A 60,948-nucleotide genomic window follows, 5' to 3' on the forward strand; every position below is an offset into this window, starting at 1 on the left:
ATGATGAATATCTTGGGCGAGCCTACATCTCCATCAATAACTGGTACAAGACCCCACCAGAAAGGACTTAACAAGCCCTGAATATAAAGGTGGAGGCTTGGTTTTTAAATGCATCTCTGATCACATGCTGTTCACATTCAACAGCACACCATGACTCATTAGCCAATTAAAGACACAATTATAGGAAAGCCATTTAGAAGCTGCTGGCACCAGTTATAGAGAAGCATGAGAATCTCTTTCTCACTCCCTCTCTTTCCCTCTCTCTTCTCCTTTTTGAGATGGTAATCCACAATATGGGCATAGTATCAAGGCACTATTGCTTGCGAACCCCCTTTGCTGTCAAGAATTTCATGTTTTCTGCAAGACAAGCTCTACTCTTTGAGGTTGGCAGAAGATCAGAGAACGGGCTCAATTTGTAGAATAATGCAAAAATAATGAATATGAGACGATAACAGGACCTCGCAAATGCTGCATTTAATTCTTGGTTTACAGAATATCACATACCGTCGGTGGTCTATGTCATTTCCATGATGGGGAGGGAGTTAGGGTCTGTGGCCTAGCACAGTGAGAGTGTGAGAAGGCGGCTGCAGGAAGGATACTTATTTGTACAGTTTAGAAAAAGCAGTAGAACATTAGTCACTTCTTAATTCCTTCAGTTGGAAGTAGCAGTCACAATATATACAGGAAATAAATATATATAGACTTCCCTTGTTTTCTGCACTTACAGTTGATCAGGGAAGCTTCTCTCCAGTTAGGCAGAAGAAGACAGTAAATCATTTTCATTTTAATGGGTCGTATTGACAGTAACAGATCCAAACTATCAAAGTCAGTCTTCATTGGGCCGAGTCATTAATTAAGTTTCTGCAGTTTCACTTAAAACTCTCACCATGCTGGAAACATTGTCTGCTACTAATTTCACTTTTCCCACATGTTGCTCTGAATATTCCCACACCATTCTCAAAACGGCAAATGAAACAAATATGTAAAAATATGCTAATCGTAACTCTCTCAAGCGTCAGAGATTTGAATACTTGCAGATGCATTTTCTAGGAGAGTCAGAGGTGTAAGGGGTGAGCTAAATGTGGCTTGTCTGCTATACCACTGCTGAGGAAAAAATGAATTATTTTAACCAGTCCTGTTATTTCTGCAAGAAAAGAAAATGAATCTTTACAGGATGTTAAATTAAGTATGCAGAGGGTATCTGAGATGGAGCTGGGAGCAGGGGGAAATCACTGTGAGGAGCCAGGTATCTGCAATAGAATTAATTAAACCTGTTTGTTGATTTAGCATACCCACATTTCTATGGTGATTACTTGACAGCAAGGTCAAAGGTAATTTTGCCTTATGACCACTAACCATTATCAAAAAGGGAAAAAAGAGAAGCAAAGGGGAAACAATTATCTCATCATAATCACACAGTCCCAGTGACTCCATCAGATTTTAGATGATGTTCATTTTCATTAAGCATTTCCATTTGACTGCAAACTACATTGAAAGGCTTGTTATAAGATGGTTCCAGGCCACTGAGGTTGTCGAGTTGTTGTTTGGATTTGAACTGAAGGGTCAACAGACCATCTGGCTTCAACAGATTCTATGTCTGTGGTACAGCAGCACCTTCCAATAAAAGGAGATCTCAGGACATACCGCCAATCAACTATGATTGATCTGCAGTTTACTGCATTCCCAACGAGTCAAGCCCACTGGTTCCTGTTAGGTCTAAATAAAATTGTCAAAAAACACACTATTATGTAAGTTCAGCTCCTGAAAGGTAAAGTTACATGCCTTCAACAGGAGATATCACTCCCTCCAGAGAAAGCCTTTGCTGCAACCAGATGTTTTTCTTTCAGACGTACTGGATTGGGGAAAGATACACAAACTCTGCTATGTATCTGCTGCTTATTCGACTACATCCCAGGTCTCTAGATCCCACAGTAACTTTAATGTTATGGGATCTGAGCTGGCCAGTGCTTCTTATATTCTGCCTCTGTGACTAGAATATCTAATTTCGGCATGATGGAATCATACAGGGCCACCAATTTTTAATATGAATTAAGTGTGAACAAAAATAATTGTGACTGATGTAATCTCCAGAACGAGTAGAAATGTACATAACATGAATCTCTTTCTCAGTCCCTCTTTCTCACTCTCTCTTTCTTACTCACTCACTGTCACACACACACAGATCATTTTAACTTCAGGTGTTTATGTCACAGATTATAGCTAAACCATGTGGAACCATCTGAACCATACAAAACCATAAGGAAAGTTTTCTGACAAACTTGACAAACGCCTAAAGTCAAAACTAAGACTTTATAAACTCAACATCGAAGCTTAAAGTGCACCAAGAACCACTTACGATAGCAATATTTTACTCCCAGGAGCCTGAAGTCAATTACATCACTGACAGGAATAATCCTATTGCACTCATGGATGGGGCATGAAAAGATGGAGATGTTGGCAGAAGTCTAAGGTCATAAAGAATAAAGGAATAAAGATTTTATGGGTGTCCCAAGATATTATAGGCCATAGGCAAGATGCTTAGCAAGCACTTTACGCCTCCCATTTTAAATTCAACACTAAAATTGGGGCAAATTTGATAGGAAGATAATGCACTTACTTGACTGTGGAACTATTGATAGAATGGAATGCTTATTTCACTAATAATCAATATCACCTCAATATGAGATTGCGACCTGCATGTCCTAAACTATATTGCCTCCACTTTACTCTGGTACGTGTGATTGCAATAATAAGGGGAAAAAAGGCCATTTTATTAAGGCCATTACTGTGGCACTTACTGCAGCATATCATTAGCATACCTTTTCTAAATCTAGTGAAGTGGATGATTTGCCTATCAGGCAATATTCTTCCAGAATTCTACACTTTGGAAAAACCTCCGTAGTAAAGCCTTCTGTCTGCACTGTTGAGACTTTCCATTCTGATACCTGCATGTGGTGCAGGTGTGATACATTGTTGAAGTTTGCAGTGTTATTTCTCCCCAGTTCTCTGTGAGATGGGTTTCCTTTTCATTTATCTTCCAGTATTAAGGATGGGATGCCTCAAACTCTCACCTGGCCGGCCCTTCCCACTGGACTCTCTCTTAGTCTTCTCCTTGTCTGGTCCATCACAAAAGAGCTCAACAGGATCACAGTATGACCTGAAATAAAAATGTGTGAAACCTTTCGCTGAAAATATATGTTCCACTTACTTTGCCAATAACCGTTGATCAATCGATTATCCACAGTTTTTTGAATTATTTTATTTGTGTCAAAGCTTTTTTTCATCTCAACTGTTTCAATTTAAGAACTATTTCCAAAAACTGACCTCATGGACCACTTCAAATACTTGGGAGACAAATGCTTGCACACAAACACAATATGTTTTTTAAAAACACATCTATATAAATACATGAAATCCCCTAGCATTGATTTGTAATTTGCATTATGTACATGGCAGAAAGGGAATAGTGACAAGTCAGTAGAGTAAAGCGGCGCTACTCAACTCATGTCCTGCGGGCCGCAAGGTCTGCTGATATTCGCTCCTACCGTGTATTTTCCGAACCAAGCAGATGAAATAATGAGTGAAATCAGGTGGTGTAGCGTGCAGTTGAAGGAAATTCCTGCAGACAATACGGCCCGCAGGACGTGGAGTTGAGTGCTGTAGTAAAGAGTAAAAGATCTAACATTATAGGAAGCATCCTAGTTTATTATTTCACTTCATTCAGGCAGTTCATAGCAGAGAAAATACCACGGTAGGGAATCAAATCCCTGATCAAATGGTGGGGTTCATATATTGGTCAAAAACTGGATACCTTACAGAAATGCTTCTAGAGAAATCTAGATGCTAAAGATTGATTTTTATAAGTTCCAGTGCAACCTCGGTGCTTCACTCATAACAAACCACTCAGAACACTGGAGCTAACTTCACCCCAGCTATTCACATTATGAAGCAAGTCCCACGGCACTGCAGAACCAGGTCCACTGGCAGCTCCAGGGAGCCTGTCCACTCCATCTGAAAATTGCTGCTGTCACACAGGAGACTCATTGGCATTCTGCTCCACACATCGTTCCCTTACATCATCCACTTCCCCTAGAGGACACTGCTCTGTCCCCGACACAATCTCTATTAATCTACCTTCCCAACCGTCCATCTGAATCCCATCACCAACCTAACCAAAGTGTCGGGACATGGATATGGCCCTAATTCGTAAATGCTCATTAAATCAAATGAACTGAGGTAAGTGCTGTTTATATGGGAGGGCATCTGCTCGCACCTGTGAATGCACAGATTATTTGGCACAGCGGTAAAACAAGGATGCACAATAATGGAGCCAAGAGTGAGCTGGAGCAAAATTCCACTAGCTTTTTTGAGAAGTAAATGTTGTCCGATACAGCTTATATATCTGGGTGAATGTCCTTTCCCAAAAATGTTCTATATTAAAACAAAAAAGGACTGGAGCTAAGTAGCTATGCCTACCAACTCTCCCTCACTAACAGACAGCACACTGAAATATGTAAAATAACAATAATACATTTAAAAAATGAGATGTGAAAAGTTAAGAAAAGACATAAAGACATAAAACAAGGACAAAGTAGACATAAAAACAGCAGACAGGCGTGTATGATCGAACGGCATTCTGCAGTCTAAATCCTGTTGTGGTGTGAGTCACAAAAGTTAATGGTGCGAAAGCATTCTGTGATTATAGATCCAATGTCATATGAGAGCATGCTAAGCTTCTGATGGAGATGGGTTATTACACTTGTCAGGGCCACTCACCTTGGGGCACCAAGGACAGCCAATGAGATTATTACAACTCCGGAAAGCACCTCTTCTCATTGGCCTCCAAATTATTCTCAATGAACAATCAACAATGTAACTGCAACAAAAGCGTATTTCTACAGGCATACTGGGTCCCCAAAAATGCTCCTCAAAAAAAATTAAAAATAAAATGTAAATCACTAGGTACCTGCATGATATGATATTCATCATCATTTATTATCCCCCTAGGGTTCCCTTTACATGGTAAAAGTGCTGATTCACCACAGAGATCGGACTCTGCACAGAGACGCAATAAACGAGGAGCAGCACTTTATGCTTACTAACATCTGGAAACACACTGAGGCACAGCAAAGCTGCAATACAGTCAGAGCCACAGGGACCTATTTTCTGAATGGAAATTATGTAAATCATCTCAGGCTTCTTTTTTACCGAACATCTAGGATGACAATGTAATATGATTTTTTTTTTTTTTTAATGCACAACAGCTCCAGCCTTGAATAATAATTTAAGTGACAGATTGCAGCTGCCGGAGTTTGAAGACATTGTACACGGCACTTCAGGGACTGTGACTATGACTCGTGGCTTATTGAAATGAAGAGCGATGCTGCTCTCTGTCATTGGGTTGATAAACGCTAGTTTTACCTGGTGTGGCAGCATCTCACCTGAGGTGAACTAAAGACACAGGAGATAGCTCGACGAGGAGGTCTGACAACGGTGACTAAGACCTAATGACAGTATACAGTATGTACTTTGATTTTTCAATTTGAGACATTGTTGAAGTTATATCATGGATGAGACCTATGGGACACAAATGCAGGCCTGGTCCTTGCAGTAGGAACCACACGGTACTGATGATTACTGCCCAGCTGTATTTTAACAAGTGAATTTCTATTAGAGAATTACCCACAGTGGGGCTGGATCTTGAGGGTGGAGGGGGGGGGGGGGGGGGGGGGTATACTCATTGGTTAGATTCAAGTCCAGTGTGCTAGCGTACAGAGCCAAAACCTGGCTCTGAATAAAAAGTCTCCCCCTCTAAAATCTGTGAGTGCCTACCCCAATCAGAGCAGACTAGAACTGGGGCTGACCTACAATACTTCTGGTTATGCTTTTATCATTATAGATAATTCAAATGATGACATCTCATTAACTGAAAAGATTTAGGCACAATTGATGAGAATGTTATCTGCCTAACTCATGCCACACATTTTTATACATGAGAATAAATATTCAGAGAGTGAGAGATAATGAGACCTTAATTAGCCAGCTAATTATGCCCTATTAGTGGCCATATCTTTATACGTAATATTGGGAGAAAATATAACGCATTGCATGTCTTGTGGCAAAAGTTCCTCTCATATATCTTTCATGTCCATTTTGAACACTAAGCAAGCCCAGCGGCTGCTCATCTTAGAAAAAACACAATGCACACAGAGAACAGGCACATATAGATCAATCCAGAAAGCTCCGGTCCTTTGAAAGCTACAATTTAATACTGTTTATGCACATATCAGGCAGCCGAAGGCCCCTTAAGAAGAATTCCTACAGATAATTTCCACATTTATAAGGCATAATGCAGAATGGCATAAATATCCAACATATGTAATAGTGAGAAAGCTTCCTTATAATAGAGTTGACACAGGAGAGCATGGTGTCAAATTAAATCACCGATTTTCCTTTTCAGGAGAGAAAACATCGCCATCTTTTGGTTGATCATTTATCATAATTTTCAGAACCTTTGAGAAATCTCTCAAAACAAAGCCTGCTCAAAACAACTGTGCAGAGAAGTAGGAGACAGCTGTAGTTCTTAAGTATAAGACCGATAACACTGCAAAACAGACATAAGGCTAAACCACCAGGTTCACAAGGTGTACTTGCAAAGTAACTTGTTGATGGCAGGCAGTGATATATGGAAGAAGAACTTTTCACTTGAGTCAGCAGTGTGCAGACTCTGTGTAGAAGTCAAATGATAGGAAGTGCTGAGTGCATAATAGCCATAGCTCTCCTGTGTGTTTAATGCAGAATTATATCATAGTTAGCACTGTGAGGAACTGCTTGCTGTGCTATACCACCAAGACACAAGGGAGAATTTTTGTAATAATGGACCTTATAAAAATGCCTTGATAGGGTGAAATATATTAAACGGGCCTTGCGTGCATTTGTACAGAGCAGATGCTGTTATATATAGCTGATGGGCTAGATAGTACAGATTATGAATAAAATAATTTATTGAATGTTAAACATGAAATAAATAAACAATAAGTAATATATGTTTTAGGAATGCCTAGTTGATAGCAGGCAAAAAGTGAAGAATAGTTTTCTGTCAATGAAGTTCCATGGTAAAATGTTATTGCAAAGTGAAATAATTGATACTAGTACACTGAAGTGGTGGATATCTACAGTATGCTTACCATGGTGACAAGGATACTGAAAGTTTATTGAGTGCACACGTCACTGAAATATTGTTTCATTTTATTAAATATAAGGGCTGAATCGACAGTACTGATGATCATGATAGAGCATTGAGGTTCTGTAAAATCATGGATTACTTATAGTGCAATTCCTGCCTGGAGCCAACCAGATTGTGTCCTTTGAATTGTAGTCATTATTGCCCTTATTGTTTTCCATCTAAAACACAGTTTATTATATTCAGCAAAACTCATTTAAAATCAACATGAGTTTAATAAAACATGAACAATAGCACTCATTTTTATGTGTTCATCAAGTTAAGGGGAAATGTTTCTGCCCTACTTTTTTACTTCAAACAGAATTATATACAGAAGAGCATAAAAGATTCAGGTCCAAACTACACCATCACATCAGGCTATTTATGAAAAACAGTTAAATATAGTGGGGGGGGGGGGTTCTAAAAAATAATTATATATATTTATAGTACGGTGTATAAATGCTAAGCCCTAGCAAGTGGCCATACTACTGTGTAGCACACTCTTGCTGATTGACTGTAGTTTGATAATTACTTGAATGAGAGGCCTCCCTGGGAAAAAAAAATGCCTGTATTACTGCAAAGTAAACTGAAGTGGATGTGACCGTTTCAGCCTTTCCATTTAACAGAGTGGTACATACCCATCTGTTGTGTCCTCCAGCCTTCCAAAACAGGGCGAGTTCGTTATTTAGGTTACAGGCATTATCTGGGATGAGACCGGGCCTCCATGCACTAAAAATCAATGGCGTTTAAAGCTGAAAAAGTGCACTGATGGCGTAGGGATGTCATTATAATGGAGAACATCAGAACAAAGCTTCAGTCGTGTCAGAAGTACTTCATTTGCATGGAAGTGATTTTGCTGGCTGCCCACGGGTTGCATCTGTTATGAAGTCTTTCTGGCATTATGGATATTTGTCAGTCGCTCATCATAACCATTTGCTTCTAGTGGATACACAAAAATCCATGTTAAGAAACATATATACATACAGTGAATGTGCTACATTCATTTGTAATAATAAACAGTATGTAAACAGAAGATGTAGCTGATGTTGTTAGTTTTGTTTTATGCCTAATACAACACTGGCAGAGAGGAAGAGGGAGAAATCTCTAAACGCTAAACATTTACAAAAAGAGCAAAACTGTTTTTGGTGTTAAAGGAGGAACAATGTTTTAAATCTCTCATAAACATTTTATGAGTGCTTTAACCTGAGAGCAGACTGAGAACAGACTCCCCACAGGACAGGCAAACAGCAGGGGCAAACAGCATCTAATTCTGCTCTATTAAAGGTCCTGGGGCCTGTGATGAATGAACATATATATCCACCATGTCAGTAAAGTACTTCTATGAGCAGCACTGGAATTACTGGCCTAACCACAACCAGTCAGCAACAATCTGACACAACACTAAAACCCAAGGGACCATCTCCATGACCTATACATTCAACATGTGACCAATAAAGTAACATTATAGGCTAAATAACTTTCATACCACCACTGAATATAAACATACAGAATCAAGTCGGATAGCTGGACTTCTTCATTGTCATGCAGTGAGTCAACTCCAGGAGAAGGAAAGCACTGACACAGGTTGAAGCTTCCCTTCCCTGACACAAAGATCATTTTCCAAGTGTATAATTGTTCATTCAGCAAGGAAATCTTCTTTTCCAAAGATATCAACCATATAATACACCCAACTCGACGCAGTATTGATGATTCTATTCGTGCCAAATATCTGCAATGCAATGATTTTAAACAATCTTGAAGTGTGTTCTGTTATTGCTGGTTATACTGAAAGCTAGATAAGACGGGTGTACCTTTTTTGTTACTTATATGTACTTATAGATTAAAACACATTTTACTGTAAAACTGACTACGAAATGAATATATAATTTAATCTTGTTGCACGGTGTGAGGAACCTGTGAGTTACTTGCCTATTAATTACAGTACTGCGATCGTCAGCACGCTTGTTAATCAAGATGAAAACAGGTTCAGATCAATGATCAGTTTAAAGGAAAGGTTTGGCCTTCCCCAATTTACAGCTCACCCATCCCCACTGTTCATCAATTGAATCATATATTTAAGTCTGGGGAAGAGTGTGTTTCTTTTCCAAGTTTGAAAGGCCCTGATTATAAGCTGGCCTCCCATTATGTTTTGCTGTGAGTGTTGCTGTCTTAATGCAGAGGGAAAAATCTAGTCTCTTAAATGACTGTTCACACCCACATATCACTGGCCACGATGCTTTAAAATGTTAATGACTTGCAGTTGTTGTTTTTTTTACTGAGAATTGATTGACAGTTTTCAAATGTAAAATTACAAACAGATTTTCCCCTCATTTTACCCAGGAGACAGCAATAGGTGCAGTTGGAGAATAGATTGAACTCAGGTTTAGAGAAATAAAATGGACTGGGCCGTGGTTAAGTGGACTACTGCACTTCTGAATGTTCTGAATGTGTACCTTTGATAATAATTTATCTGTAAAGCAGATACATTTGGGATACCCTCTTGTATTCCAGTGCCATTATAATCACAGGCCAAAAGATATCAGATGGGTTAGGCCTATTCTTAGCATACAAGAACCAGAAAATGCAGCGTGACTTCAACATGCTCCATACAGTCCCAGCACTATGGAGAATATTGCAATCATTACCCTTTGGTAATATGATCACTACAGTCATGTCATTGTCGTTGTCAACCCACTGTGTTTCATAGAGGAATTCTGCATTGGTCATGTGTGTATCTTCTAAGTCTAATATAAATATAAAGCACAGAACAAAAAAATATAATCCATGCTGATATAAAATGGAGGACATACAATAGGGCTTTGTGGAGTAGAAATCATGCCTTGCACCTTTACAGATCTGAGTACTTTTAAAAGCAGCGCGTTTAAAATTCATTACCAGAACACCTGCATGGCCTTCAGCATCTCTGAGAGCTGCATTTATGCTGAGTGATCCTGCTTTAGAGAGTCCCCGAGGCTGATCCCAGAATCCCCTGCGGACTTATAATAGATATTAAAAATGTTTAACTTACAGCAAAACTATGTAATGATATAACAGCATCATCAGTAACAGACATTACCCTAAATTACTGTGAAACAAGTACTATGAAAGAAAACCCACAGCTTGTTTAAATGTTTTAACAAGGCCAAGAAATTTTATCAGTATCTTACACACCAAAATAAAGTGGCATGGACGCACAGACTAACATGAATCCCCATATATTGTGTAACTGATGATCTTCACAATATCTCTGAGAAGAAGCTCATCGTGGAAGGACTACTGAAGCTTCCTCACTGATAAAGCCATATAATTTTACCAAAGGGCATTACATGTGTGCTATCATTTACAAATAGCCACTAGTAAAGAGAAGAGAGGGTGGAATAAGCAAAAAGAAAAGCAGGGTAGTTTGTCCATTTGGCACATTTTGATAAATAATAATGCAAGTTTGTTCAGTCTCAAGGCAACCTTTATGACATTTAAAACAGTTATTACATGTGCATCACAGTAGTTGCCCACTTCATACAGTATATGCTAATAATTATAAAGAACAAGCTGCTAGTCATCTCTCTAATATCATATCGTACTTCTATGTGTATCTGACATATTGTGTGTCACTTCAGAGCCTTCCTTTGCACATACAACTGGTGTTGTTTTTATATTGCACATATCAGAAACTAAAGACCCTCTAAAAGGAAAACCTCCTCAACACTGGTTCCTTGTTCTATTAATATTCCATTGTAGAATGCAAATGCACATATCCAATTTGTGTGGTCATTCTTCCAAAATAACATTGTGAAATTGAGCATTTTGTAATTGTGGTTACATTCTTACCATTTTTAACATGCACTTTTTGCTAAATAACAAGTGCATTCATTAAAGCCACTATGTGAACACAAATGTATCCTTTGTTTGTATCATCATGAGAAAAATATTGTAATTAACTGGTACAAGGGACCTGCCACAGACATCCAAGATAGCTTTGTTTCTATGGAAACCCATTTATGGCTGCCTGGCTTCATAAGTATTAGGAAACTGGATTTGTTGATTATGCTACTGAAACCTATTTCTGACCCTGTATTTTCTTGGTCCTGTATTTTAGCAAAAGGTCTCAAAGAAGATCTAGAACTATCTGAGCAGGGAATGCTAGTGTCACTTAAGAAACACAGTCATTATTGACGTTAGGAAACGTTGAAAATATTTAGTAGACCAACAAAAATGATACATTAGCAATATGAAATGATTCAAATAAACATGCAACGACAATGGAAATGTTTTTGAAAAAGAAATGTCAATGATGTATGACTACACTGCCATCCTCTGGTCAAATATCGTAACCGTAATTTTATCATTTATAAAATTTATAAAAAGTAACACTTGGAAAACGGAGAACATTGCTTAAACCATATCAATACATTTATTCTACATTCTATTTCGAATGATACAAAAACAAATAATATGTGTTGACGCTTTACACAATTCATAATTAAAAGCCCATCACAAGAGCTTGGAACCTTCATTAGGAGCACAGAGAAGGGGGAGGTTTTTAGACGTTGTACAAATATTTTTGACGTAATCCACACGTAATCCAGGAAGCTTACTGGTCAGGCGGCATCAAAAAAAAAAAAAAAAACCTCGGTGTGCTCTATTTCGGACCATGTTCCTGAATGGCAACAAAGCATTGCGTTCAGTAAGTCGCAATCTTAATAAATCCAGTAATTATGGATATTTTATACATGCAGCACGACCACTGCAGATAGCTTTCGCCAGAACGTTCACTGACGGCGTGAAGGACAACGTAGAGAACAAACCCCAGTTTGATATTTCCTTATTGGAATTTCTTGTCTGCCCCCTATCCAAAAAAACATTAAGGTAAGACTTGCATTTGCTAGCTAACTGTAGATTGTCTTCAACCTTTCTTCACATTGAGTTCATTTGGGTCTTGCATTTGTAATTATGTTCAAGCTATGTATCGATTTAGCCAACATTACGCTAATTGTCCAACCAACATATTGACCTAGCTTTAAAGCTTTTTTGCATCATTGTCGCAGGCTCATGGCTGGCTAGTAAACTAAAGTCTGCACACGTTTTGGAAACCCAGAAATGAACGTTAAACATAAGCCACCTTCCGTAATTGCACAGCCTCGCTGATAACTATCTTTCATGCCAACTGCGTAGCTACAGCTTAAATGTATTACGATGTGTTGGCTAATGCGGATGTATTTACCTGCCTAGGTACGACGAGACCACAAATGAACTGATAAACGATGAGCTTGGCATAGCTTATCCTGTAATTGGTGGAATTCCCAACATGATACCACAGGACGCCAGAATGATTCGGAAAGATCAGGAAGAAAAGGAGGATCCGACGACGGAATAATTCGAAGAGCGAACAACGCAGTGCTCTAAAATATTGTTACAATTGGACGGAAAGTATACGTTTCAAGTATAGAACGCTGTAATGGTATTTTCACTGTCCACCGTGACCGTACTGGTCCCAATAATCTCATTGTTGGGACTTTTCTATTCTGCGAGCGTGGATGAGAATTTTCCACAGGGGTGCACCAGCACAAGCAGTGTGTGCTTCTACAGTCTGCTATTACCCGTCACCATTCCAGTCTACGTGTTCTTTCACTTGTGGAAGTGGATGGGAATTAAATTATTCAGACACAATTAGTGCTGTTAAGAATGAAAAATGAAAAGCTGTACCATGCGGATGTGAAATAAAAGTTTTTTGTTTATTACAATACATTAGAAGGGTATATGATGTTTACGTTTTACATTTCTTGTTCTCAAAAGTACATAAATCAGAACATGTGATAATTACAAGAACCAAATATTGAAATCAAATAAATATAAAATACCTTTTGAAAACAAAGGTCTATGAGTAGGGACAGAGACATTACATGGAAGGGGGTGTAGCAAAAAGTGGAGGGAGGAAATAACAGCAAGAACTTGTAGAACAAGTACAGCAATACAGCAGCAATTGGTACAAAGAATAGGCCTTTAGTAGCACATGCAGCTGTTATGAAACGTGACTAGAATTGTACAAATCCAGAACACATATCTCAAATTAATACACAATGTTGAGTAAAAGTAAGCACAAACACATAACACGTGTATTAAAATGGCAGTGCATGAGACTGTGAATATAGCTGAACATGCTATTTTAACAACTATGACTTTAAAGGCAAAGTGAACTGGCACCTTCAAGGAAATAAAACTTGTGAAATCCTTTCAATCTTTCAAGATGAGAAAAAAAACACCTTTAGCTGGTTTCTTAATACATTAAACAGAATGATAATACCTCAAAAGGTGAGTGAAAACCCTAAACTGAAATTGAGTAACTTTTACTTAATTACCAATCTGGTATACAAGGAGGAAGCCATTTTATTTTTTGTGAATATGATGATGGTCTCAGTGCTGTCATAATGACTGACCACTGCTGCATGTTTTCTGTGTTATACTTCCCATATAATTGCTTTTGCATCATACAGACGATACTTGAAGGTGTACTAGGAGTTCAGACCTGAAGGCCGTCTGGCTTTCATGATCGTTTTCATCTGCAGCATCTTCGCTTTAGTCATGCCGTGATCCAAAAGGGGAGACTGGGGCACGGGGGACTCGCCACCCCCCTTCATCTTGAAGAAAAAAGACTCATTCAGCCGAGTTTGAACCACCTTCAGTTGAGTATTGCCAGCCTTACTCAGAGGAAGCATTCTATTTTGCTCATGTGAAACCACGCTTGTGAGCTTGGGATGGAGAGGGTCACAGCTGGTGTCATGTTCCTGTTTCACTTGCCAGTCTGTGGATTCTGTGGGCTCCGTGTGGGGTCTCTTGGGCACGCTCAGGTCAAGTGCCTGCTCTGTGCACTCTTGCTTCTGATGCAGCTTGTGAAATCTGAAAGATGTGGAAAGCAACGGAGAGCTGAAGAAATCGTCAGTCTGCGTGGCTCTCTCAGTGGTAGACTTGCTGATGAAGAGCTCCTGTGATAGCTGAGGGTATAATACTCCACTGTGCTGCATGTCCCTGGGCTCAATCGCACCACTGCTGTCCTCACTTGAGCTTTCTGCAGGTAGGAAGGTCTTCTGAGTGATGAAAAGCTCCTGGCTGATGTTTTCTGCTGTCGCCTGGGACACTTTAGAGTCATTTTCCCTGAGCGGGTCAAGAGCTTTGTCCTCATCTTCAAAGGTTGCATGTGCCTTTCTGGACACAAGAATTGACTTCAGTAACATTTCTTTACCACAGGTCCCGGGGAGACTAGGCTCTGTTGCTTCCATGTGCTCTGTTCCTCTGTGTTTTTTCACTTGACTACTGTCACATTCAAGGGAACATGGCAAAGAGTTAATAACAACACTTTTTCTATATGGGGTACCATTCTTTGACTTTGTTGGCTCCTGTTTCAGGCTGTGAGAACCCTCCGAATCTGGATGATGACTCCCAAATGATCCATACCCATCTCTTCCACTTTCAGAAGACTTGATCTCTTGAGATGCTAAGGTTTCTGCGCACTGATCTGAGGGCCTGGTGACGCTTCGGTTTGAACCACCCAAACTCTTACTTTTCTTGCCTTTTCTCCTTTTCACAGGCAGTGGGTAGAGACAGAAACTGTCTTGTAATTCTGATTTGTTTTTATTCTTCTTTTCTTTATGATGCTTGTCTTTGTGTTTTTTAAACCTTTTTTCCTTGTGTCTTTTCACACCCGCTTCAAAACAACTGTCATTACTCAAGAGTGCCTCTGCATTCCTTCTCAATTGCCTGCCTTTCTCTTTACTTTTGAGTTTCTTTGATTTATTCTTATTTCTTCTCACTGAATCCCTGTTAAGTGTCTCACTGGAACAGCACACCTCTGTCTCCACCGTCTGAGATGTAGACATTCTCCTCTGTAATTTAATCATTTCTATTGTAAATTGTATGTTACTAATGGCATTATCTTGAAGGAAAAAAAAAATTCATTCAGTACTTTGCGGCTGTAATATATACATACACTCACTGACCATTTTTATTAGGTAGATCTGTACACCAGCTTGTTAATTCAAATATTTAAACAGCCAAACATGTGGCAGCAACTAAATGCATAAAGGCATGCAGAGATAGCCAAGATGTTCAGCTATTTTTAAGACCAAATGTCAGAATAGGGAAGAACTGTGATCTAAGTGACTTTGACTGTGGGATAATTGGTGCCATACAGGGTGGTTTGAATATCTCAGAAACAGCTGATCTTTTGGGATTTTCATACTCAACAGTCTCTATATGTTGCAGAGAATGGTGCAAAAAACAATAAATATCCAGTGAGCAGCAGTTATGTGGGCAAAAATGCCTTGTCAATGAGAGAGGTCAGAGGAGAAGAGCCAGACTGGTCAAAGCTGACAGGAAGATGGCAGTAACACAAATAACCATGCATTACAACAGAGCTTCTCTGAACACACAATGTGTCAAACCTCTTAAGTGGATAGGCTACAGAAGCAGAAGACCAATAAGTCTGAAAAATAATAGCAACCTAATAAAGTGCTCACTGGGTATATATCTATATACACTATATAGCTGAATACTTGTTATGGTATGATAAATATTTTCCCTACCAGATACTCTTCCCACTCCTGCTGTTCCTCCCAAGTTGATGAGGAGTATTTAGTCTTGCTCTTCTTTTTGGAAACCATGTGATCTAACCAGGAACATGTATTGTATAATGGTTTCATGAGCAATATAGGCTACGTTAATTGCCTGTAAATTACACATTACTAAGAATATTCAAAACTGTGTTACCAGTTAATTAAACATAATGTCATATTTCATTACATTGTCATCTTAATAGTGACTATGCCGTGCGAAGTAGTGTTATGTATATAGAATAAAGTATAGGCTATTTCAATAGGTAATTTCCCATTATTTGAACATGTTTTTAAAAGAAAACTCAAATTACTTTGTCGTTTTTTAATCTGCAAACGGCTATGTGTTTAATGTGACTGAGACACTCCTCTATCTTTAAACAATGTAATTTTACTCGCCACTGTTAGGCCACGACAAAATGTATCTCTCTGTTCACTGGTAACAACTACGAATATTATAGGCGCCACACGACACACGATTAAAGCTTGATATCAGCAGTTACACAATAACATTAGTCGTTAGCTGAGCGAGCTTTGAACTTTGGTGAAAATAAAAGTTTCCATCAAATATCCATCTTTAAACCCGTAGCCTATGCCTACTTAAAAGGAATATCTGCACAGTAGGCTAGGCCAGATCAAAATTTTCAATTTTGTTCAATTTACAAGAAATACCACTGAAACGTACAACGACTTTATCGCGAATGTAGGGATACATAGCTTATGGCTAGGTAGGTGGCTAACGAACGTGAATCATCTCATTATACTGGAGGAATATGCCTAGCTGTGGGAATGTTTCTGACAAGTCGATGAATTTAGACGAATGTAACTATCACAAATAAAAAAGGAATAGTTATAGGCCCTACCTTCACCTGCACTGTCAGTGAACTATGCTGAAGAAGACCGCCCTTTCCTCGCAGTTTTGAGTGCGCGCACTTTGATGCTAAGCGCATGCCCATTTTGATTTGAATCCCGAATCGGAATAGGAGCTTCTCGGACGTGTGCAGTGTGCAGTGGTCATTTGGATTATTTGTTGTTGGAAATACACGTGATGCGCCGAGCATTTTAGTAAACTATTGGGAAAGTTAATCCTACTTTGTAAGGAAACTTGGCATAATCAGCTACATTTTTAAAGACAATTGGTCGTTTTTTTGTAATCACGCAACTATGGTAAATAAGATAAAGTAGCCTAATACAATTTCTACATCGGCACAAAATACACTTAGAGGTTAGACGCTTTGGGTGTTCAGAGATGCTCTTCTACATACCACTGTTGTATGGTTATTTGCATTACTGTCACCTTTCTGTCAGCTGTCTGTCAACTACTCTGGCTCTTCTCCTCTGACCTCTTTCATTAGCAAGGCATTTCTGTCTGCAGACCTAGTGCTCACTGGATTTTATTTTTTTATTTTTTTATTTTTTTATTTATTTATCTATTTATTTATTTATTTATTTTTGTACCATTATCTGCACAATCTAGAGACTGTTGTGCATGAAAATCACAGGAGATAAGCAGTTTCTTAGATACACAAACCTGGTTGAACATTAACTGAAGCTCCTGACCATATCTGTATGATCGTATCTGTGCTGCCACCCAATTGGCTGATTAGATAATTGCATTAATAAGTAGGTGTACAGGTGTTGCTAATAAAGTGCTCATTGAATGTATACTTTTTAACCTTCCAATCACTATGAACACAGTTGGTTCAGCTACCCTGTTCCAATGAAAACATACTCTTCAATTATTGCAACCGGGAAATGATGACTAGTCTATTCCTTGGTGTGCTGACCGTCAAATTCGCCTGTGTGGCCGCCAGCCCCTAACTGGTAATGTAACCTTATTCTGCCCATTCAGACTGTGAATAATCTGTTTCGCTCACACAGGGTCCTGTGATGTCTATATTTCCCTGCGTAGATGCTGTCAACTGGCTACGAAGGAAATTCCTCTTTGCACTTCAAAGAGACAATCTCATTTCATCACTTCTACTGGGAGAAATACGTTTATTCTAGTAATCTCCCAGAAGCTGTATAGTGACAAAGACATGGCTCACTTGGTCTCTTGCTGAGAATATTGGACCGTGAAAATAAACTCTCCCTTTGAGTAATCAGTTCATAAAATATACATCTATACACTGTGTTAAATCATCAAGTGCCTGTCTGGAAAAAGATGGATATTTGATGGAAACTGATGGAAACTTTTATTTTCACCATGAGTGATAATGGAGGAGGAATGGAGGAGTAACTGAGATCTCTTAATTTCTTCTTGATTTAGCCGAGTGTAATTTAATTGAAATCTATTCCAACAAAACAATATAATTGACAAAAATGATTTTAAATGCTGTTACCTTTCAAATATTTTACTTATATTATTGGTTTTCTATCTATCTATCTTAACCACACACACTCAAAAAGAATACCCCTTGCTCAGTCATCACAACTGTTCCTTTTATAACATTATGCCCACATACAGCATCATAAGAACTTATTTTTTTCTTTAAGTCAAACACATTACAATTATTTAACTGATGCTTTTTATCCAAAGCGACGTACAGTTGATTAGACCCAGCAGGGGCCAATCCCCCCTAGAGCAATGTTGGGGTTAGGAGCTCAGCAGCTGCACTGATGTTATTGTGGCTACACCAGGGCTTAAATCACCAACCCTCCAGGTCACCTTAGCCATTAGGCTATAGCACAGTATCATCTTGTGGGGGCATGGCATGAATAAAATTACAGATTTATTGCAACATTGGGAACTTTCAATAAGGCTTGTTAGAGTTCTTGGCAGTTTGCAATTTCATTCTGCAGCAGCATCTGTCTATTCAAACTTGTGCCACAGATTCACTGTCTATGAGGTTGTTGAGCATATTGTATCTTTGATCATGACAATGATATGGAGCACACACACGGGAAAACACACACGCACACATGAAAACACGCACACATGAAAGCACACACGCACAGTCGCATAAAAAACCATGAAAGCAAAGTATGAGGTAAAAACAATATTGGGTGCTAACACAAGAAGTGTGTGCAGATTTCTAACACATTAGGAGGGTTAAATCTCCTTCCATCAGTCTCCAAATTAGCAAGTCTGCATAGAAAGTACTCTACTGAATGGGAACATTCAATTACATGCACTTGTATGGGTGCCTCTCAAAGGTACCCATACAAGATTAACCAGATAGCTGGATAATTTCCCTCCAGCTCACTTAAAAGCACACAGGCAAATAATAAATAAAATGTTGTATTCTTGCTTCAGTTAGTTGTCAGTTAATTCAATCGCAATTTGAATTCCACTACTGTTAGAATATAATTAGAGGATGCTCATTTTTACTGCTAGCAAGCAGAGATATGTTTCGAGCTCCCTTGCACTCTGCACTGTTGCATTTTAGTATAATAACTAGATGAATAGTTATGTCCCTCTAGTTGTTGCACTTAAATCTCCACAATCAAAGGAAATGGGTCCGTGTGGCTTTCTGGTAAGGGCAATATTTTTTCTTCCTCCCTCGGCATGAATCACTGAGGACACACCGTGATCTCAATATTCACACAGCATGCTTCTGTTTTCCTTTCTGTGCACTTCATCATGGAAAGTCTGGAGTATTTTGGTTCCCGTGTGTTTCTCCTCCCCCCCCCCCCCCCCCCAATTGTTCATGCTGTGCAGAAAAGAACATTTTCCTTGGGTCTCAGCTTGATGTAGCTGATGCGTAGAGCAGGCTGATGTCTTATATGAAAGAGTTGACTCTGTTCTCTATGTCCTTCTTGTGACATGGCGATCTTTGTGCCACTTTCTGTTTCCTCTTGGAGCTATCAGGCTGAAACTCAGATGGCATCATTCCCCAGACCCTCTAGAGGAAATCAGAACAGGTGGGCTGTGATTCAGACATGCCCATTGACCCATGAACAGTGGCTTGTTGTGTACCCATTGATGTATGGGCGAAGGATAATCCCTGGGAGCTATTCCCCATGCACGCACGCAACAGAGGTCCATCCCTGGAGCAGAGCACTGAGGTCACATTGTAGTCATTTACTGCCAGGCCTAAGAAAGAGCATGATTGATATTGGCTGGAGAAACTGCACTCCAAGGGCAGCAATAGGGGTACTAATCGTTAATTAGTCAAACATTTTATTTGTTTCACTTTGATTGCATTTGCCTCAATATTATTTTATGAAACAAATATCACAAATTTAATTTAATTTATTTGCAGATACTGTAGATGACAAATGTACAAACAGTACACAACGGGTGTTGTCACCTGTGAAAACAATGTTATAGTAATCACTTGGTAACCTGAATGCTAAAGCACATGACAAACTGCATATTATCATCACATGATATTTACACTAATCACCCAGCCCACATGTATACATTTTGGAAAGGATGAACTTGACATGTATTTATTTTTTCCTGTGCTAACATAGTTGTTGTCATATGGGGGTAACCTCATCTACTGGTTTGCAAACAACACTTCACCTTAGTCCCGTTTGAATTCCTCTGCACACTGTCTATGCTGCATACCATTAGTGAGATGCCTAGGAATGCCCAGGCATGAGGTAATGAGAAGGACAGTTTTGGGGTTGAAAGGTCCTCCACCCCCATGCTGCTATAAACTGCTCGGAATTGTGCAGATGGGTTTAGGATCTCATGCAAAGGGCAAAGGTTGACTTGTGTGGTGGGTGTCATCTAAACAGGCAATGACTACTGAGGATTGCACCTCGTGAAAGGTGGAGAAGTACAGTCTTAATGCAGAATCCATTTATAAATCTCATAAATGTGCTATGTAAACAGCTTTTATTGCTTCCCCACTTGTTTTTTTTTTGTAAGTATCTGTATATAACTTGTAAATACCTTTGCCAACTTGTTTATCTCACTGGTATAACTTTAGCAAAATCAATGATGAGAATATTCAGCATCAAATAGAATTGGTGATGGCTTTAGCTAGAAGTGCAGCCAATGGAAAAAGGAATTGGACATTGACTAATCCTTTACCCCGGTCGTTTCCTGGTTTCAACATACGGTGCCTTGGACTGCCTGCCACCTGCCATCATGCTTTTTCGCTTGTGTGAGTGGCAGAGGGCATGCTCACTGCCCTGACAGAAACCCTAACCGCTCTGCAGAGGAAGATCTATAGGCCGGAGCTGTTTGGGTCCTCTCCCAGACCTTCTTTCCTGTGTCATGACATAGTCATTCCTCTTCCACTTTTAGAAAATGTCTCTCATGGTTACCTAATGTGTCATCTTGGACCCATAAAAGTAGAACAGGGGTGACCACCTCCCATGGATCATGAGGGATGCAGGTATACCCCATCCTGAGAATTGACTAAATATCATCATAAAAAAAGAGATTGAATTTGGCTATAATTCAACATGGCAGGTGATGGGTTTGTTTGATTATGATCAGTTGCAAGAGCTGAGTATGGACATATTTTGTCTGTTCAGATGGCTGTAATATCACTGCCCTGAGGTTGTCACTGCACATAAATTATAGATTTTCAGTGGGAGTGGGGGCTCCCTGAAATGCTTGACGGGTTAGTAATGCTTATTCTAAACTGAACTTATTCTAAACTTATGCAACTTTTTTTGCCTTTTAGGGGTGTTTCAAGGTAGCATGCTCTTAAAGCAAAACTTAGCACAGCTACCAGAAAACTATTTATATGAAAGGGATTAGTGCCCATTAATGACAACTCCTCTGTTAATACCAACTATTTTATATTTAAAAAGCAGCCTTTGCATTCATACGTGACTTTCTACATTTCAAAGGCATGCACAAACTATAAAAATGGTTCGTTCATTATTCCTATTTATGTATTTTTTTACTGTAACCGGAGTGCGCAAGAACAAAGAGACTTTAATGGTATGACATGTCATGGGTTTCCATCGTCCAAATGAAAATAAGTGATGGATTCATGACCTATTTCCTCCTCCCATTGCCTCCGCTGTGTTATAAATACGGAAAATTCACTAAAAATACACCACTCCTCAAGTTGGGAACCGGAAAGTGACGAAATCACGTAGGTACGCCTCCATTAAGATTTATGCCTGAAGTTGGGATGCGGCTTTGACGTCATTGTCTGGGGGAAGCCTTTTTTGTTTTAATTATTCGGACAATTGCGCAGCTTCATTTGAAAGTCATGGCGTAAAAGATTGTTCCGATCTCCGGGGAAACCCGATCTTAGCCAGAGCCTCTCATAAATCTGGTCAGATAGGTCGCATTGTGTCAGTCTCTCTTTGTATCTGCCAATTAGGTTACGCATTTAGTCGCAGTTTCCCAAGTTAAATCGTCATCTGAAATGCTTGAATGAAGCCTTGGGGGATTCTACATTTAGATTGGGCTACTAAATCAAATGTCTTCCTTTAATAAACACGTAAGTATCACAGATACTTAGGCTAATGTGCAATTTCAGGTATTTCACCTTGTAATCGCCCCAGGTTTTCGTATTTTCTCTTGAATACATTTATTTTATATTTCAAAGGTTATAGCATTTTTTTAAGAGAATGGTTTCAAATTCAAATAGTTAAATTACAAAGATAACATATCATATTTCGACAGTAAAATAAGTCATTGTTAAAATAATTGATGTAATAATGATTTTGGCACATTGGTTCGACCAAAGGAAACACATGCAGTTCACTCGCAGGGCAATTAGCAACCTGCCTCGGGAAGGTGCTGAAAGCTGAATTAGGCAGCGCTGGTGGCGCAGTCATGCGCACGCCAGCATCCATCAAATTGAAGGGGGGGTAGTGTGACATCAACACCAATAATGAAAGCGGCTCATCAATGACCAGGAGAGCTATAAAAGGAAGTTTTGGACTGTTACTCTAATCTCTAATCTCAGCCACAAACTGCGTTCACACTCCTGCGCAGTAAAATAATACATCACGCTTTTTCCAAGGCTATCAAGAAGTGGTAAGTAAAACTTATGAACACACTTTTTAAATTTGTCTGCATTGATCTTGATACATGACTATTCGTATATGGACATTACTACGCAGGTGTTTAACAGTAAAATTCAGGGCAAACAATTTATACTAAATTTAAAAAATGCAGTATCGTCATGTTATAGATACAACAAATAAAATATTACAGAGATTTAAAGAAATGAACAATGTTCACCATATTTAGAAACATGTACTACTTGTAACTGCTTATCCTTTTCTCATCAATTTGACAGGTCATCAAAATGTTTTCTACGAGGAACTTGGACACATTCATTTTAATAATTTTCCTTTCGATTATATGCTATTCTTTGAAGCCTGAAGCAAAACCACTGGGGTAAGTTTTTAATGTCAAATTTGATCCGTGTATTAAAACTCGCACGTCTTCAGTATTTAAAGACCGTAATTTCTCAATAGCTGTTTACATTTAAATCGTTGTTAAGAAAGACGATGGAGGACTGAAATGTATTCATTTTATTTTCATCAGAAAGCGCTCCTTAAGTGAAGTACAGTTGATGCACAACCTTGGAAACCACAAACATGTGCAAGGGAGACAGGACTGGCTTCGGATGAAGTTGAAGGACATCCATACAGCGTCGCTGAGAAATTCTGACAGGGGTGAACGAGTTAGAGCAAGAAGGCTCCTTCCTGAAGATTTTCCGGGACTGGATGAGTTAACATCCAGTGAAGCCGAATATATATTGAAATCTCTGGAAGAACTTCTGAATTCTCTGCAAAATTGAATGTTTATGGGAGAAATTCGGAATGATGGCCTATATTTTTGTATTCTAATTTATGGTGTTTATTTTGTCCGCAGATAATGTTTTACATTTATTCAAAAAAAGGCGTGCATTACAAACGATAATACATTTCTACAACTGCAAAAGCACTTTATTTATTCCTGAAATTTTGAATGACGGATGTGACCATTTTTTAATTATGTATTCTTATCAATGTTGATTTCTAACCGAATATAAACAAATACATGTATCAATAATACAAGACCAAAACGCATTTATTATCATAATTTGTTTATTTTTCTCATTTTATTTTTCTTATTTTATTTTTCTTATTTATTTTATTTTATTATTTAAAAACACGGCAAGTGTAATTGACTATTTGTATTGTTTAATAGAGTATAATTCTGACAACATTTCAGGATTTTATCTTTAATATTTTCATAAACTGCATGTTTTTAAGCAATACATTTTTGGTATTGCACAAATTATATTTTCTTTTCTGAACATCAGTAAATTTTGAAATCACATTAAGTATTGTGTTTTATTCTATTTATTATTATGGGGGGGGGGGGGGGGGGGGGATGTTCTGGATGTGTCAGAAAATGATCAGAATGACCAAATTATTAAAATAGCCCACATCCTCGACGTGTAGTCCTTTTGCATTATTATTTGGCCTGGACTTAATTCGCATCTGCATTTAACCTACAGTAACCGAACAGTAATATTAATATACTTAAAGTTTTCGCTGAAGGGAAATTTAAACAATCAAATTTATACAATTCAAATTTTGTTTAGGCGATTTATATGTCAATAACCTGTGGTTTAGATTTGTTTGGTGCACGCATATATTGTCCTACTTGTTAGGGATTTGAAACACATGTAATATTTGATCATACACACTGAATTGTCCTGTAACATAGTTAGGCTGGACAAGCTATTCTGCGCGGGGAAAATATTAGCCTATTCTATCTGTTGTAGAGCCAGATCTGTTTTATATAGAATATCTTTGATGTTCTCGCGACGCCGTCATCCATGTCTCGCGAGTAGTTAGGCCTTACTTGTCATTTGTAGTGTAACCGAGGGGGGAACAGTTTCTCCCCCTAGCATCAAAAGGAAATGGAATTAATTATGTATCTTATTCGCCTCTAGATATATGTGTGGCGTATTTAGTGGCTTTACACTACACTCCAAGCATATGTACTAACCGTCGTAGAGGTAATTTTTTGTTTACAAACGTTACAGCTAGCTATAGACTTGTGTTTTCTAGCTAGCTAACAGATGTTAGTTAGCTCGGATAAGATGGAGCCACATATGTTTCATAGCTATCTAACTAGCCACAATAATTAGCTTGATGGCTATGTGACGTTAATAAAGCTTCTTGCAGTATCATCAGTGGAGCAATGTGTATTTATAGCTTTGTGTGTATACAAGCTTTCTAGCTGTGTAGGCGGTTTACCCTGCTTACGGTAACGCTAGCTAGGTAGATGGTTAGCAAGCCAGCTAACAAAAATGTCAGTCTGAAGTGTAATCACTGTATCTTTAGCTAACATTATTTTTGTGATTTTGTCCGTTTTTATGGTTATTTTAATAACTGTCTGATGGTTTTAATGGCGTTACACATACCAATAACTATGTTTAAACTACACTCTACACTAAATTACAAACTACACTAAATTGGTTTGTTGACAAGCTAGCTAATGACATCAACATTGTCAGTTATTAGCTGAGCTACACCTACAGTAAGGTAATGTTAGTAGCCCTAGATAGCTAAGTTGGCTGGTTAAGTAAGTTGGTGAACGTAACTTAGTCTGTTAACGTTAAGCTGAATGTTTTATGAAAACAGACATTTAACTTAGCTTTAACTTTTACTTAAAACTTTAACTTTTCTCTCCCTGATAAATACCCAAGTTACTCATATTGCGCGGCTAACTCTCAGCCGCCGGTGGAGTTAGTCGAGGGTTATAATAGCTAGCTAGCTAGCTATGAACTTTAAACCTTCGCGGAACTGCTCCAAAAAGAGTATGAAGGTGATCCTGGTTATTTAACTAACTAACGTAGACAAGTAACGTTAGTAACGAACAGAACACGGGAAGCGGCCGCTTCCACCAGAATTGAACGTCCGTTCAATGGCACTTAATTTAGTTGGCTATGTACCACATCTTGCTATACCCGTTGGATATTAAGTTTCTTTCAGAAGACTCAAGTACACGTACACCTTTAAACACTTTACGTAGTCCATTAACGTTAGCTAGCTAGGGCGAATATATCTTGTTTGGACAGAATCAAGCGGTATATTTACTGTTCTTTTGTCTGCTCTAGTCTAGGTTATGAGTGCTGAAAAATAAGTAGTGTTGAAATCGGTATACGTGTGATGGCAGCACGTCCACAATCATACGACAGCAACTCCAGTGACACAGAGAACTGCGAACAGAAAACAAGCAGTCGGCCTCGCAAACTCTGCAAACACTCAAGGTGAGTGATAGTTATTTTTATGCTGGCAGATTATGTTGACGGAGTAGGACACTACTTTTGTAAAGTATTGATACTCCAGACTGGGACAGTGAACATTGCCTGGGTGGAACTGGAAACCTTAGATTATATTCAAAGTAAATGCAGTTCAAATGACAGGTAGTGCAATCATGATTTCTGAAAACGGCTCATTGTTAGCCCACAGATAATGACTACCACGTATTATTTTTGGTTTCAAATTGTATTAATGCTTATATTGTGTTTAATTAAAAAAAATATATATATTTTTCTCAATACTTTCAAATGTCTTTATGGGATCAATATTTGATTATTAAAGCGATTTGTTTTATGGTTGAGCAAATTTACTTTAATACTTCAACTTATCAAAGTATTTCTGGCGCTGTTGATAGTCAGTGATTGACAGGTCCTGTTAGTCTTAGGAAATGGCCGTCTCTTGGTAACAGAATCATTATTCTTCAAATGCACTTGGCCACCACCGTGGTCAATTTTTTTGTTAGTGAATTGGAAAATGGCAGCCGTTCAGTCGGATAATTCACAGGAATGTAAATTCCTAAAAACAAGTTACTAGTTAGTTTGCCCATTAATAAAAATGTAACTGTCTGCCTACATGGCGAATTGAATTACACAGAAACTGTCAATGAATTGGGGACCTGCAAAGTTGCCTAACTAGATATATGTAATGTAATGTTATGTGTGAATGCCAACCAGAATTGCTTTAATTCAAATAAAATATTTGCTGCACATCACAACCAAAATCCAGGTAGAAAAACGGCTGCAACGACTGGTCTTTGTGTCGTGGATCCCCTTGCATTATTTTAGCCCAGTGTAAGTATTTTTCAGTTTGTGATGGTGTGCTGGAATAAAAACCCACACCCACGTCCGTGTTTCTCAGACAATATTTAATTTTAGCCGCTGACTAGTTAAGACGGGTTGGTGTTGGACAGGATGCGTTTACGTTGCGAGGCGGTTGTTTTCCTTACTGCTGACAAAGGGCATACCTCTGATTGGCTTAGAAGCTCCTCGGAATGCGTTTGAGCCAGTCACAGACCATCGCACGAGTTGCGCGAGGAGAAAAGCAACGACCTCCTTGCGTCAGCAATGCTGCACTCTGCGTGTCTGATTGTCTCTAGGCCGTGGGTAAAAACGCGCTCTCACGCCATCCACTGCTACGGGTTTCCCTGTCTGAACTTGAATGGCCCTTCCTTCGCCGCCTCCCTCTTCTGCTTTTCCGTTTGGCTGCTGTGGTGATACCGCTCTGGCAATGGAACTTGAGACTGTGAACGTAGCCGATGTGATTAGTGGAGTCCGCGAAATATGCTTAAGTTAGAAAGTAATGCCCCAGGATGCTAAGCGGACGGGCACAGCTTCATTGTTCGGAGGAGCACGAGTGTTCCTCGCTTTCATTCTCCGGCTCATCCCGTGCTGCTTTGTCTTTAAGTTACCGCAAGAGGCAGGCGGGTAGGTACCCCTCGTGCTTTCTTATCTGTTCCACACCCGAGTAATTTGTGGATATTTGCCATTTCGTTGATATGTATTGCCGTCGTGTTTTCTTCTGCGATCAATGTAATGTGAAAGTTTAAAGAAGTGCTTGACCATACCTCTCGAGACATGTTTGGCTTGCTTTAGGAAAAGGTGTCTTGTATCAGGAATACATATTTAAACCAAAAATTGAAATCAACCTCTGCATCCTCTTGATATCCTTATTGTTTAAAGCCTGAACAATGGTGTCAGCACTATGAATTATTGATGAAATCTTTTCTCTAAGCAGCATTTTTTTTTCTACATTTGTTCTGTCACTGGTTTCTGTGTGCACTTCAGAGGGTTTTAAATTTAAAGGGAAAGGGGGTTATATTTAAACCTTGTTCAGCAATGTGACCATGCAACAAAGCATCATAATATATGCGGAGTTACACTGAACAAACAAATGGTGGCACATTGGCTAATGAGTCCTGGACTTGTCTATTGATCATATGAATGGGTTGCTGGATCAGAACTGTAATGCAGAATTGGCAGGATATGGGTTTTTCTTAAATAAAGGCTGCGGTTCTACAGCTTCTGCCTCCGCTGCAGCTCTGCTGTCTGCGGTCCCTCGGTGTGTAATCCGGTGTGGGGAGAGTGGGCTCTGCGTTCCCCTTCCTCTCCTTTGTGTCTGCACGGTCACAATGTGCCCCTCCTGTGGTGTGCGCTCGGGGTGGGGGCTCGTGTCAGTCAGGGTGACGGGGGTCTGCTCCTGCTGTGCTGCCCTCAGATGCGGCACACCGTCCTGTTCTCAGGGCACGGGCGCCTCATGACCAGGGGCACGGTAAGCTTAATGTGTTTTTTATTTTTTATTTTATTTTTTATTTTTTTTTTATTATTATTTTTTGGCTCTCAACAGATGTTACTATTGTAGTACTACCCTCTAAACTGAGAGTTGCTCCAATGGACCCATTTCAGTTGAAAAATATAATTTGTTATATCGCACTAACCACAACAGCAAATCTGCTGGGAATCAGAGCTGCCTTTTCACTATATGAGGCTGCTTCCTTGTAGTTCTTTTTTCCCCTGATTGATTAGCAGACATGCAGGTGCGAGGTTACCCTTTTGACGTGGCCGTCAGGCCCTAGGGTGCTGTTGAGGGCAGAAAATCAGCTGTGGTACGTGGTGACGCAGCATGTGCCTTAGCACCTCACATGCTGTTTGGGCTGAGCAAAGACCGCCTGAAAAGCCTCTTTTTCACTTTTAAAAACCACTAAAGAAGATTCCTTATGAAATGTGGACATGATTGTGTATTATATGCACCTATAAGAAAGCAGCATTAAATCAGTCAATTACCATTACCTATGAACAGGCTGTGATTAGACTGTAGAGATGGCTTGTGTTAACCCTCTTTCTCTTACCCTGCAAAATAATGTTGACCGGTCACAACTGTCCACCTAACATGCACCAGCATTGAACAGTTGTATGCGATGTCTCATTAATCCATGGTGAGGGTTAGTTAACATAATGAAGTGCTTTGGGTGCGCAGCACACAGTGACTCAGTCCAAATAGACCATGCTTATTGGCCATTTTTCACACTGGCTTTGTGCATCTTTTTGTCGAACCTGTACTGTGAAAACTAACAGGGCTACAGCAGCCGGGCTTAACAGGGCTATTCATCCTGGTGCTTCAAATGCAGCTGTAGGCTCTATTTGAATAATACATGTTTAGGAAGCTCGTGAAAATATAATGTGCAGGTTTCATGAAGAGAATAATGTTCTTGGACCCAACCACTGTTCCAATTATTTCTAGTGGCCAGCAGAATGTGCTGGGCTGTGTTCATTAGCCTGTGATGGAACTGCTCCGCCAGGGTACAGTCTAACGGCTGGGGCCAGTGTTCTTCTCTGGTTGCGGTAGACAAGGGGAGTTCTTGAGTTTCACTTCAGTGGCACATAAGGCTGAAGTGACAGCAGGGGGAAGGAGTCTGAGGCTGAACCACAGACATGGGGATGTGGTCTGTGAACGGCAGAACTGAACCACAGACACGAGAGGTGGTCTGTGAACTGCAGAACTGAACCACAGACACGGAGAGGTGGTCTGTGAACTGCCGAACTGAACCACAGACACGGAGAGGTGGTCTGTGAACCGCAGAACTGAGCCACAGACACGGCGAGGTGGTCTGTGAACCGCAGAACTGAGCCACAGACAGCGAGGTGGTCTGTGAACCGCAGAACTGAGCCACAGACACAGAGAGGTGGTGCGTGAACCACAGAACTGAACCACATGATTGAGGATGGAGATTGAACAGCAGCGCTTGACCACATGATTAAGGATGGTGAATGAGAGAACTTGACCATGATTGGCTGTGGTTGGGCTAGCCTATGTGCTGCATCTTTAGAACGCTGGACATTTCAAAAGCTTCACACTAGATTACATTACACTAATTCTCTTGTGTCCTGATAAAATACATTAATGTAGTCCAGAATTTGATGACATTTGTAACAGAAGCAGGGTGAAATGGCTACCAATAATGTTTGGCTTTCTGATCAAAGCCCATTTTTGCCACACAGGCTGATAAATATATATGTAAATATATATATATGGAAAAAAACCTACGAATGATTTCCTTTTTTAATTTATTCTTCTTGAGAAAGCTAGCTGGAGCTGACACGGTGTCTTGACTTAATGAAGGACAAATGAATGGGTTTCTCTTTGAATCTTGCCATGCTACCAACGACTGGGTAAATATTATGAAATGTCAGACACTGAAAGAACATTGGCTCAAAGAAACAGGAGCAATTGTTTTGTTGTGGTTCAAGTCTGGGTCATTGCCCATTGTAGTCTCAATCATTCTGAACTGTATGCACACTCACGGCTGGTGCCCGGCTTCTCAATGATGCATAATCTCCTCCACTTTATATAAAGACTCTTCTTGGTTAGCATTTTCTGAACAGCGCTGCCTTCTGTGCCCTGGCCAGGGAGTGCATTGGTGCATTAAATGCACTTAATTAATGTGCATGCGTGTAATCACTCTGAGTGCAGCTTTAGGACGGCGCGGTAATGAAACGAGGGGGCCCTGAGAGGAACAGAGTGTGCTGTTACCGCCACAGTAACCACTCATTACCGTCCAGTCAACCATTTCCAAAACACGGCCGCCAATTAGGGGGGCTAGTTAACAACCCAGAAAACAAGCCTTTTAAAAGACCTGTGAGGTGCAGACTTTAAGGAGTTATATGTTGGATGTTTAAATGAAAAGGCCAGAGTGAAAATAAAGTGCATTTTAAAGCGCTGAGGAGGGCTTGACCTCACAGGCACTGATGTAGTGTGAATGGGGAAGTTTCCGTGCGCTGCTGTTGATAAAGCTGACCGCAGTAGCAGTGCCTGCACAGTACAGGCATCGTCCAGGGGCAGAAGCACCGAGGCACTTGTTTACAGCTCCATTTCCTCTGTCACACCAGGGCTACGTACACTCGTGTTATCATTCATAATCACAGCCTGGGGAGGCAGACACTTTTCCATTAACAACAAGTAGCCAGGTCAATACCCATTGCTTTTATTAACAACTGGCTCAGGCATTAACACTCTCTGCTGTCACTATCCCTCGCTGCTCTGCATAACCCTCGCTGCTGTGCTTAACACCCGTTGCTGTGCATAACCCTCGCTGCTGTGCTTAACACCCGTTGCTGTGCATAACCCTCGCTGCTGTGCTTAACACCCGCTGCTGTGCATAACCCTCGCTGCTGTGCTTAACACCCGCTGCTGTCCCTAACACTGTCTGCTGTCCCTAACACTGTCTGCTGTCCCTAACACTCGCTGCTGTGCTTAACACTCGCTGCTGTCACGAACACTGTCTGCTGTCACGAACACTCGCTGCTGTGCTTAACACCCTCCGCTGTCCCTAACGCCCTCCGCTGTCCCTAACGCCCTCCGCTGTCCCTAACGCCCTCCGCTGTCCCTAACGCCCTCCGCTGTCCCTAACGCCCTCCGCTGTCCCTAACGCCCTCCGCTGTCCCTAACACCCTCCGCTGTCCCTAACACCCGCTGCAGTGGGCACAGGCTTGACTTTCGTGTTTTTGTTAAAAAAACAAACAAAAAAAGAAATAATAAAAATTTTCTTCCACGGTTAAAAAAACACATTTTAACACTTCTAAAAGTAGATCAGTTGCTGAGTGTATCATATTGCAAGACCAGACTTGCCAAATCTCTTTAAAGAAGGAAAGTTTACTGGAATTGGTGCATATGGAGGTCTCCTACTTGTGCTATTCTGGGAAAAGCTACTTCCTGCTTGCATGCATTATTTACTGCGCCAGTGTTGTTTCACGGATGATCCATTTTAAGGTCTCAGCTTTTGGTTGTATGCATTGATTTAGACCTCGCATAAATCCGCAAGCCTCTGTTTTTCATGGTGCTTGATTGATTTTTACTCCCATTTCCAGCCACAGGCCAGAAAGTGCTTGCTCTTTATTGGCATTCTCTGAGCTGTGTGCAGCAGCTGCGCAATGAAGATATTTTTTTGTTTAGGGGGTGAGCTGAGTTCCCTGCGGGCGAGTGTGCTTCGCAGGAGCTTGGCTGCAGGGAGGTGCGTTTGTGTCTCGCTGTAAGAGCTGCAGGAGGTGTTGTTTATTTGAGTGTTTGTTGGTTTGGTGGGCCCCCCTGCAGTGCCCAGTCCCGCACCCCTCGGCTGCAGGCAGACCCAGTCACCATGAGCCTGCACGGTGCGAGCGCAGGCGCCGACCGCTCCAGAGACCGCCGGCGCTCCAGCGACCGCTCCAGAGACTCCTCCCACGAGCGGGGCGAGGGCCAGCTGACCCCCTGCATCAGGAACCTCACCTCCCCCACCCGCCAGCACCACAGCGGTGAGTGTCCCCGGCTCACCACATTCACACACATCCACATGGGCTGTGTGTACCACCACATTCACACACATCCACATGGGCTGTGTACCACCACATTCACACACATCCACATGGGCTGTGTACCACCACATTCACACACATCCACATGGGCTGTGTACCACCACATTCACACACATCCACATGGGCTGTGTGTGTACCGCCACATTCACACACATCCACATGGGCTGTGTGTGTACCGCCACATTCACACACATCCACATGGGCTGTGTGTGTACCACCACATTCACACACATCCACATGGGCTGTGTGTACCGCCACATTCACACACATCCACATGGGCTGTGTGTACCGCCACATTCACACACATCCACATGGGCTGTGTGTACCGCCACATTCACACACATCCACATGGGCTGTGTGTACCGCCACATTCACACACATCCACATGGGCTGTGTGTACCACCACATTCACACACATCCACATGGGCTGTGTACCACCACATTCACACACATCCACATGGGCTGTGTACCACCACATTCACACACATCCACATGGGCTGTGTGTGTACCGCCACATTCACACACATCCACCTGGGCTGTGTGTGTACCGCCACATTCACACACATCCACATGGGCTGTGTGTGTACCGCCACATTCACACACATCCACATGGGCTGTGTGTACCACCACATTCACACACATCCACATGGGCTGTGTGTACCGCCACATTCACACACATCCACATGGGCTGTGTGTACCGCCACATTCACACACATCCACATGGGCTGTGTGTACCGCCACATTCACACACATCCACATGGGCTGTGTGGACCGCCACATTCACACACATCCACATGGGCTGTGTGGACCACCACATTCACACACATCCACATGGGCTGTGTGGACCACCACATTCACACGGGCTGTGTGGACCACCACATTCACACACATCCACATGGGCTGTGTGTACCACCACATTCACACACATCCACATGGGCTGTGTACCGCCACATTCACACACATCCACATGGGCTGTGTACCACCACATTCACACACATCCACATGGGCTGTGTGTGTACCACCACATTCACACACATCCACATGGGCTGTGTGTGTACCACCACATTCACACACATCCACATGGGCTGTGTGGACCACCACATTCTCACACACATCCACATGGGCTGTGGACCACCACATTCACACACATCCACATGGGCTGTGGACCACCACATTCACACACATCCACATGGGCTGTGTGTGTACCACCACATTCACACACATCCACATGAGCTCTGTGTACAGTAGAACCTGGGTGTTCAACACTGTCTGCAGACCCCTGGGTGTTGATGGTACTGTAGGGGGTCCCTGGCCACACCTGCTATGTCATTGGCGATATGTAGTCTATATTTGGGACATTTGTTTTATAAATGGGGTCCTTGGATCATTAAATGTTGAAAACTCCAGCAGTAGAACTCCAGAGATGAGAGAATCAGAGTGATGGACTGAGTTTGCATCTGAATGAGGTATGAGTCCAGAAATAACCTGCACCATTATGCCTTATCAAGCTCCTTATCGCTTATTCAAAAATGTGAGCATAATTTAAAGAGATAGACTTTCCATTCATGTCAAAAAGAAAAATCTGGAATATGATCAAAATCCAGGCGGCACGGATGGTGCAGTGGGTAGCACTGCCGCCTCACAGCAAGGAGGTCCTGGGTTCGAATCCCGGTCGGCCGGGGTCTCTCTGTGCGGAGTTTGCATGTTCTCCCCGTGTCTGCGTGGGTTTCCTCCCACAGTCCAAAGACATGCAGGTTAGGCTGATTGGAGAGTCTAAATTGCCCATAGGTATGAGTGTGTGAGTGAATGGTGTGTGTGCCCTGCGATGGACTGGCGACCTGTCCAGGGTGTATTCCTGCCTTTCGCCCAATGTATGCTGGGATAGGCTCCAGCCCCCCTGCGACCCTGTTCAGGATAAGCGGGTTCAGATAATGGATGGATGGATGATCAAAATCCGACAGGCAGTCAAGTCTTAAGCATGACTGCTTGTCACTAAGCATAGGAGGCCATACAGTAGATAGAGGGTCACTGATTATTACCGATCCTGAGTGCTGCTGATTTAAGTATTGGGTATTAACGGAAGCCAAAGATTATAACCTGCAAATGTGAGCAGCCTTGCTTCCATACTGAACGTACATGCTAGCGTGTTCTAATGTGATGAGCGACCTCCATTCCTGGTGTCCATACCCTGCTGATTCTGCTCTACCCTGGCAGTGCTCCAGCCATCATTCACAGATGGATTGGACTGCCGCACAGTCACTGGAACATGGCTTGAAAAGGGCATTTGTTATTAAGCTAATTGATACACTTAATCTATATAAGACCCGATGCTTTGTAAGTGCTGAGGCATTTACATTTCATGCTGATGTGGTAACTGCAGTTTGGGAATGGGTACTGTTATTTATATCTGATTTATGAGCGTGAGGGAATAGCGCAGGTTGCATTATATGACCAGATGGCTAAAGCTGGTGCAGTGTCATTGCATAAATTGTGATAGCTAGCTAGGCTAGTGCAGAACTGATCTCCTGGAGTAACACTCTTGATGTGTAGGCCTTGCGCTGTTGGCACACTGACTCACTCACTGGTCTGCCAGGAGAAACCTGACTCTCGCTTCTGGATGATAATGCACCTGCTTCTGTGGCGATGGAGGTATTGATCAATATTTCAAGGTCACTTCTAATGACCCCCCCTGGTCCGTGGCATGCTTGATTTCATGTGCGGGGGTCATTTTGTAAATTATGTTTTACATTATGCAGTAATGTTATCTCCTCTCTTCAAATAGGTAGAAAGGGGTCAATAATGCATAAAATGCTGTGAGCACACATTTCCCATCTTCACCTACCCAAGAATACTGGGAGAGGTTAGATGTCTGGCATGAACTAGAGAAAACAAATTGTATTTGCATAGAAATTCAAAAGAATAATTTCTAGGAAAAATCCCCGCTGTCACTGGTATTGAAGATATGTGGAAAGATTTTTAGCTTTGGCTCATACACAGCTATTCATTTACATTGTGATTTTTGTTTACTGTGCTGGAAGCTGATGAGTCGTGAAGTTGTGGCTTTGAATAAGAGAAATAACCAGAGTGTTGCTAGCATAATAATGATATGAATACATTTTATTTATGAAGTGCTTTTCTCATACCCACAGTACTGCACAATGTAAAAAGGTAGACAGAATTATTAAAGGAACATAATCATAAAACTACTAAAAGTTGCAGTGAAAGCTGTGTAGTCACCATAAAACCAAAGGCCATGGGAGCATGCATGCCAAAACAGCCTCATACAATCAAGGCTAAATAACAAAGTTAATATAAATAACTTGTATCACTATACGCCTATTTTAAAATTACAATTTTAATCCACCCTTAGACAAAACGTGTCCCCTGCACAGAGGAGACAGAGCGTTGGGTAGCCAAGTGTCTCCTCTGACCTCCACCCTCACTCCAGGAGGGGAGACAGGGCGTAGGATAGCCAGTTCTCTCCCCTCTGACCTCCACCCTCACTCCAGGAGGGGAGACAGGGCGTAAGGCGTAGGATAGCCGGTTCTCTCCCTCTGACCTCCACCCTCACTCCAGGAGGGGAGACAGGGCGTAGGGCGTAGAATAGCCAGTTCTCTCCCCCCTGACCTCCACCCTCACTCCAGGAGGGGAGACAGGGCGTAAGGCGTAGGATAGCCGGTTCTCTCCCCTCTGACCTCCACCCTCACTCCAGGAGGGGAGACAGGGCGTAGGGCGTAGAATAGCCAGTTCTCTCCCCCCTGACCTCCACCCTCACTCCAGGAGAGGAGACGGGGCGTAGGAGAGGAGGAGTAGGGCGTAGGATAGCCGCTTCTCTCCAGGAGTAGGGCGTAGGCTGGCCAGGTCTCCCCTCTGACCTCCACCCTCACTCCAGGAGGGGAGATGGGGCGTAGGGCGTAGGATAGCCAGTTCTCTCCCCTCTGACCTCCACCCTCACTCCAGGAGGGGAGACAGGGCGTAGGGCGTAGAATAGCCAGTTCTCTCCCCCCTGACCTCCACCCTCACTCCAGGAGGGGAGACAGGGCGTAAGGCGTAGGATAGCCGGTTCTCTCCCCTCTGACCTCCACCCTCACTCCAGGAGGGGAGACAGGGCGTAGGGCGTAGAATAGCCAGTTCTCTCCCCCCTGACCTCCACCCTCACTCCAGGAGAGGAGACGGGGCGTAGGAGAGGAGGAGTAGGGCGTAGGATAGCCGCTTCTCTCCAGGAGTAGGGCGTAGGCTGGCCAGGTCTCCCCTCTGACCTCCACCCTCACTCCAGGAGGGGAGATGGGGCGTAGGGCGTAGGATAGCCAGTTCTCTCCCCTCTGACCTCTGGCTGTGGCCCCCAGAGCGCGAGCGGGAGCCCAGCAGTCCCCGGCCCCAGCGGGCGTGGCCCAGCGGCTCGTGCGGCTCCAGCAGCAGCGGGGTGTCCAGCAGCCGCACCAGCAGCCTGTCCAGCAGCGAGGGCACCTGCAAGGCCCTGACCGTGGGGGAGATGGTGTTCGTCTACGAGGGCGCCAAGGAGGGCGCGCGCAGCCTCAGGACCGCGGAGAGGGTGACACTCATCGTGGACAACACCCGCTTCATAGTGGACCCCTCCATCTTCACCGCGCAGCCCAACACCATGCTGGGCAGGTACGTGCGTGTGCGCGTGCGTGTTTGTGTGTGTGTGTATGTGTGCGCGCTCGTGTGTGTGTGTGTATGTGTGTGAGACTCAACATGTTTTACTTTGATTTGTGTATGGGACATTAACAGTTTGCTGGTCGCCTGCAGAATGTTTGGGTCTGGAAGGGAGCATAATTTCACACGGCCCAATGAGAAAGGAGAATTCGAGGTGGCAGAGGGAATCAGCTCTACAGTCTTCAGAGCCATCCTGGTAATGTTGCGGTCTGTACTACATGCATGTACACATCGTTCCACACATGCTGATGAGCTCTGCGTCTTTATCCATGTCCTCTGGGTGCTGTTTAGATGGATTTGTCTCTGCCGCATAGCAGCTTCGGCCTTGCTTTAAGGAATGTATTTTTATGCAGGGTTACAGCATTTTGTTTTTAGTCTTTCATTGTTTCTGCTTGATTTGAAACTATATCTTCTTAATTTACTGCCAAGCAAGTGCTTTACAATTGTTCAGGTTGAGTGCTTTGTCATAAGATCGAATAACACGTATTGCAGTTGCTTTTTGAAGCTTACGCAGATGTCTTATTTGATTATAGCTCATTTTCATTACTGAGATGTTGGCCAGAGAACACTTTATTTTGCACCAGAGCTGTGTAACAATGCGTTTACCACCTGCATTAAGTGTGTGTGGGGTGCAAACACTCAGGAGTATTATGAAACCGCTCGAGTGGTTATTCTCAGGATCTGAAACATGACTGTCAAGTGTGTGTTTTTGGTGCAGGCAAATTGTGTTTCTAGTCCTTTTTATTAATTCTTATATTGGATACTGAATGCCAGTGAATAAATCTCTAAATCTCACTATTTATTTTCATACTTTCATTTTCTAATGCGGACAAGATTCCAATATAACAATCTACATGGCATTCCTCTGTGTGTGGAAACGGGAATATGATTATCCGTGCTGTATGAGCTAACTGACCTGGAGATGCTGTAGCTTAATATAATAAGGCAAGGCTTTCATTCCTGCCTCAGTGTGTGCCATTGCTACATGCCACTCCAGTAAACCAATAACAGGATAATAATCTTTGTAGTGTTACAGCCATTTATGAATTTCAGTTTAGCTCTGGCTAACTGTAGTTCAAAAAATATTTTTTTGTCACTGTTGTGGAGAATGTGGCTGTACTTTTAAGAATTGGTCGAATTTGCCCATCTGCGTATATGTAGTTGTAAAGGATTAATACTTGACACATAACCCAGTGGTAATTATAAAGGTGATGTAGCCTTGTGGTGGAAACCAGGCTCGGACAGCGCTGTCAGTGAATCACAGAAAACAGCTGGAATCGCAGGTGTGAAAGGGTGGGAGAGGGGGAAAGCCCCGGGCATGTCACAAACGAATGTGGCCATTTAAAACAGCATCCAGTGAATGAACAGTTTAAAAGAAAAGTGCTTTCTGCAGTCCCCATGTCAGAAGTGCCTTGCTTGTAGTGTCAGGGATTGTGGCAGACGCTGGATCCGTAATGGCCGGTGCGTTGCGTGTGCCTCTGAACCGACCCGCAGGATTACTACAAATCTGGGATAATCCGCTGTCCTGATGGCATCTCCATTCCGGAGCTGAGAGAGGCGTGTGACTATCTGTGCATCTCCTTTGACTACAGCACCATCAAGTGCAGAGACCTCAGTGAGTATGACCCAGCCACGTACACGCTGCACTGCTCTACACACTGCTGTCTGGTGGCTGTTTGTCATGTTCAGGCTGAGAGCTTTGTTTGGTTGACAGCACCTGTCTATTCTTTAGCCAAATATTGGCTATTATTTTAAGTGGTTACTTCGATTAAACTTTCATGATTGTGTATTGCGTAGTTAAAAACGCAGGCACAGCCTGAATATCCTTGTGCGAGTGAGCAGGGCTTTGAGTAAGGGTGCGTCCAGTAGGGGGCGTGACCCCCGCTCTGACCCCTGCTTTAACCCCACTCTGACCCCCTCTCCCCCCCCCAGGCGCGCTGATGCACGAGCTGTCTAACGACGGGGCGCGGCGGCAGTTTGAGTTCTACCTGGAGGAGATGATCCTGCCGCTGATGGTGGCCAGCGCGCAGAGCGGGGAGAGGGAGTGCCACATCGTGGTGCTGACGGACGACGACGTGGTGGACTGGGACGAGGAGTACCCCCCGCAGATGGGAGAGGAGTACTCACAGAGTGAGCCCCCCTGCAACACACCCTGTCCCTCTCTCCATTCAGTCTGGGGCAGACTTCATTACACTCAATACCTTTTGGTTTACTCAAATAGGCCTTTTATAATGTAGCATTTTGCTATTAATTTTTTATTTTTTATTGTCCAACTCTTTTATTGTCCAACATTTTTCTTCCTTTTCTGTTCAGTTATATACAGCACAAAGTTATACCGTTTCTTCAAGTACATAGAAAATCGAGATGTTGCCAAATCGGTTTTAAAGGACAGGGGTTTGAAGAAAATCAGGTTAGGTATTGAAGGTAAGATGAGTTCTTCTTGACCACATTTTCTTTATATATGTATGTACTATAAATCATGTATGAAACATTTTCTTTTTACCTTTAATGAAAATATGTAAAATCTAGTGTAACTTCTCTAAAAAGCCAGATATGTAGTGTAAGGTATATCCTAATATTTCGATTTTATACGTTAATGAAATAATCCTGGGACCACTGCTGAACATAGCTTACAGCACCCAGATACATAAATTAATTTGGCACAGCAGTGTCTAGTTTGAATGAATTTCATATGAATAAACGAATGATATTTGAAATTGCCACAATTGAACACCCCGTTCGGCTAGGTTCAGAGTGGCATGTTTAAGTAGTCGTATGAAACGCGTTGAGCGCTTCCACGGTCGCCCCCTGCAGGCTACCCCACGTACAAGGAGAAGGTGAAGAAGCGTCCGGGCGGGCGGCCGGAGGTCATCTACAACTACGTGCAGCGGCCCTTCATCCGCATGTCCTGGGAGAAGGAGGAGGGCAAGAGCCGGCACGTGGACTTCCAGTGCGTGAAGAGCAAGTCCATCACCAACCTGGCGGCCGCGGCCGCGGACATCCCTCAGGACCAGCTGGTGGTGCTGCACCCGGGGCCCCAGGTGGACGAGCTGGACATCCTGCCCAACCACCCTCCGCCCGGCCACAGCTGCCACGGCAACGAGCCCGACCCGGACTCCCCGTCCCCAGCCGTCTGAGACCAGGTCACCCCCCCCCCACACCGTCCCCCACAGCATGCTGCATCTAGGAGCGAGAGTGGCCCTGCCACCGCATTGCCTTGGCCCCCTCCTCCTGCCTTACAGCCACAGAGACCCAGAACCTGGCCTGCTGTAACCACCTGGAAGACCTGGCCTACTGTAATAGCCTCAAGGGCCTGGTCTACTTCAAACCCATCTGAAGGACCATCTGGTCTTCTGTGCCCACCTGAAAGGTCTGCTTTACTGTGACCGTCTGAAGAGTCTGGCCTGGTCTGGCCTGGCCTGGTCTGGTCTGGCCTGGTCTGGCCTGGTCTGGCCTGGTCTGGTCTGGCCTGGTCTGGTCTGGCCTGGTCTGGCCTGATCTGGTCTGGCCTGGCCTGAAGGGGGATGCAGGACACTGGCAAGGGTGGACACGCCCCCTTCTTTCCTTTAACTTTTTTGTTTGTTTTTTTACTTAACCAAAGGAAATTTATTTTTTATCAGGTATTTGATGAATTTTAGGGAAGTCACCTCTTTTTGAAATTGTGCATATTGTTATTGTTGTTATTATTATTATTACTACTATTACCATATTGTTTGTCATTTGATGAGTTTGGGTTGTTGCACTGTGTAGTGCCACTGTAATTGTTTTGCTCTCACTCTGAAGCACGCCCGGTCTGTGCCGACGGCGCTTTCCCCGGCCGTGTTCACCGGACCGCTGTAGATCCTCTCGCCTCCACCCGTTTCGTTCAACGCTTGAGAACCGTTATTTTAATAAAGGTTTTGAAATGTCAACAGCTGCATTCTGCTTTCTTTACTGGGGAGGGCTCATTGTGTTCCTCATTGCATTTCTGCTGGGTGAAAGGATCCCGTCACCACGGGCTGTCTGAGTGGTGCTGCGGTGAGTTTTTAGGATGCCAGGCGCAGGACTGTCTGAAAGCTTTTGGAAGCAGCCTTTGATCTGATCTTGAAGACAGGCCAGCAGGATTAGATGGAGGCACAGCTTGAACAATACTCGGGCTTCCATTACCTGTGGCTGCCCTCCCACCACAAGATTTCGTGGGGTACCCAAGGAGACAAGTCTTGGACATCCTGAGTGGAGGTTTTTGTTGTTTTCCTGAGCGGGACCCACGCAGTTGCAGATTGCGGCCGTCGAGAGATTTCACCCAGATGATGACACAACAGAGCGTTTCCTCTGTTCGGTTTCCTAGCAACCGCTGTACAGGAAGCCACCTCTGTCTCGCTGCTTCCATGGGTCTCCAGGGATTGGGCGGTTTCGAAAACATTCCTTGTTGACGTAAGGGGGGGGGGGAGACAATACGGGGAAATGGCTTCCCATGTTGCTTAGCGACGGCTTTCTTCTTTGAGCCATTGAAGCCTTGTTCATGTTCAGGAACGTGAGCTGTCTGGATAATACAGCTACAAGATATTTAATCTCAGCAAAATAAAATATTGGGATAAAAAGTTGGTATGCATGTACTATATACATACACCGTAGATATAAAAATGATTTTTGAAATGTTACACACAAAAAAGATTGATAACTAAAAAAGTAAAAACTGCAACATCTGTTCAGGTAACTTGGCCCTGTGGATTCCTCAAGTATGAATGCATTATAAATGTAAGCTAATGAGCTGGCTGTTTTCAGGAAACACTAGCTGCTTGCGACACCAATATCAAGGTTCAAGAGTACAAATGTAGTGTTGGATTTTATGGCTTACTTTGTTGTCATGCTAAGTACCTGAACCAGGAAATGATCAAAGTTCATGTGTGAGAATTATACCATAGAAATGTACATTTGTCCGTCATTTTCCAGCTGAAGAGCATTTAGAAGGGAACAGAAGGGATCAGCCCTTTGTTCTGTAATAATTAGTTATGTCTTTAAGACACCTTGGATTGGTTTTGCCCAAAAATACATCCATAAGAATCATCGAATATGATGTGTTGTGCTAAAATTAAGGCTCCACACTTAATGTGATTTGGCTGTATGGTGGATTTTGCGTATGTTTGAAAATATTTTCTTGGTGGCACTTGTGAAATTGTCTACCGTTTGCCTCTCCAGACTACTACCAAGCAGCCACTGGAGGGCAGTAGAACACAAAGACCTGATTTACACACAAGCTGAGAAAATGATGCACATCTAATAAAAAGGAGATGTGAAGTAATTCACTGAAAGTACACACAACAGTAGATTCCAGATAAATGTACATTTTATTTAAAAAATATCTCAATGCTGATGCAAGATACTTTTAACCATATATTTAGAGAAAAGATTTCTTACATGATTGAATAAACATGTATGTACAAGGAAATATTGAACATGGAAACATCTGTAGTGTAAAAACTCAAACACTAAAACAGCACGTGTGAAAGAAAATGGCACCCTGCCGGTGATCCTGGTGCATGGTAACTGCACAGAGCACCCGGAGAACCGGATCAGGACAGGAGGCGTTGACACTTCTGCTCCCGGTCAGTCAGAGGGCTTCAAATGCCAAACCGTCCCAGAATCCTTTGCGAGCCATGTCCGGAGCTTATATGATTCCTAGTTCTACCTGGCAGTGCTGAACCGAGTCCGGACCAGGTCCTGCTTATTCTCACGAGAAGAGCGTACCGTCCTTCCGCCAGTCCATCCCACGTCTCCCGCCCCGCCCCACTGGGTCTCCTCTCTGGGGGCAGGGAGGGCTCTCACAGAGGCCAGGGCAGGTCGCTGAAGTCCACAGGGCCCCCCAGCCCCGCGTCAGCCTCCAGCAGGCTCATGATGACCGCCATGGCCGCCTCGTCGTGACTGGGGCTGCTGGAGCCCGGCTCGTCCATGATGCTGATGCTCAGGTGAGAGTTCTCACCTGCAGCAGAGCAACCGTCAGTATTCACACACTCATCTACAGCTGGGGCTATTAGCTGTGTTAGAAGTAGTACATAGGGGGACAGACTTACTGGTGATGGAGTTGTTGGAGTATGGGTACCCAATGGAGTCTGGCCCTGGGATCATCCCTCCAGATGGGAGGTCTGGAATTCCGCCGTTTTGAATCTTAAATCAAGCAGAACTGGTTTAGTATGTCAGTGATGTTATACAAAACATTTGGCAGTTTGTTTTCATAAATTGACAATTCAATGTAGTGTCATGGTCTGTTCTCATTAGAACTATTTCAAAACCCCATGTGATTAACCATTAGGCCATTAGGCTCTGTTAAATAACCTTTTGTTCATTAGAATTATATTTTTATAGTTATGAGTCAACCCAGACAGCTGTACTATGACACATTTCATACAAAATAAGTGTCATTTGTGAAATACAAATTTTGGACTAGGTTGATAAGACTGACTGATTTAATGATTTAACCAAATGTAGGGGTTACTGGGAACAAGTGATCATGAAAATCAAATAATGAATGTGCCCTGAGTGTGTGTGAGATTGCACACATACATACATACATACATACATACATACAGACAGACAGACATACAGACAGACAGACAGACTCCCTACCTTCTTGCCCCCTGGGGAGGATGTGTCTGGCGGGGGGGTGCTGGTGATGTTGAGGGGACTAGAGCCACAGCTGGAGGGAGAAGAACCCCGAATCCTGCCAGGGAGAGACGCCGGTAAAAACGGTTACACTTCACGTTTTACACATTTACATTTGGCTCTATTACTACATTGTACATAATTAGTATGTACTAAATGTAGGCCAGGATTCATGCTGACCTACAAGCTAGCAGAATTACACAGCTCATCACTGAGGAGCAAGAGGAATAAAAACATCCATTTCTAAGTTAAACTATTTACAATGTGAAGAAGATTTACAGTAACAAAAAATATTGAACTAGAAACGGGAAGTCTCAAGATTAAATACAGATAAGTAAGGCAGATAATTAAGATGGATGCAGGATGTATTATGCTTCTCGTACCTCTGGATCTCCATCACTTCGTCAGCAATCATGCGCCCGATCTTGCCCGCCCCTGCCCGTGTGCCCCCTGGGATGCCAGGCACAGTCTGGAGAGCCCGTTTCCCGGTGCCTGCACCAAAAGCATGTCCGTCACCCAGGGCGCTAGGAAGCCTTTTAGCTGGCTGATTTCATGAAATGCATTTTATGTTACTGCTGTTTAACAAAGTATGTACAGCTGCCCCTTTCCTTTAAGTGACGTTTTTTTGCAGAATGTGACAGAAGCTATGCTTGTGATAGTTCTAGTGCTGTGACTCACCACATAAGTTAATGTAGACTGGTAATTCAGGGGAAAGTGGTTTTCAGTTGGACAGTGCACAAAAGAAACCTCACAGCCCTATCGGGGTTAATGCAGCTGGCAGTCATTAATGTTTCATATAAAGAGGTGAAAGATGCCCATTGAGGCTGTGGTTGTGGCTCTCTTTCACATCTTTGTATGAAAAATGAATGGCTACCAGCACTCTAATGCGCTGTCAGAACACACAAGTATGAGGCAGGGTCATCCTGCCCGGATATGAGGAGGGCGGACTCACCATCCCCTGCAGTCAGTACACTGTCCATGCTTTGCGGAGACGCGGTCAGCTGAGGATAGCCCGGCTCAGTGCCGTCAAGCGCACTGCCTCTGCAGGAGGGAGGGAGGGAGGGAGGGAGGGAGGGAGGAAGGTCCTTCAGTTCACACTTGAATAAGCATTCAGCCCACAGCCACTCAGCCATGTTCCTGTAGCCACGGTTAACACAGAGCCCCACTATGGATAATGCAGAGGGAAAAGTTACATATATACTGATATTATAACCCTGCAGCTAGCATAAACATCAGCAGTGCTGTACCTTGATTTGTGTACAGCAAAAGGTTTGCAGTATTTTTACTGAATCTCACAATATACCTTATACTGTATCTTCTTTAGCACAGCGACGGACAGTATGTGGATGCATACATTATTCAGCATACGTAGTGATACTGTATGTGGTTATCACAATGCTCTACCAACTCAGCCAACATACTTGGAACTCGCTGGGCACGGGAAATGAAAATGTAAGAAATGTTTACGGAGGAAGAAATGTATAGGCCTCATCATCAGTGAAATACAGTTGTGAGAAATTGCAACTGGCAATAAAAAGTGGCAAAAATCATCTGTTGACCCTTCAACATGCATCAGTGGAGGTGGAGAGGAAGGATTACTGCTTCATTTATTCAGTGGTAGAGACTGAGATAGCCAGGCTGGAAATTTGGCCAGTACTCCAGTTTGAAGTGCTATGGGATCTGATCAACAGCAGTTTCTTCGGCATGGTCCAGGAGTGGAAGAGGTTTATGAAGCAGGCTGGGAGATGTGTACTGGGACGTGGTGATGCTGACACTTACGAGACGACGGTGTTGGTGGAGACGATGTACTCCACCTCTTTGGTCCAGGGGTTCATGAAGCTGAACCAGCGACTCCTGAGGGTGATGAAGGACCCGTCCTTCACCTTGAACTTGTAACAGCTGGTGCTGATCTTCTCTCTCATCTGCAGAACTGACAAATGGCAGGCTGTGAGCTCAGAGAAGAGGTGTGTATGCATATTTTTTATTTATGCATAAATGCATTTATTCATTTTCCCAATAAATTCCCACATGCTAGGCCACCTGCATAGTGTACATTTCTACCGCTTTTGCAGCTGACTGCTTACTGAAGAAGTTCAGGTGAACTCTTGAAGTGAAGAACTCTGCCATTGACAAATGTGGATAGCAGTAATGGCTGGTCTTGTTCTCTTGTGGATGAGGACCTTTCTCTCTGGTTGAGTCAGATACCCTTGGATATCATAAGCTAGATCCCTTGAAATGCATCTGCTGCCCTTGTTGGATTCCCTGTGTCTGAGCCGAATGTTACTCATGTCACTCAAGGCAGTGTAACAGCGAGGAATCCGTCCTATCTAGCAGTACAAGGCAAAGCCCATGCCATGAACCGCCCAGCCGTTCTGCTCTGGACCGGTACCTTGTCTGTGGCATTCAGCCAGGTGGCCAATGTCATCCTGGTGGAAATATTCGTAGAACGACGTTCCCAGGAGCTCTTGGGGTAAATAGGCCAGAATCGCAGTTGCTCTGGATGTGGAGACAAGAGCATTTGTGAGGTTCTAAAAAACAAGCACTATGGAAATCAATTATGAAACCCGACTGAATGCAACAAAAATATTTCTTTGTATATTTCTACATGATTTGGTTGGTACAGCCCATGTACAGCGTGAACTCACATCAGAGTTCCCTGACAAAGGAAAATGAGCTCAGTGCAGACCCTCAAACGTTTTGTTTTTGTTCTGTAGAGCCAATTTGTCTCTCGGCTCTACAGAAAAGGGTGTTAAATTAACCATCTACAAATCATGGTCTTCAATTCCTTATATACTGGTAGTGTAATCAGGCATTATGGTATGGAGCTAGAGAGAGATGACTGTCTGGAGGGGAACCAGAGAGTTCCACTACACCAGATTCAGAAACCTATGACTGTAAATCTCAAGATCAGGAATTCAAGGCTTTGCCAAAACACGGAGGTATGAATGAATAAAAAAAATAATTTTAAAAGCTTTGAATCAACCGTTATTAAAAAAAGACCCATTGAAAAATATGTCATATCCACCCTCTGAATTAACTGGAACAGCCTGGGGGGGGGGGGGGGGGGTGTTACAGGAGCAGAGTGCTTTCGTATTTTTAGCCTGTGTTCTGTTCAGCCCCATGCTGAGGCTCCACTTGGCCCCTGTACAGGAAGCTGGGTCGCGGCTAAAATTGGAAGCTCTCTCCCACACACAAGCTGTGGCTCTAATTCCGAAGCGAGGAGGCTCAGGAGGCTGAGGATGGTGCGCAGGCCGAAGCTTCAATTCTCTCCAGGTTCCAGGCTCATCCGTTTGCATCCGCAGGTCTCAAAAACGAAGCCTGTTAATTCTGCTGAGAGGCTATGACTCAAAGCACCCTTAGCTGGAGGGAGGTCTCATCTCACAGGGAGACAGCAGCCCACAGCCTGCCTACTTTTGTGATGCTTACATTTATGTAGCTCTTATAATTTCCCCAGTTGCTATTTCTGAAAGTTCTGTGCCCGTGACAGTCGATCCCAGTCAAAATGTTAGATTACCAATCCATATATAACTTTGGAGTTCGGAGTGTGCTTCCGCAAAGCTCATTCCTCATCTGCGTAGTCGAATGCATCTCATTGCTTGGGATGTACTTTCCTTACTTGATATACGACAACGCTACCCAATACTTTAACAACAGCCTGGATTAAGCACAGTATCATCTTTCCCACTGTTTATAAAGCAATACATAAGATGTCTGAAGGTTTAAAAAAAACAACCAAAAACGGGTCTTTTGTTCCCATGAATTCAGACAGAGAAGCACGGTTCGACGAGTCCCCTCACCTCTGATCGACGAAGACGAACTTGCCATCGATGGCGTGGCGCGAGACGTACTCAGTGGGCTTGATGCGGATGTCGCTGTGGGTGGGCTGGGGCAGGATGTGGGGGTGCAGCCGGCCGATGGCCACCAGGCAGCTGAGGTTGCAGCCCTCGTTGTCAGGCTCGTTGTCCTCCTCCAGGCCCATCTTGGTGGGTGGCCAGCTCTTCAGGTATCCTGTGCTGTGGATGGTGCAGAAGCTCTTGCGGTCAGCTACCATTTTGGGGGACAAAAAAAAACAAAAACACACGTTCCCCCTCTGTCAGCAAAAGGCCTGCGCATCACAGAAAATGTCCGACTCCACTGCTTTAGTAAACACAGATTAATTTTTTCATAATGAATAGTTTTGTTCCGAAGAAACTATTGACCATATTAAACATGAACCTTTTCACAAACATGTAAACACCTCACAAGTTCCCAAGGAAAACTAAGCATCATAGGTCATGGGCCTCATTAATTAAATTGACATGTATATGATGTTGCAAAGTCATACAAGAATGGACTTAAACTGCTACTATTTATGACCTGCTGTGCTCAGATTCCCAATGGCAAAATTGGCTTATTTCACTTCAGTCCCTAGTGTCACACATAAGGAATGATGTGGATGGACGGCATGCACTGCTACAGGAATAATCTAAGAGGATGTGATATGGATCCAGCAGTATTGACAGCATGGAGGTCAGAGGGGGTACCTTTCTTTTTGGAGCAGGTGGAGGGGAACTCTTTGTCCTCCATCTTCACCGAGGGTTTGTTGCACTTCATTCGGCAGAAGAAGGAGCGCCTGGCCCCAGAGCACAGCCGGGACGGGCTGGGGGCGATGTCCGTCTTCACGGGGAGACCAGCTGAAGACACCGTACAGCACTCCATTATCACCCCACCCTGCTGCTGGCATTACCGCAGTTACACAGCCACTGCCACTCCTGCCTTTATACTGTTACCCTCTGTACTGCTGCTGCATTGCTAGGGGTATAATGGCTTTCCAAATCCATCATTCAGTGTAAACCTTCATTTGTGAGCCACAGATTGGCTTGGTTTTTCAGGGGAAAAATTAAAAGCTAAACTTTAAAAGCAAAAAGTTTCTTTATGAAACAGTTTTTTTTATATCAGTTATAATAAACAGTACATGAAGAACATTTACTGACCATCTCTATGATAGAGTAAAATAACAGCTTAAATGATTTTCATTAGAAAGTTTTGAAATTGTCAGGAAAAAAATCCTCACGGATGACAAACCACTATTTTAACCACTGTTATGTTATTATTGTCATTATTACTGTTTATTATTACACCCATCATATTGTTACTGCGACTGTTTCTCTTACAGTGTCACATCATTATTGCTTACTACTCTTACACCGTTACATGATTACTCTAGTTGCATAATTACTACTACAAGGGTGAGGCTGTATATTGGGTCTTTACTTTTGGCATCAATGAGTCGCTCCCGTGGTGCTGTGTCTGATGAGGACAACTGCTCCTTGACTTTGGCAATGTCTTTCGGATGCAGATAGTCAAACAGACTCTGTCCAATCAAATCGTTCTGGAGAGAGAGAGAGCGTAAATAACATCATAAAAATGACATACGCTTGTGTATATTTTATCTCTTCAGATAATAATTATGACAATATCAAAATGAGTTTTTGTAGCCTTGGGACAGAACATACTTGGCTGTAATTCAGGATTTTATAGACCGACTCTGACACAAAGAGAATCTTCCCACGGTCACAGCCAACGACAAACAGAAAGCCATCAGCAGCCTGTTGGGAGAAGTGAGAAGGTACGTTATCTTCGCTTCCTCTCATGACAAGAAGCAGGGGAGGTTTGTCGCACACACACACTCACACACACACACACACACACACACACAAAGCCATGTAACTTACCCTTAATATTAAGTGTTTCAGCTCATCGTCTGAAAGGAAAGCTGGTTTGTAGTTTGCCTCTGTGTAAGGGTTTGCAGCACCTGAGAAAATATATTATGCTTTTATTTTGTGATATAATGTGATGTAATTTCAGCGGGGGCTATAATCAGTGGTAAACAGCAGAGATGACCACAGAACTGAGTAGGGCTAGATCCAGTGGCTGTAGTGCGAGCTGAGAATGTAAACCACAGAACCTTAGCTTAACCAATCCCCACAGGTAGGTGGGTTTTCCTGAGAGAACAAAATGAACGGTACTATTATAGCTACCTTCCCACCCGCTGTACTGCCCACTCACCGCACCCCCACTGTACACAGATGCAATGAGGTGTCAGCCTTCTGCCGGATACATTTTCCCGTCCGTAGGCACCCTACGGTTGTTGCTAGGATACCAAAGTCTGACTCTCACCTCGTAGCGTCTTCATGTGCTGTACAGCCATGCGTAGCACGGTCAGTTTGTCCAGCTTGCGGGACATGGCATTGCAGGTGGGCACCAATGACGCCAGCTCATCGATGAAGCTGTTCATCTTGTCCCGCCTCCTCTTCTCGATCTGGCTGTGGGCCTCCCTGTCACAACAAACAGCGGAAATGGAGCTGAACCCAACCCATAATGTGCAGCTGATGCGCTCGCAGTGAGAATGAAAACTGAGAATGAAAACTGAAGGCCATAGAGGGAGATACACCAATTCCGTGATTATGAAAATATTCCCATAAAGACATAGTGAGTTTGAGTCTACATTAGCACCCCCTGCTACTCTGCAGGCACCTACAACCATCTGTGAGAGAGTATGTCTCTCCTCCAACCGGTGCTAGCTCTCTCCTGTAGGACTGTGTGGGCTGGGGTGCGGATGTGGATAGTATTCACTGACTTGTGGCACACGCTGCGATTCCAGAAGCATGATTTACTATCCAAAACTGTACAAAATATAGGGCCCTGACATTCCAGGAGTGAAAGGTGCCCCGTACCTGGCATTCTTAATCCGGCCTGGCTGCTCCACACAGTCCCTGAGGAGAGAGGGGGGAGGAGATGTTCAAGGGCAAAACCTATTGCTATGCAATACAGTGTGTAAGGCGTTAGGAAAGAGCCTCTGCAAGTAAGACAGGGTCTCTGTGTGGCAGCTTGTTGCAATATTATTTATTTGGAGGATGTTCTTACCCAGAGAACCTAACAATGCAACTACAAGATACAGTAACTTGATGTAAGTGCAACAAGAGCATAAGTACAGGACAGCCAAGAAGACTGATCTTGAAGCTGATACTGAAACATACACATCCAATAGAATCTGTTTTCTGATTCAAGATGATAAGAATGTACAGAGAATTAAACCTTACACAACCTGTTCACTGTGCTATCGCTGCCATCACATCTTCAGTATTAGTATTATAACTTCCAGTATTAAATAGCAACTAAAATATACAAATCTACTGCAATAACAATGATCCATATTACATTTTTGAGTTTACCTTCCAAGTTGTTTATCTTTGTCTGTGTCCATGCTGTCACTTCAAAACAAGAAAAATAACAAGAGTTACTTGCAAGAAATGTAAATAATTGTGATAATTAGCTTGTGTCCTGAAAATAGTGGAACCAGGCAAGAAATTGCACCTGCTATCAGGGAAATAAACACAAAGCAGACAAACCCTGATCTAAAGCTGATGCTATTACTGTATGTATATGATGTATAAGTCATATACAAATAAATATATACAAATCTGATTTAAGATTATCTTTTATAGTACATTTCCTGTCTTTACAGTGTCTTTTACAGTCACCCATGTGTACCGGTATATTAGCAAAGAATTATTAATAAACATATAATTATGAATTTATCTCAAAGCAACAAACAGGATTGCCAGTGTTAAAAGCTGACTAATATTCAGTAGGAGTCATAATTTGTAGTACATTAAAAGAATAGGTGACTTATAAAATTGTATTTGCAAGTATACTCGATCACACATACTGCCACTCAGTATCTACTGAGTTTCACTGCAGTATAACTATAAAAAACAGCAGAAATAGTGTTTTCAGTGTCTCTAGTCTTTTAATCTGAGTCTGGAAAGTGATACAAAACTTATGTCAAACATTTATAAAATTAATAAATAAAACATTTTGTGAATACTTACTCAAAAGGAAATCCATCAATTCTGCAAAAGCAAGTACATTCATTGGTTAAGGTTCCAGCAAGCATGTAGGGGCCAATGTGTCATAATATACCACAATATCCATGTACAGACCCCTCCAAAAGTATTGGAACCACAAAGTTTTGCAATACACTGACTATATATCTGGGGTTGAGATAAAAAGATAAACACAAGACAAGAGTTCAGAATTTCAACTTTTATTTCCTGGTATTTACACCTAGATGGGATAAACTACTTTGTTATCAGACCGCACAAATTTTAGGTGAGCAAAAATAGTGGAGCAGAAAGTATTTAAGTAAATAACACGTTGTTTGTTTCAGGGGAGTTTTCCCTTCAATTGTGTCTGGTGACCAGCCAGTCTAAAACCATCCACATTTTCTCCCTAATGAAGTCCTTTGTTGTGGTGGCAGTGTGTTTTGGGTCATTGTCTTGCTGCACGATGAAGTTCCTCCCAATTAGTTTGGAATTCTCTGTAAGTTGGCAGACAGCATGTTTTTGTAGACTTCTGAATTCATCCTGCTGCTACCATCATGAGCTACATCATCAATAAAGATTAGTGAGCCCACTCCAGAAGCAGCCATGCAAGCCCAAGCCATGACACTTCCTCCACCGTGCTTCACAGATAAGCTCATATACTTTGGATCATGAGCAGATCCCTTCTGATTGTGGTTCATTTTGGTCTCATCAGCCCATAAAACTTTGTTCCAGAACTTTTGTAGCTCATCTGTGTAATTATTTGCAAATTGTAATCTCGCCTTCCGATTCTTACTACTGATAGGTGGTTTGCATCTTGTGCTCTCTAAATCTGTATCTTTGAATAGTTGTTTGAGATACCTTCACCCCTACCCTGTAGAGATTGTTTGTGATGTCACTGACTAATGTTTTGGGGTTTTTCTTCACAGCTATCACAATGTTTCTGTGAACTCCTGTTGTTTTCCTTGGTCGACCTGTTCGATGTCTGTTGCTCAGTACGCCAGTGATTTATTTCTTTTTCAGGACATTCCAAGTTGTACAGCTATCCCCAATGCTTGTGCAATGGCTCTGATTTCCCCTCTTTTATAAGCTTCAAAATGGCTTGCTTTTCACCCAAAGACAGCTCTCTGGTCTGATCTTTTCTAATACAATTGCAGTCTTCCAAAGCTAAACCCAAGGCTAAAACCAAGAGTAGACATACAGAACTATGTATTGTTTAACCAATCAATCTAACAGGACACACCTGGGCAACAAGAAATAACTGTCAGTCACATGTTCCAATATTTTTTTTCTCCTAAAAATTGGGTGGTCTGATACAAAAGGTGATATGTTCAAGTTGTTTTTAACAAATCTAGATAAATAATACCAGGAAATAAAAGCTGAAATTAGGCTCTGTCATCTCATGTACATGTTTTGACTTGAAACTCTATTGTCTTCAGTGTATACCAACAACAAAGGAATTAACCTTTAATTAAGGGACTGTAAATCCTAGTAATAGAACACATATTCCAAATTGATCCCATTTACGCCATAATTGTCCAATAATGAAAAGTTAATTATGCCATTATTCTCAAGAATACATGGTAATCAAATATGTTCTGTAGTGATGAATGTCATATTAAAGGAAAACATGCATTACTGCCTCCCCTCTGAGGGATTGTACCACACAGTATCTGAAAGGCTCTGTTGGTGGGCAGGGGGCTTACTGGTAATCGGTGGAGCTGCCCTTCCTCTTCCGTGTGTAATCAATGCCTGAAGTGTTGATGGAGCTGCTGATCAGGTTGGTGGCTCCGGGGGACATGAACTCATTCATTGTTGAAGAAATGTCCATTCTTTGGTCTGCCATTAGATCATCTAGAGTAGTAAGGAATAGACAATATATATTCTGGTCCCCTGATTTATTGGCATGCTAAAAATAAAGCGATACATAACATCTTACCTTCCACACCTAGTAGCTATGCTTTACATAATAGTTTATGTACAGCATACAGAAACTATACTGTAGATATACTGATAAATAATGTGATCGTTTACAAATATCAAATAGGAAAATTATTTTTTATAATCCTTGGAAATAGTTTGTGCTAACAGAAAATAACATATTAACAACCATCATCACCAGTGTCATAATCATAAATGAAGCAATGAATCAAATCATATATAAGTTATCCAATGCTTTTCAGATATCACAAAACAGAGAGCCTGCCACTTTGGACACTCACCACAAATGTTCATTCAGGTGGCTGTTCTCAGAGCATCTCAATCTGTGTTCACAGATTCTCCAATCTGGAAAGGAAGCAAGGACAAGCCTGAACCTTAATGGCCTGCTTAGATAACCAGTTTCGTAACACAGCAATACTGTTGATTTCCTACACGGCAAAACGAGCCAGAAATATATCCACCGATAACACTAACAGGTCTTGCATTAAAATGCTACCCAAACTGGTCTTGCATAAGAAATACTACCTACATATTAGCCTCACTGCTGGGGCTACAGGGAGGACTCTGCATCATGTTGTCATGCTGTGACTCATGCATTATTTCTGCAGCTCAATGTGTCAATGCAGGAAACAAACACATCCGGCAGACGTGGATGGCCTGGATTCCACCAACATTTACACGTAACATTTACATACAAATACAAGGGTTTTATTTTCACCATTTACACAGTTTGCAATTCTAACTATATTTGAACAGTCAGTGTCTCAAAAAGGCAAAAACATACAACATAAACTGTAAGGAACAGGATAAAATGTTATTTCTATTTACCAAGACAGCATTTTTGTTTATTTATGCGGAGGACTGAAACACCTTTATTTTATTAGTCGTTGGGTTATGAACCTTTTATAGTATGTAGTTGGATAAGAACCTCACAACACCGAATTGACAAAAAAGGAGCATACAGGTTTTTTTCATATTATTTTTTATTAATTGTATTTAAACTATATTTATTAAGTCAATGCTAAGTGGATGAGTGTTGACACCGGCCCAGCTGAAGGTAGTGGGATCAAAGTTGCTGAGGACACATATGTTCAAAGGGTTAGGTTACTGGGAGAGACTTTCATTTAATGAAACTAAAAACAAGGCTTTAGCCAAACATGGATTTTGAATCCAGTTCCTGGAAACAAGACTCTGGTTTCACAGAGATAAGTCCATTTTTTTTTCTAAGTCTGTTGTTCCTGTATCATATTCTGAAAACCACACTTGACGCAAACAGTGTACATGACTCGGTCCAGCATTTCTAGATTTGCTTTTCTACTGGAAGATTTCACAAAATTTCCAAACAGTTTTCTTCTCAGAGATCCTTCTAGATATTTTGCTAACTCAATGAAGTACTTCTCAAAAAGCCTAAAGGAATCAATAGATTAATAAATCAAAGTAAACTGTCAGTTTCTTTTGTCTGTCATTTTACTTGAACCTCAAAAAACATCCTGAAGAATCACAACTACCATTAAAAATGATGGTGGCACCCTGATTCTCTAACCCGACCAGAACTAAGGCATGAAAACATTTGTGTTCCAACCTAATTAGCCTTGATTTTACATGGGTCTGTTTTTCTGCAGCTCCTTCCTCCCCTATACTTACACAATATCAGTACAATCACGTACAATCATGTGACTGAACAAAGGTGAATCGTGAAAGCTTATTTATGTTAACACAGTCCACGTGCCCATGCGGACATTTGGATCATTAACTGTTATAACCTAAATCATAATCCATATGCCCTGGCAGACAAATATTTAGGTTATTATTGGTATTCTTGGGGCACACAGAAGCAGAAGAACACACACACACACACACACACAAATACACACAAAACAAATGGGTGGTCTGATCAGGTAATTTGTGGTGCTCTGGTCTCCAGGATACCAACCCCCCCCAGTTGAAAACATGCCATGTTGGGAACTTCCAGAGGATGTCACAGTGGAACAGACCACTCCTCTCAACCAGTAGGTCAGTAAATGAGTCCTGAAATCTGAAGGAGAAGACAAGCACCTGCACGTAACCAGTGGTCCCATTTCACCAGCTTCCAGCCCTCATCCCTACGACAGGACACTGCCCCTACACCATTTACACAAAGATGCCACTGCTAATTCATTTTCTCTATACAGTCACACATACTGCCACTCTCTTCACAACTTGAGTCTCACTGCGTGTGTATGTGTGTATGTGTTCATGCTTGAGTGAGTGAGAGAGAGAGAGAGAGAGAGAGAGAGAGAGAGAGAGAGAGAGAGAGAGAGAGAGAATTCGGGTCAGGGTGAAAGTAGGTCAGCCGAATCCTCGTCCACTGAACAGCACCTAATATTCTGCCACCCCAAAAACTTGCTTGGAGTCCTTAATTTCCTTGCTAGGTTCTTATTAAAGGTGCAGCTGCCATTTATTTATTGAACATGTCAGTGCCCCTGCCTTGCACACAGATATACACCACTGAACAGAATTTTACCCAAGAGGGTAAATCCCTAAGGAGATTACTCAGACAGCAAAGTGCATGCCTGCTTCTTTATACTTCTTTTCTAAAATCACAATCTTTAGAACTTTCACCTACATACCAAACAACCTAATAAACGACTAAGCTTCCTCTTACACTTCAGAGTGGAAACACAGGGAATACAACACTGTTTATCATCACCATTCACAATTGTGATGTAGGTGGGTAGAGGTGGGGTGTGGGGGGAATGGTCTGATGGCTAGTGCCACACAAGTGTAGAAATGGGAAAGGCAGCGTTCCTGTGATTTGATCCAGCGCTTTTCTCCAGGGATGTGGACAGTCAGGCGCCTGGTGAGACAGGTACTGATGGACACGTGAAGCTCCAGAGACAGGCAGGACTGCTTTATCGTGTCCATCAATAGTAGAACCCCAAACACTGGCAATCTGCCAGTAATGGAAAAACATTTAATGCAGCCAATCTGTCCATCATTGGAGCACTGGCTTCCTAAATGGAGGAGTGCACCCAACCCAACTCAGGAAAATACACCATCACATTACTGGCAGAACCCTTCACGGCTGGAACAAAGCACTCAGGCCTGTAGGCTTCATTAGGAGTGTGTTATGTGCAAGTGTCCCTTTTCAATAATATGGTAAAGGATGACTCATCTGACTATATCACATTTCTTCACTGCTTGGTGGTCCATTTCATATGGTTTTTGCACAAATGTACTCCCTGGACATGTAATGAGTTGGATTAGGGTCACTGGCCTGTTTGGCCTTATGAATGTGTGTTGAACATGATGTTGAATATCTGACAACCTCTCAGGACACAGAACACAAATGGCATGGATACTGAGTGGGCTGCAGTAGAGAGAGAGAGAGCAAGCGGGTGTTGCGGTTTGAATTCACCTCATTTAAGGCGTTGATATCTACGTTACATTACGCACTACTTTCACTTATAAATTTGCAGGCGGGAGAACATGAATGTTAAGATATCATTACATTACATTACAGGCATTTGGCAGATGCTCTTATCCAGAGCAACGTACACTCACTGAGCACTTTATTAGGTAAACCTGTACAGCAGCTTGTTAATGTAAATATTGAATCAGCCAATCTGTCAGCGGTTATTTAGACCAAATGTCAGAGTGTTGAAAAAATGTGATCTAAGTGACTTTGATCGTGGAATTATTGTTGGTGACAGACAGGGTGGTTTCAGTATCTCAGAAACTGCTGATTTTCACGCACAACAGACATTGCAGAGAATGTTGATGATAGTGGTCAGAGGAGAAGGCCAGACTGGTCGAAGCTGACAGGAAGGTGACAGTAACGTAAATAACCATGCATTGCAACAATGGTATGCAGAAGAGCATATCTGAAAACACAACATGTTAAACCTCTAAGTGGATAGGCTACAGCAGCAGAAGACTTAATAAATAAATTTAAAAAGTCTAATAAATACATAATATAGTGCTCACTGAGTGTATAATATAGTACAAAACCATAGCCAGGGACAATGGCTAATGAGTAAGATTAATGATTGAGGTGTAGGTCTGTGCTAGGCGCACAGGAAAGATTAAATTCTTTCTTGTTTGAGGTTACAAGAGAGATTAGCAGTTAATGTGTAGGAGTAGTTTTGAATGGAGCTAGCAGGAATGTTTAAAAGTTGATATGCTGGTTTGAAGCAGGGTAGCACGACAGATTAACAGTTGATTTTATGGTTTGAGGTTGGGCAGGAGGAAGGACTGGTGGTCACTGTGTATGTTTACAAGGTGAAGACCTCTGGAAATATGAGCTGCTGAAACTCCTGCTCAAGTCCACTGCCATGCTAAGGGCATTCATCTGAGTCTGACTTACAGTTGCAGTCACCACCAAGACAGCACCCATACCAGACCTGGGTGGGTCAAATACGTAGGCCCTAATCATTTCGGATTCAAATACCTTTCTGTGCAAATTGATCTTGCCTGGCGCAAACAAGAGGACCAGAAGGCAGGGTTTGCACTTTGAGTGTTTCATAGGTTTCACCCAGGTCACACTGATACCTGTTACAGGGAAAACAGGATCATTCAAACAATACATGCTCACCATATTCCATGTCAACTGCATGACAGGATCAAATTTATCTTTGCCATTCTTCCTTCCTATCTCCCAATAAAGTTTGAGTGTGAGGGCATAAATGATCCTACTCTTTTTGTTATTCCCTGAAAGCTTTCCATATGGAAACACTAACACAAACCAAGCTTTCCGTATGGAAACACTAACACTCACCCTGCTAGCTTGGAAACATTTCTTGAAATAGTTTTTTTTTCCTACGTTAAGAGAGTGAGACTCAAAACCAGGGGAGCGCTGGGGGAGAAACAGAACCGTGTACCGTGCAGCAATACAACAAACTTCAAACTGGGTCAACCTTTCTGGCGCCAGTATCCTCATTCTGCAGCAAGCTCTGCAGTTTCACTGCTTAGTGTGATTAAAATATAGATGAGGAGGAGTGCACTGAGAACTAGTCACCACATTTGATTTAGCTGAGACATACTCTACCATGTGCCAACACTGCTGATGTCCTCCATACTCAAATCGTGCCGTTTTCTTTACAGACCGTTAGCCTACTTTACAATGTCCACTATCACAAAAAAGAACAGGAGAGAGTTGCTCTTGGGCCTATGAACAAAATTAAAACAATAAAATAAAATAAAAAAGATTTTTAAAGAATCCACTCTATTTTCTCTGTGAAAGTTGAACCACTTTGTTCTGCATTTCTGGGCAGACGTTATGTAAAAACAGAGGGAGAGAGGAGAGAGAGATTCAGCTCATCCAATGACTAATGGCTAACAGCTTGATGATACACACACTGTGAGGGAGCTGAAATCTGTACAAGGTGCCGAATGGCAGACATGTACCCATGCCCTAAAATGTCCTTCTGAGCCTGACATGGTAGTATTCTCGAAAGACGAAATATATTTTAACAATGAAGCCCAAGGCATAAAAATCCCCAAAGGCACACAAAGGTTACTTTGCAGACCAAAGCTGAAACTATAATGTATACATGTAGGTCAAACATTGTTTTATTTCTCTACCTTACTTTACATACAGTACATTGGCCTTTTACCACAGTTGGCTAATTAAAGACAGCATATAATTTACTGTACAAACCCTTATATTAAATACACAGCATAGTCTGGTTTTCATGTTGTGAAATTGCTTGTAGGCCTACTTCGGAACATAGAGTTTAACCTTTATGACATGACATCTGCTTTTACTTCTTGTACAAATGATTATCAATGACATTTAATTTTTTTTTTACTATTGATAGATAGGTGTCAAAAAGCATACATGCATATATTTCATGCATCTCTTTAAAAAAAAACGTGTCACATATTTTGGTATCCCTGGTATGGTGGTTTATAACTGCGTCTATCTCCATGAACTTTGTATTCTCATCCTAATTTTATGCACGACTGTGAACCAGCACAAAGCTATCGATTTCAGCCGTCTGTTTTAATTTTCGAGTCTGTGTATGTTGACACATAAAATAACAGCTGTATCCTCTGTCCTTCAGACTGGTATATCCACATCTGCACCAGAACGTGTGGTGCATATAATTTACGAGTGGAATACAATCTTCTGCGCATTGTCACATCGATTATGCTAGTATAAATCCAGTTCCTGTCCTCCGAATTCTCACCGTAGCCTACACTAGACGTCTGAGGAAAACACTTAATAAAAATAATGATAGCCAGCAAAAATACCAAGGACAGCGTATTGCCTCTGCAAGACGTTGCGAGCGATTAAGATTTCAATACACCATGATGCACCGTTCCAACCGTTTAAACTGACAGCTGTCAAAAACCAATGGCATTTGTAAAATTACCCTTAAGTGAAAAAGAAATCTTGCTAAATGTAGACTGAATCGCAATTTCAATAACGATACTTCCTTATTTGTTCAAACAACACTTAGCATTGCTGAAACCGCAGCTGTTAACACGACTTACAGACCATTTTGACATCGGGATTACTTTACGTACAGTAACAATCTAGCTATCAAATCGGTTTAAAAAGACGAACAGTAACCTACCGATTGCTCTGGTGCGTGGTCGTGATCAGGATAAAATTCCAAACCCGATTCTTTCCTGACGTTAAATCCTGCCCTACGCCTTTAAAAGTTATGTAGTACAGTGATGGGCTGCCCCTCCTCTCTAGCAAAAGACGACAGTAAAGGTTTGTAGCTAGGGAGCTACTGAAAACACAACAAAATATAACATCTTTTTAAAGCAATTCACAGTTAAAGGCTAGCATGAACAACAACAATTCTGAAAAACCTACTTACGCGGGAAAGGTGGGGAACCACGTGCGAACCCTATCAAATAAATAATGTGATTTACAGCTGCGGGTTATGACCTACTTTCTCTCCTCTGTGTCTATCGCACCACTAACCTACTTTTTCAGCCAATTGCGTCCCTGGAATAGCCTACGTAAATCTGATAGCCAATCAGACATACATACCGGAACCAAATAACCAGTGGAAATAGCGACGGCCAAAACAAAAAAAAAATCCAATGAATTGCACTGTATGCGTACTTGCAGATTCCGTAGTAAAACACGCCTCCCTACGTAGGAAGTCCCCGTGTTTGCGCAATGATAGGCTACTGTTCGAATTGCTATGATTAATTATAGCCTGTGCACGCCCTAACTCAACGACATCCCGGTGGCAGAACTGTATGACCCGGTAATGCTTATTTTACTGATATAGGATGAATGTAGGTTGAAGATGCACTTTGATGGTTACGCAAATACCTTTCTCACATTCCAGAAAACATATGGGGGCCAAGCATCAAGGGATTATTATTATTAGTAGTGTTTGTGTGCATGAGGGAATGAGGGGCGTCAACTGAAAAGCATAGCAGCGCTATATAAATGCGGTCCATTTTCCATCCTCTCTGATTTTGTTTCTATTTCATTTGCACAATTTATAACCATA

General features: G+C 42.2%; 3 protein-coding genes across 9 annotated transcripts; 2 read left to right on the top strand and 1 right to left on the bottom strand.

The window, feature by feature from the left end:
- The first annotated feature begins 12,542 nt into the window (after positions 1–12,542).
- On the top strand, positions 12,543–12,965 carry zgc:162634 (uncharacterized protein LOC555881 homolog). The gene has a single exon (XM_061246461.1). It carries the CDS (start codon positions 12,678–12,680, stop codon positions 12,891–12,893), a length of 216 nt encoding a protein of 71 aa, XP_061102445.1. The 5' UTR covers positions 12,543–12,677; the 3' UTR covers positions 12,894–12,965.
- Positions 12,966–24,544: 11,579 nt separating this feature from the next.
- btbd10b (BTB (POZ) domain containing 10b) lies at positions 24,545–40,951 on the top strand. Of its 3 annotated transcripts, none has more exons than XM_061246236.1 (9): positions 24,545–24,713; positions 25,823–25,970; positions 32,107–32,303; positions 36,710–36,995; positions 37,134–37,236; positions 38,535–38,655; positions 38,973–39,170; positions 39,354–39,464; positions 39,855–40,951. In XM_061246236.1, the coding sequence occupies exons 2-9, from the start codon at positions 25,870–25,872 to the stop codon at positions 40,175–40,177; spliced, it is 1,440 nt and encodes a 479-aa protein (XP_061102220.1). In that variant the 5' UTR covers positions 24,545–24,713; positions 25,823–25,869; the 3' UTR covers positions 40,178–40,951. The 3 variants fall into 3 exon arrangements, with proteins under 3 accessions (XP_061102220.1, XP_061102219.1, XP_061102218.1); XM_061246235.1 differs by having other exon boundaries at positions 24,546–24,713; positions 25,818–25,970; XM_061246234.1 differs by lacking the exons at positions 24,545–24,713; positions 25,823–25,970 and adding an exon at positions 27,041–27,446.
- A 1,397-nt stretch (positions 40,952–42,348) lies between these two features.
- Positions 42,349–60,532, bottom strand: LOC133130750 (basic helix-loop-helix ARNT-like protein 1). 5 transcript variants are annotated; one of them, XM_061245570.1, is made up of 19 exons: positions 60,474–60,532; positions 53,767–53,830; positions 53,251–53,398; positions 51,554–51,574; positions 50,894–50,932; positions 50,396–50,434; positions 49,839–49,996; positions 49,394–49,473; positions 49,175–49,267; positions 48,933–49,050; positions 48,203–48,352; positions 47,477–47,723; positions 46,069–46,175; positions 45,459–45,609; positions 44,632–44,720; positions 44,063–44,171; positions 43,644–43,737; positions 43,091–43,184; positions 42,349–42,999 (listed from the first exon to the last, which is right to left on the bottom strand). In XM_061245570.1, the coding sequence occupies exons 2-19, from the start codon at positions 53,777–53,779 to the stop codon at positions 42,842–42,844; spliced, it is 1,908 nt and encodes a 635-aa protein (XP_061101554.1). In that variant the 5' UTR covers positions 53,780–53,830; positions 60,474–60,532; the 3' UTR covers positions 42,349–42,841. The 5 variants fall into 5 exon arrangements, with proteins under 5 accessions (XP_061101554.1, XP_061101551.1, XP_061101552.1 ...); XM_061245567.1 differs by lacking the exon at positions 60,474–60,532 and adding an exon at positions 60,298–60,398; XM_061245568.1 differs by lacking the exon at positions 60,474–60,532 and adding an exon at positions 60,046–60,164.
- Positions 60,533–60,948: the final 416 nt, after the last annotated feature.

This window comes from Conger conger, chromosome 6, assembly GCF_963514075.1.
Source record: "Conger conger chromosome 6, fConCon1.1, whole genome shotgun sequence".
Lineage (NCBI taxonomy): Eukaryota > Metazoa > Chordata > Actinopteri > Anguilliformes > Congridae > Conger > Conger conger.

Bases quoted from the DNA above. Each gene is read 5' to 3' on its own strand.
- zgc:162634 (XM_061246461.1), top strand. From the start codon at position 12,678: ATGGTATTTTCACTGTCCACCGTGACCGTACTGGTCCCAATAATCTCA.
- btbd10b (XM_061246234.1), top strand. From the start codon at position 27,322: ATGCCCCAGGATGCTAAGCGGACGGGCACAGCTTCATTGTTCGGAGGA. The intron at 27,447-32,106 runs GTAGGTACCCCT...GCCCCCCTGCAG, and splicing joins TTACCGCAAGAGGCAGGCGG to TGCCCAGTCCCGCACCCCTC. The intron at 32,304-36,709 runs GTGAGTGTCCCC...TGTGGCCCCCAG, and splicing joins CACCCGCCAGCACCACAGCG to AGCGCGAGCGGGAGCCCAGC.
- LOC133130750 (XM_061245570.1), bottom strand. The intron at 49,997-50,395 runs GTACGGGGCACC...TTGTTGTGACAG, and splicing joins GGCCGGATTAAGAATGCCAG to GGAGGCCCACAGCCAGATCG. The intron at 46,176-47,476 runs GTGAGGGGACTC...CTCCACATCCAG, and splicing joins TTCGTCTTCGTCGATCAGAG to AGCAACTGCGATTCTGGCCT.